The sequence below is a fragment of the Semicossyphus pulcher genome, unplaced genomic scaffold (genome assembly GCF_022749685.1).
Source record: "Semicossyphus pulcher isolate SPU_LCO1_2020_fin unplaced genomic scaffold, fSemPul1.0.p SCAF_13, whole genome shotgun sequence".
Classification (NCBI taxonomy): domain Eukaryota; kingdom Metazoa; phylum Chordata; class Actinopteri; order Labriformes; family Labridae; genus Semicossyphus; species Semicossyphus pulcher.
The window spans coordinates 20,033,837-20,105,925 of record NW_027211637.1 but is presented as its reverse complement, the minus strand read 5'-3'; the positions used below and the strand labels follow the sequence as shown (position 1 = coordinate 20,105,925).

The 72,089-nt window shown below is 41.6% G+C and overlaps 3 protein-coding genes across 3 annotated transcripts in view; 2 read left to right on the top strand and 1 right to left on the bottom strand.

The window, feature by feature from the left end:
- Positions 1-7,339, top strand: part of LOC138590202 (EMILIN-3) — a 16,345-nt gene extending 9,006 nt beyond the window's left edge. Inside the window, exons 2-6 of the mRNA XM_069660787.1 lie at positions 2,150-2,272; positions 3,207-3,529; positions 3,652-3,998; positions 4,115-4,465; positions 5,419-7,339. Of these exons, the coding sequence (XP_069516888.1) occupies positions 2,150-2,272; positions 3,207-3,529; positions 3,652-3,998; positions 4,115-4,465; positions 5,419-6,564 (2,290 nt within the window). The 3' untranslated portion in view covers positions 6,565-7,339. The remainder of the gene's footprint in view (positions 1-2,149; positions 2,273-3,206; positions 3,530-3,651; positions 3,999-4,114; positions 4,466-5,418) is intronic.
- A 5,733-nt stretch (positions 7,340-13,072) lies between these two features.
- b4galt5 (UDP-Gal:betaGlcNAc beta 1,4- galactosyltransferase, polypeptide 5) lies at positions 13,073-43,983 on the bottom strand. Its single transcript, XM_069660370.1, has 9 exons — positions 43,478-43,983; positions 22,023-22,142; positions 21,623-21,736; positions 21,079-21,206; positions 18,972-19,088; positions 18,692-18,879; positions 18,477-18,599; positions 17,921-18,022; positions 13,073-17,263 (listed from the first exon to the last, which is right to left on the bottom strand). The coding sequence occupies exons 1-9, from the start codon at positions 43,581-43,583 to the stop codon at positions 17,116-17,118; spliced, it is 1,146 nt and encodes a 381-aa protein (XP_069516471.1). The 5' UTR covers positions 43,584-43,983; the 3' UTR covers positions 13,073-17,115.
- A 1,169-nt stretch (positions 43,984-45,152) lies between these two features.
- On the top strand, positions 45,153-64,901 carry slc9a8 (solute carrier family 9 member 8). Its single transcript, XM_069659983.1, has 16 exons — positions 45,153-45,491; positions 46,451-46,632; positions 47,825-47,905; positions 48,907-48,965; positions 54,081-54,164; positions 56,278-56,379; positions 56,622-56,656; positions 58,144-58,287; positions 59,860-60,001; positions 60,097-60,202; positions 60,310-60,426; positions 60,518-60,600; positions 60,725-60,836; positions 61,117-61,337; positions 61,975-62,121; positions 63,695-64,901. The coding sequence occupies exons 1-16, from the start codon at positions 45,172-45,174 to the stop codon at positions 63,806-63,808; spliced, it is 2,049 nt and encodes a 682-aa protein (XP_069516084.1). The 5' UTR covers positions 45,153-45,171; the 3' UTR covers positions 63,809-64,901.
- The last annotated feature ends 7,188 nt before the right edge of the window (positions 64,902-72,089 follow it).

The window sequence follows — 72,089 nt, the reverse complement described above, 5'->3', positions numbered from 1 at the left end:
GCTACGGCGGAGGCCATCTACTGGACCAATTCCAAATGTTTTGTTGTTATAAGTCATTTCAACACAATTTTGTAAAAATAGGGCCCAGGTTAAAAAATACAGAACTTTTAAGTGGTAGTTTTTAACAGTCGTATGTATCACTCACTTAAAATTTTCTCCCTGGAAAATGTAAATAAAGGCAGCATGCAGTTATTCACTTCGTCTGACACCTACCCACCGCCAGCGGTTTTGGGCATTAAATATAACTATATAGAAATAATCTTGTCTCTGATGGTCTGGTTTGCTTTTGTAGGTCATATAGAGTAATCAGAATTAATTTTTAGTCTGTTTCATAACCAGGAGCATTAATCCAGTTGCTTTAGAGGACAACAGTATTGTCAGTTTACTCCACAAGTGTCTAAAACCATTCACATGTGGATGTGATCTTGTAAAGATATACTTGTGCCGTTAATACATGTAAAAAAGAAAAAAAAAGTAATTTATTTTCTTGCCAAGGGCTCTGTGTACTCTGAGAGCAGCAGATGAGAGCAGAGCGAGTGACCAGTTTTAACCCCCCCTCAGGGATCGTAAAGAAGCCTGCAGGTTCAGCCCTGCAGAAGGCAGCATCAGAGGACAGAGCAGAGAAAGAGTGAGATAGTTTGTTTGGAAATTTTATGAGTGAAGAAAACATGCCAGAAATGATCATGTAGCACGTGTTATTTTGACTTCATTTCATGTAAGCAACATCTGAAACATAAAAACACAATGTCTCCAGACAGATCTCCTTGTTTTTCTGCTTAGAAAAAAGTCTTAAATTGCCTGTCTGAGTCTTAAGTGCTTAAAAACTCCCATCATACCACATCGGTTCAGGTCACAACCACCATTTCCTCAACAGTGCCTGACCTGGCAGCAGGTTGTCAGGCTGGTATGAAAGGAGCTCTGTCATCCTGACTGCTGCCCTTTTCCTTCCACTGCTATTAACATATGTCAACACGGGCAGAGTGGTGACACACACACACACACAAACGCTGTCAATGATTTGCAGAGAGCAGCAGCAGTGCAGCGGTTTCTCACAGACCCTGACAGGCCATCCTGCCTGTTATCCCTATGAACCTGTTAACTTGGCATTCAGGCTCCGCTCGGCCCTCGCGTCTCTCCCTGCTCCTTCAGACACTTCTATTTGTCCCGAAACAGCTGCAGAGCAACGTTAAGTACCGCATGTGTTGCTAAATGCTCCCCTCTGAACGTAAGAAATGCTTCACATGTGAGCCTAAAGAGCGCAGATCATTGTTTCCTGTGTTGCACGGGGGCCGGGGGAACATTTAGCAGTTGCTCTAGCTGCACTGGCAGTGAAGTGAGAGATGGTCCAGCTCCAGCATGATGCAACAACTGCTCAAGGTAGTTATAGTGAAGTTATTATGTGTTGGATGCTGGACATCTGAGGAAGTCCAGGATTGAAAACAGTCGCAGTTATATAACCTGTTTCTCTTTGTCATAATGATTTTAATAAGTGTTAATCAACGAATGAATGTGTGATAAGTGATGTGCTTTGAGCTGGAAAGGAAACACAATATATCCAAGAAATTCCCAGGAAACATCCTCTGACATCATTCTGGCTGATGTCGGAGGAACCCATACATTTTTTGGCCAATATCTTAAAACATATATGTTTTGAATATAGCTATATATTGAGGACAGAAAGAATAATCATACAAGTAAACAATGACGCTCATATTAGAATGACAAATTTGTCAGGAGGAAATAATCACCCAGCTGGAGGTGGAGTCGCAGCAGCTCTTCAAACTGAAATATCAGGGGGAGGATTAGGTGTTGTTTTATTAGCTGTTAGCTTAAAGTCATACTATGTTATTTTTGAGAGTTACACACTCCTCCTTTTAAAATTAAAATGTTTCAATGACTGGGGATAAAACAGACCCTTCCGAGATTCAGTGCTCTCGGGGTTTTTCTGATACACTTCGAACACTAGTTTATGATGGCTAAAAGCTACATTTTAGGATTTACCGTTAGCGTCGTGACTTATTACTACAGTGGTTGCTGTTTAGCAAAAGCCATGTAGCTTTTTATGAAGTTTGCCAGGAATAGAGCTAAATAAGGGCCACTGCCATCTTTAATAAGACTGAACTGTGATGTCACTCTGCTGTCTCCACAGAAACCACTGCGCCTACGTGGTCCAGAAGAACATCACATGCACCATGCAGGACGGAGTGGCTACCTTTGTGAAGGCTGAGTACACCACCAAGTGCATCTGGGGTCAGAAGTGTCCTGTCGTTATGTAAGTTCAAAACTATTACAAAATGAAATCCATGAAGTTCCACTTTTAACAGCTCAATCTGAGTCCCGGGACGTTGGGTTATGAGCTTAAAAATATGTTATGACTAACTGCCAATCAGCAAATGCAGCATGTTAAACAATGTGGAATATATCAATGCTGCCCTCTAGTGTTCACATGAGGGGCTGTCCATATAAGGACATACAGGTCCACAGCTGCATGCACAGCTGTGTTTGTGGTCAGAGCGCTTCTACAGACAGACACCACTGGGGGAAGTGTTAAGAACATTTTTTCAAGGAACATTAGCTACCACTACTGTGAGCACAATTTTTTCTGCCCAGTAAGAATACCGAAAAGCCCCTCCTCATTTATTATCCAGGGATGCTTCTTAGTTGCACACTTACTGTTATGAAACCCCCCTAAAAATAACACATACAAAAAATGAAACAAAAAATAGCATCAGTTTTATAAATCATGACACAAATGGTACTTATCCCTAACTTTATCTACTGTGAGTATAAGATTACAGTTGCTTTCAAAAGCCTCCACAGAGGGGATATAAGGGGAGTGGATTTTCTGCTCAAAAAAATGAATGTGTGTGCGTGTCAGAGAAAGAAAGAGGAACAATGAAAGTTACAGTCACAATCGAACGGAAATTCAGCTTTAACAAGATAACACCGACTTTGGGTGCTAACCGTGCTTCAATCCTCTGCCACATCATTTACATTACATTTATCTTAATCTCCTAATCTCCCTCTAATCCATGTTTAATCCCATCAAAAACAACTTCATCCCTTTATCTCTGCTCTGCGCCTCCCATATTCCCATCCTCCACCCTGGCTCGGTGTTCCTATATTTGTAAAAACAAAAGCAGCACTTGTGATAGAACTCCTAATTCCATGTGTGACTTACTGTGTTCCTTTAATGTGTCCTCCAGGTACAGAACATTCTACAAGCCAAAGTACAAGGTTGGTTATAAGACGGTGACTGAGCTGGAGTGGAGATGCTGTCCCGGGTACTCTGGAGAAAACTGCTACGATGGACCCACGGGTCAACCTGATGTCATGGTGCCACCTTTCAAAGGTCCGGGTTTGCCACATCGCCCAGGCATGAAGGGCTTCCCCCACGGCCCCAGACCCCCTGTGGATCATAAGCCTGGAGGAGGCCAGCTGGAGCCTGGCAGACCCTTCCCTGGTGTGCCTAACCAAAGACCAATACCCACAGGACAACTGCCTGCTGGGAATGGAAAACCAAACTATGGTAAGAACAAACCAATTCATTGTAAAGCCCTGGGGGATTTGAACTAGCTCTACTACACACCACTGCCCGTAATGCTGCATCAATCCTTGTTTCTCCTTTGTGCTTGATCCTTGGAAATACAGGAAACAAATTTGGGATTTCAGGAGTGACAGGAGAACGTTTGGACCGTATGGAGGACGATATGCGTCGCCTCACCCAGGGTCTGGACACTCTAAACGGGATGGTTGCTGGACTCGAGGAACGATTGCGAACATCTCTCCGGGAAGACACCAATAAAATCCTGGTGTCCTTGATACCCAATGGTCCACGAACGCCTGACTCTACAGTGGGATTCGGGGTGATCCCAGATGGGACTCCTGATGGACTGGAAGGAGGAGAACGTTTCACTGGATTTGGAGACTTAGCAGGAAGAGTGACTGAAGTGAGGGATGAGCTGCGAGCTAAAACCCACATCTTAGAGGAGATTCAGGTTAGGGACCAATATGCTTATACAAAGATAGTGTAACGGTACCAATCAGTCAAGCCTCTGTTCTCCTTCTTTTATTAAATTCTACCCTTTTGTCCTTCTCACCTGTGTGTCCTTAGGGTATGGTGCTCGGTCACGATGGCCAGCTGAAGAGGCTGATAGACGGAGCTAGAGGAAGGCCCATCCCTGGTCCCGGCTCCACTGGCCACCTGGACGAGATCCTGGACGCCAAACTAGCTGATATTCGGGCTGAGATCCTGGATGGCTTTGAGCGCCGTTTGACCGGTCTGGAGAGCCACTGTGACTCAAAGATTGGGGAGGTGCAGAAGCAATGCCACAGGGAGCACATGGATGGCCAGGAGCAGATGCAACAGTCTTTGGATGGAAGAGAGACTGGGCTCAGGGAGGAACTGGGCTCTTTGCAGGCCCAGATCCAGGGCCTAACTCTCACTGAGAGCTGCTGTGGACAGGTATGGCACAGATGTGATTGTTATTTGATCCACATGCTATAATAACATCTAATTTGTCAAGTGAAAAGTATTTAACTAAATCTAATAATGAGGGTTTGAATGTAATGAAAACTCCTCAAGCACTGCATGGCACAACAAAAAATTTGACTGAGGGCATGAAGGATAGCTCGACATTTTAGTCAGTATGCTTATTTGCTTTCTTGCCAAAAGTTATTTGAAGATGATAAAGTACTTGCCTGTGTCTGCAAGATAAATTTAAAGGTCTAGCTTGGAGACAATAGGCTAAGCGTATCATAAAGCCTGGAAACAGGGGGAAGTAGCTAGCCTGGCTATTTCCAGGCTGGCTATTAAAGGCAATAAAAATAGCCTACTAACTTCTCTAAAGCTAATTAATCAACAAATTTTCCCTTGCTTAATCTATACAGAACAGAAGCATGAAAATTATCTTATTGTGATTTTACAACTGGTTTTGTGAGGGCAGTGACCAACTGGAGTCTTCACAAAACTGTGACGTTGCAGGCCAACAAGCAAATATTCCAGGAAGTCAATTAGCCAAGCATAGAAGTAATCCTGCTTTTACACTTTTTGTAAGGATTAAATAGATTGATATCACACGGTAATGGGTCAGCCTCAAAGGTGCTGGAAGAGGGATTTATTTACCAGCTGTAACATCCTGTTTTGAGTCCTTAAGCTAAGCTAAGCTAAGCAAAGCTAACCAGCCTCCTAGCTTTAGCTTTGTATTTTTTGCATGGAAATGAGAGCTTTGTCAATTTTGTAATCTAACTCTATACAAGAAAGCAAATAAGTGTATTTACTTTGATGTAAAAAATCTCATTGATTTAATACTGTACATTCCAGACTATGCTAGAGCAACATCTCTATATAGTAATCAAATACCACTTGACATTCTGTTGAAAAAAACAAATTAACAAATATGTTATTGATTATTGCAGGTGAACAGTCTGTCTCAGCGTGTGCTGCTGCTCGAGGAGTCTGTTAAAGGTTTGACAGAATCTCAGAGACAGCTTCAGAATGCCCTCACCGACCAGAGCATACACGTGGAGACGCTGATCGAGACTCGCCTGGTGGACATAGAGGGCCGCCTCAATGCCACAGATGGGGGAGCTGATGGAGTGCCGGGGCTCCCTGGCGGTCTGGACGGCTTTCAGACTATGCTGGAGGACAAGCTGAAGACCCTGGAGGAGCGGCTGTTCGTGGCGGTGGAGGAGCTGAGTAACGCCACAGCTCCGGCCCTCCTGGAGGGTCAGGTGGTCCCAGCGCTGGAGACAGAGATCGAGTCTGTGAGGAGGAGGGTGGAGGGAGACCTGGGTGGTATTCAGAAACAGCTCATAGATCTGGAGCTCCTATGCACCTCTTCTTGCTCACCCTCTACACCACCAGCAGGGGGTGTCAGTGTCCCTGATGATGAGGAGGATTGTGAGGGAATGGAGAAGAAGATGACTGACAGACTGGACTCCCATTCTAAACAGCTGGCTGGCCTGAACAACACTATACACAACCTGTTGTACCGTATTGCCCAGGAGGACGCAGAGGGCATCGTCCAGGGGGAGATCACCCTCCTGAAGGTCAACATCAACTCTGTGAACCGCACTCTGAAGGGTCTGAAGGACTCTATCAGCTTCATTGCAAGTGAAGTTGGCCATGCTAACTCTACCTGGGAGCAGAGGGAGCACCAGCTAGTCAACCAGGTGCAAGGAATCACCAAACTTGTGGGCCACCAAACCTCCCTCCTGGGCGCTGGCGATAGGCGGCTGGCCCAACTGAAGGGAGAGCTAGCGGCCTTGAAGAGACGGCTTTCCGGGGAGCTCCAGGGCTGCCGGAGCACAGCCATAGAAGTCCAAAGAGAGGTGAAGGACGTGGATAGCAGAGTGAGCCAGGTGGAGGGCCAGTGCAGCAGCCTGGGGGAGCTGGCGGAGCACCTAGAGAGGATCAGGGCGGAGCTTGAGACACACTCAGACTCCTACCTGGCCCAGGTGAATGGCACCCTTGCCGTCCATTCAGAACAGCTAGCCAAGCTGAAAGGGGAGGTGAAAGACTGTGCAAGCAAAGGAGCAGCCAACCAAAAAGGAGACCAGTAGCATCTAAGCTACAGATTTTTTTAATAAAGAGACTTATGAGTGCTTCTCATTAGGCTCATGTGACTTCCTCTGCTTCTCTCCTCTCTCTTTCAAATCCCATCTGCACAGATGCAAATTAACTGAACCGGTGAAAGTCGTTTCCCATAAGCTCCCTACCCCAGTGCCTCCAGATGTCCGGGGTATTTAGTTCAGTGAGGTGAGGAGAGAAAAACACAGAATACAAAGACACACCTATGGTTGTATAGCTGGGCAATATTTTCCCCTGAGATTTTATTCTGTAGGGCATTTTGTTTTTTTCCTCTGATCATGATTGTTACGTTCTGACATTTTACCCTGTTTAACTTATATGAAGTGACTGCATTGCTATGATGTTAGACTGTTTGTATTAGAGCAATGATAACAGAACAAAGTGGATGAAATGGGACTAATACGCTGCTACGGGTTTCTACTGACAAGCACACTTGACATCCCTTTGTGTGGACACTTGTCTGGTCTTTTTGAAAAAAATACTGTACGTCAACTTGGTGCTATTTACATTTTTTGTAAACTTCTGTGTTAAACATGTTTAAAAATGATATGTACTTCTGCTTTGACAGTTGTGTTTATTTCCTGATGCACTGCTCCAAGTTGAAGAGTAGTTCCCAAAGTCACCATCGGGGGACAGTGATGACACGCTACATGGAAAGGTGGATGAAGACATAAGGACACTTAAGGGTGATTTTAGCCATTTGGAAATGTAGGCCTCTTTCAAAATGCATGTGGGTGTTTTATTTTGAAAATTCCAATTCATAAATTTTAAATTTAATACAACTTTCCCTGAAAGGGGAGTTATGTATATGTGACAGCTTGCCTGTGGTGTTATCATGGGGGTTTATTATTATTGAGTAATTATTGCTATCCCACGTGCTTTGCATTTTTTTTATTAATGGACAATATTTTCTTTATTGCCTCCATTTATTGTGTGTCAACAAATACAAAGAGCTGAAAATAGTGGAAAAAAGAAAAAAGAAGAAAACAGTTTCAATAAACTCAAAAACAGAAATCGTACAAGGAAAAAAAGTAGGAGCACACTACCACTGCAACCATTTTTTATCACACTTTATTTTGATAACAGCGCTAAGGATTGTTAGATAAGGTCACAAATCTGGTTAGTAATAAGGAAACAATTTGACCCTGTTAAGACATATTATCACTAGCTCTAATGATAGATGTGATAAAGAAAACAGTGCTGTCAACGTCTCTATGTTGAGCCAAATGCCTTGCCCATTAATATCTGCCCAATCCTTTGGTAGATGGTAAATGGACTGTGATGGCAAATGTCTAAGTACCATTCTCCAATCAGGATCTATAGGCATTCATACTATGGCTATGCCTTCAGGAGCAATTTGGGGTTCAGCGTCTTGCCTAAGGACACTTTGACATGTGACTGAAGCGGTCAAGGGATCAAACCCCCAACCTTCAGATTGAGAGATGACTGACTCTACCACTGAGCCACAGCCGCCCCGAGAAATTTGGCCTTTTTTTATGTAGTTATACTTCTTTTACCAATATATCATAATTAATGACTCATCTAAACACTTTGAAAGCACTTTGTTTCCTGTTTTAGCTTTCAAAATAAAGCTTGTGATTAAATCATCTGCAGATGCACGGGGAAATTTCCTTATGAGGGAAAAGAATTTAGTCTCTTATTAAGTAGAGTATATTTTCATCTTATTAAAATCCATTGGAAAAGATGTGACAAGGAGGGTTGAATCCTTGATCTCCTCAAAATTTGTTGATCACAAAAGACAAACTGTCCCTCTGGTTTGCTCCAATAATCTTTAAACCAACCTTTTTATTATTGTCCAGGCTTTTTTTGTCCTTCACCAGCAGGCTGCATGTGGAACGAGCCAATAACTGTAAAGGTCACAGAAAAAGTTGACCAAAATAGGAAAGAATAAGAGATTGTAAAAGTTTTTGAGGAAGGCAAACTCTTTGCAGTAAGTACTTTAGAGGCAATCACTACACCTACTAAGGATCCTATATCTATGTCCATTTGAGAAGTGAGAAGGCAGTGTGTTAATCTTATAATAATAAAAGGGCTTCTCCGTCACATTTACTTCTCTTAATACCTTCTACCAAAGATTTAAGACAGAAAACAGATTTTGAATTATGACTGAGCCCCGTCAGCTTGCACTGTCTGCAGGTTTTCACAGCATATCAGCGCATAGTTTAAGACAGCAGCATCTCTCACTGATTAACTAGCTGTCAGCATGTAATGGGGACCAGAAGTGTATCATTAATATATGCTGCGCAGCATATTGGCTGCAGGAATCTGAGGTGTGACTGCACAGTGTAAGCAGTTTTGTGGGAGAAATTCATTTTTGTTAAAAAACCCTGACTTTACTAAATTGATACCTGAAGGTAACTGTGCTTATTTGATAAAACTGAACCTGGAAAAGCATGACTACAGACTGCAGCAGCTCACAAGACTGCGGTCACATGAGGCGGTCAGATGATAAGGTGAGGTCATAGGGTGAAAGTGTGGAGGATATAACAATGTTTGTGGAGTCAGAGGTTAGGCGGGACTCGATGATAATGAATGAAGCGGAGTGAAATGAGCTGTAGAAATGAGTCGACTTTGCACTAGAGAAGCGCCGTCAGCAGCTCTTCTGGACGGCATCAGCACATAGTTTTTAAACACAACATCTCTTAGTAACCAGAACAGGATGGAGCAATCACAACATAATGAAAACCATGAGGCTAGACATGAAATAAATATGCTGGAGCAGATGGAGTGGGTGGAGGTCACATGGAAATGGAGATATGTAGCCTATATGGAAATTATGAGAATAAAACAGGAGGAATACAAAAGGATGGATGTGTTAAGATATGTTTAAAACATACAATAATGAGATGGCGTCGTGTGAAAAAAAGGCTGTGACTAGGGATGCTCCATATTATCGCCGTTATCGGTATCTGCAGATAATGGCTTGAAAATGACATATCTGCATTTTTCTCTCGATATTTTCCGCTGATAAAACAACGCTTTAATTGACGATATGCTACGACATTAACTCGGCACGAGTGTGCTCGCGCACTGCCTGTGCAGTCATCAACGACATACAAAAAAGACTAAAAAGTCACAGAAACTCGAGCCAATGAATAGAAGTTTAACAACTTTAACAACTCTTAAGTAGCTAACAGTTAGCTCACATTCTCGTCATTTTACCGGACTTAACAATATCAACAGGCTGAAAATACAAAGCTAACGCTAGCCGACGCTAACAGAGTGTAACATAAACAACAGTGCAAAATTAAATTACATATTCATAGACATTGTTACATTGTTCATGTAACAAGGACATATGTTGTTGTTGTAACAAGAACATATGTTGTTGTTGCTCTCTTTGCCTGTCTCTATCCTGCATCTCCTTCTGTCCCATTTTCGGCCCATCCAGTCGAGGCAGATGGCTGTTCAACATGAGTCTGGTTCTGCTCGAGGTTTCTGCCTGTTAAAAGGAAGTTTTTCTGCCAATGTGCCGAATATTGCTAAGTGCTACTCATGGTGATTCATGTTGGGCCTCTCTTTAAATAACATAACAAAGAGTCGGTCTAGACCTGCTCTTTCTGTAAAGTGTCTCGAGATAACTCTGGTTATGATTTGGCGCTATACAAATAAAATTTGATTTGATTTGATAGACGCACACACGATAAAAATAGTCCGTCGACGATCATTGATGTCTCCGTAGTATATGCAGTAAACAAGTCCAGGCATGTCCCCCTCACTACCGTGTTTCGGGGGGGATGTTGCATTCAGGTGCGCTCAGAAACGTGAGTGATCAGACACTTGACCTTTTGTACCTTCTGTCAAGTGTAAAGAAGGGTGCAAGATGCCTGCTTTATGGCAGTTTTTGGCCACTACGATAAGAGTAGGCAAGATATCAATTCCACTACAGGGAAGACTTGATGTTCCCTGCAATTCAGTGGAAAAAAACATAAGCTTAATATATCGGTATCGAATTGGTGATCGGCAAAAAAGGTTGGAAAATATTGGAATATCAGATAAAATCCAACATCGTGCATCCCTGGCTGTGACAGTCGGTGAAGGAAGGAGGTGATGAAGAGAAACACTCTGGCTGATAGACAGGGATGTGACAAGGGCAGGGCATGCAGGATAACAAAGGTTGGACATCATGACAGAGAGCACAGCAGTGTCAAGGAGGATGAAGAGTGCCAGAATCGGAAGCAGATGTGTTTCCCCGTCCCTCTACAGCTCCATCCCATGCATCCTGACAGGAAGGCAGGCAGGAGTCACAACAGGAACTGAAGAAAACACACACACACACATGCATGCACAAGCATATACAGAAACACAAACAGCAGAAGTGTTACATTAAACCCCAGGGCCTGACAGTAGCTGGATGCTCTGCCGTCCCTTGGGAGGCAGAGACACACAAATGACTGTCCTATCTGTGACCCGCTGAAGACACAGAAGACGGGGTGGGGGGATTACGAGAGAAAATGGAAGTTAAAAAGGGAAGCAAGGTTGCTGCTGTAATGCTGTGTAATGCTCAAACCTGAGATCATGACCAATAGTTACGTAACACCAAGTGACATTACAAATTCATTTGACATCCGCACATGCAGGGGCACAGTGGCTCCTCTCTTCCTCTGCTTCTTTATTTTGCACATGCATGAGACAGCAAATACTCACACATACACTCACACGCAGCTTCCCATGAGGCACTGCTGTGCTCTATTACTCAAACATCTGATTTAAGCAGATATGAGAGCATGGGCCCTTTAATGCATGATGTCAGCACATATATCACATAGATGCTACACACAAAGCTAAAAATTCTGGAAAGCTAAAGGGCACGTCTTTCTGGTTGTGTCTCTGAGCCTGCGTGTAGAAGGACACACATAAACACGCACATCCACACACACACACACACACACGAAGGCAAAGACAGGAGCACAGAGAAGGCATGCATGAAAAGTGTGTTTGGATTCTGCACCACTGAAAGCCACAAATTTAGTTATTCAGCTATTTCCTAATGCAGATTCCAGTTTAAGACACTGTGGGGAGAGTGCATTGACACACACAGGCAGCATACAAAGGCAAAGGCGCCTCAAATGGCATCAAAGCCTTTGAGAGGCACAACACTCAAGAGGCAACGTGTGGATGAATTAATAACGGATGCGTATGTGTGCCGGCGTGTGTCGTGCACACATGCCAAGACGGCTCTTGAGATCTTAAGAGCTGCCCTCGCTCTGTGCGAGTCTGTGTGTGTCTGACAGCTAAGTGACACTAGTGTTAGCATACCAAAGCCTTGTGTTTCCCGGACTCCATTAAGATGTGGCTACTCCAGCCGGGGCTCTGTGCCGCTGCCAAGCTTCTCTCACACACTGCGAGTACTGTTACACAGCGGGACAGAAGCAGGGGCATTTTCAGAGAGGATAAATGAAGGCTTTTTTTTTTGCACATTATTCCAAAGCCATCTTTTCTATTCGGTTGAAGAAAACAGGGTGGGGTGGAAAGTGGTGCACAAATCACGGGGAATGCATTTAAATTCCAATGTAGATATCCCATCTCTGCCACTTAGCATTTCCTTTCCAGACAGCATAATTCAATTATCAGCTGTCACTTCTCTTAACTAGAGGATATGCGCAGTTAATGCGCTAAATGCCACGGGGTTGAGGCTGCTCCGATTCAATGAATCTTTAGTGACCTCTCATCAAAGCATCTCATTCCAGTCTGTTTTCCCTCTATGAGTGACAGGCTGGACAATCACAACAAGCAACATCTTTGTCTTCGGCTCTGGATGCACACACACACACACACACACACACACACACACACACACACACACACACACACACACACACACACACAAACTGTCAGCAGTGTGACAAGTGAGACTATTAAAAGAACTGTACTAAAAGTGAGGAGTGTAGGATTTTACTGTGGATCACAAGAGCCAAAAACAGAGACAAGAGTCCTCTGTTCGGGTGAGAGTGTTAAAGAGTTGACGTGATGCTGCCCATATCCTTTCTCAGTGATCATGCGGGCTACAACCAAACATAGTTAAGGATTTTTAAATTGGGGGAATCTCAAACCATGTGTCAGTAAATGGAATTAATTAGAGGATTCCTCTGCAGAACATCCTCTAGGACTTCATCAGCTCCCAGTGTTACAGGCCGTGCAGGCTACAAAAAGCGACGGCCTTGGTTTTGAATTGAAGTATAATTCCCCCCTCATGCTCAAACTGTTGCCAATTCATGCTCTGCATATTGTACGAGTAATGACGTATGAACTTAATGTCTCCTTACAGGAAGCATGCCTGTGTGCGCCTGTTTACACTCAGCTAAAGCAGTTGTAGCAAGGAGCACAACCGCATTATTATTCTGGACATCCAAAATAGAGCCGCTGTGACTGCCCAGAGAGGAAATGCTTTGGCACAGGCCCCGAACACTGAAGTTACACGCACGGCGAAAAAACCCATGCAGAGACAAGGACTTCTGTATCTTTACAAGTTTCATTTTATTGGTGTACTTTGACAATAACAATGATGGTATAAAAGAAAAATCTCCATCATACAAATTTCAATAATCAAAACATAATATGCCGATACACAAACGGATTCACATAAGGCTGACATCAAGTTTCGACAAGTGGCTTCAAATGGCTTCAATTCAAGGAGAGTTTCTCTCCTTACAATCAGAGAAGATATATTTTAAATTTAGCGATCTGTATACTTTTTATTTATTTTTTAATAGTAGTTTGCTTTCATACAAAAAAATGAATCAGTGTAGATTTTAGAGTGGATTGTGTGGCTGGTTTGGGTGCCCGTGTTCGGTTGCATTGTAAGCATATGGTGTTTTTGGCTGACGCTCGCCATCCTGCCGTGCTTCCCTCTGACCTGGGCCTTACCCCGACTATCAAAGAGACATGACAGGCAGAGGCAAGGACACTGAACTCCATCTGGAGACAGATGCCCACGTCTGCCGGAATATGTCGCTTCAATGGCTACAACATGTGAGGTACAGGGAACACCTCAGAGCCCGTGCGAGGAATTTAAAACTCATGGGTATTTTTAATCTTTGAAAAAAACCAAAAACAAAGGCTGTGCAGGGAAGCGGTGATGTAAAAACGTTGATGTCGCTGTGTTAGCTTCACTAGCACTTAAATGGCACCCGATAAAACCTCCAGCCTAATCCCTCCAAAAGCCTTGTTCTTTATGCTAGCATCTGTAGTGATTTAAGACCTTATAGAACTTCTAAAACACTACACACAACAATATTTACAATGATCATTTTCTTGATATGCACTTTTTTTCAATTTAAATATTTTTTAGCTTATAAAAAAAATAAAAACTCGAGTGAAAAAAGAAAAAAAAAAACACTGCAATAAATTAAGAAGCTTTAAGGCTGCCAGTCTTGTCAGATGCCCAAAAAAGAATGGTCCCTTCATTTAAACTGGCACAGAATGGATCAGAGGAGGTGAGAGCATGGGACGATGGAGCCTCCCGGGTGAGCAGCAGGCCTGGTCTTGTTGTTGGTCTGGATTAAGACCAGGTACAGTAAATATAACAGCAACAAGGCTGCCAGCATGCTGCCAACAACCCATTTCCTGTTTTAAACAAAGAGTGCTGACTGATTTCGCCCATCATATCCTTTTCTTTACGTGCTGGCCGACCTAGCTGCTCTTTCTACTTAGTGGAGCACAGAGCCTGAAAATGGACTCCGAGTATATCTACGTCATCCAGGGTGAAGGTCTGAATCCTCTCCTGAATTTGTCTTTTTTCCTATACGTCCATCTAGCTTTTAATTTAAAGCAATGCAATAATAAATGATAATATACAATTTCATGTATGTAAGTCCTAGAAAGGGACCTGTGAATCTTATCAGTGCTGTAAAACAAAATGAAAAACAAATAACCTCAAAAGAATGGACATGGAGGACAGTCAGACCTCTGAGAGGTTGAGCCATTTCACTCAAACACACATGGAAAAGAAAAACTTAACACGTATGCCGCTACTGTCCGTGACTTCCACTGGGCACCTCCCGTGTGCCTGTCTGGGAGGTAAACACATGCTCCTGTTTGTGACAATGAACCAAGAGAGCAAATACACAAATGAGCTTCTCCTGGCAGGATGAGAAGGCCCCAGGTTTGCCTTCCATGTAAGTAAAACAATCACTGATATGCAGGTTGGAACGACATAAAAGCGGAATGTTTTGCCTGTCGATACTAGCCTTTCAGATGTTAGCGTTGGTACCAGAGAGCACGTGGAGAGAGAGTCCCTCGAAGGGATCTCTGGAAGGTCAGCACCATTGATTAACAATTAGTATAAAAGGAGCTGCTCAGTGAAAGACAGGGACAAGTAGCATTTTCTGATTAGGCGTCTTGCTCTTCCTGTGGTCGTCACACAAAATGGCACCCTCCAACGTGTCTGTTCAGCAGATTAACACACACCAGGCGACGGGTCCTGTCCCATTTCACCTACATGAAATGGTCCAGCTCCCCGTTTACGCACGCCTGAACCCCACATAAATACACATTACTACAAATTTCAGTGCATCTAACACAGTCTGTCATATGTCACCTACTAAATCATCACATCAACCGCAAGAAAAATAAAAACGGAACAATTACAGAAAATAATCCATAAAAGATCAAATAAATAAAACGAGGTCCAGCCTCTAAACATCTTATTTCTCTGTGGGAACACGACGTTTGTCAACCACCCACGTTATCCCCCCCAAAAACACATATCTTAAGAAACACATACAAGGCGATCTGTGTGAAATGAAGTAGCTGCATGACCAGAGGACAGACAGTGAGGAGAAAGTGTCTGTAAGCTTTTCTAAAAAGGAACTACGTTTACAGTATTGGGATATTTGAGTTAAATCAACACTGTCAAAGACATAAATTAGAGACGGGACGTTTCTAGCAACTTCTGTGTTCTGTCAGAGTCTTTTAGGCTGCATGCACCAAATGAATCATCTCAGACCTAAATGACCCAAATTTGATTTACACGGGGAACTCGCTGGCTAACATGCTAACAAAGCTAATCAGTGGTTTAGCATGTGTTGCTTAAATACGCATCTTCTTCCTCCCTATCCGCGCCTACATAAAGAAGAGTCTGTTAAAAAAATAAAGGCAGCCATAGATTGGTTGTTGTAGATATACAGTTTTCCCAGCACCCACAGTGGAGTAGGGCTGGCTATTGCAAACACTAGACAATCTGAAAAATAACAAAGCAAAAGCTTCTGTAAACACCAGTGACAGTGACGGCAATCAAGTATTCTCTTCCTCTGCTTCCTCTCCCATAAAAATGAAGGTGAGTAAATATTAAGATCCAAAAATAAACCGTTTTTTCCTTCCCTGGCCTGCACTCGCACACCACACACAAAGCGAGGTCTAAAGTCAGTCTGTCACAGTTTCAGGGGTGAAAGTCTCCTGGAGGTCATCCTGAAGACCTTTGCACTGACAACAGGATACATACAGGCCATTTGCATAGCTCTCCCTCACTTATATGCACACAGACACGCACATAGGTTCCGAACAGGGTGGCATGTTTGCTTAGGCAAAGGTGTGTTGAGTGTGAAGTTTGCATACGCAGTCGCTCCGTCTCTGTAGTCCAATGAGGGTATACTAGCACCCGTGCTATTGCATCTGTAGAGTGAGGAAGTCAGGTCTAAGTTCTGCTGTCGGATATTACAGCTTATTGCTAACAGGATGAGCATTGCTCTCCAACATACAGCCACTTGCAGGCAGCCAGAACATCAAATGCAACTACGCAAACACAAACCACACAGTCTTTCAATGGTAATTTCACAGGACAAAACATAGTTGGTAAGAGATGATTAAGCTATTAATATTCTCTACATACAGTATACAGAACTCAAACTCTCACTCTTTTTTATAGCATATTCTCTTGCTCTCTTCACTTGTAGATTTGGCATACCTTCTGCAGAACCAGCTGCAAGAGTCCACTCGGGTAAAGATGCTCTGTGGTCGTGTGTGCATGCAAAATGTTTTCACAGGTTTACTGCATTTGCTAAAAAGGAGAGAAGTGCAAGAGCAAAGTAAAAATAATCAAAGCTTAGGGGAATGTGTCAGCACATGTAAGTCGAGCTAGTGTGTGTGTACGTGCATGTGCGGGTGTATCATGGCTTATTTTAATAAAACAAGCACACTAGTGTATGGGCTGCGCTAATCTTAGACTGGATAAGACAGTGAATGAATGATTGGATGGATGGATGCTGAAGGCCAAAATGGTGCAAAAGGCATGTGGAGACTGCAGACTAGATAAGCCCAGATGAGAGCAGTGATGGACTGTGGCACAAGCAAGTACAGCATTTATCCTTAATTTTTTCTTTTATGATTTATCCAACGCACTTTTTTGAGTCTCCTTTTTTTGCATACAAAGAAAAGAAACAAAGCAAAGAATCAAACCAACTAAAAAGTCCTAAGCAGTGCTGCAACTGGTGAGATATGGCTGATGTCCCAGAGGACTTTGATTCCCAGGTGTTTTGTTTTTTTGCAGTCCAGCTGTGCCTTCATCAGTAGTCAGCTACGGGTGCGAGCTTTCTGCTCAAGCTGACTGTGATGTTGGTGTAGAGAGGCCTCCTGGACACTAGGGGGGAGTAGTTTAGGTTGTTAAGACCATCCACTTTCTGTCTCTCCTTTGAGTGGCGTAGTAGACTATACCTGCAAGAATAAAACAATCAGTTAGTCAGAAGACAAAACAATAACAGTTCTATGTCTTACGGTTAATGTTCAGGTTAGACAAGTTACATGGAGTGGCACCTGAGCATTAATGAACAAAGACACAAGTAGAGGAACAGGTTTCATCATCCTAGACAGTGACACTAGAAGGAAAAGTTGGCTGACATTGAGAGTGTCGGACAGAAAGTGGCAGTTGCATATTTATTTCCCTGGACATGACTCATCGGCAGATCACTGCAGTATTGTCTGCCTGAATACACCACATTAATCAAGACAAAAACAAAAAAACGACTTTTTACATAGAATATTTATACTTTTGATCATTTTTATTTATTTCTTATTTTCTTTCTCGTATCTACTCCTTGAGTTATTAAATCAGAGAAACATTTATTCTTCAGCTGTTCACAGTAACTCACAGATGGAATGATTGGAATTCAGCCCTGAAGCATACGAGCGTGTCACATGCAAAGTCTTTAAAAGGGTTGAAATTCTCTCAAAGTCACTGCACTGGCTTTTCATGTGACTGGCTTGCACCACATGAGCCTAAGCCTCATTACAATTATCAGCCTCCATTTGTTAACCAGGGTGTGTGTGTGTGTGTGTGTGTGTGTGTGTGTGTGTGTATGCATTTACACTAACCTTCCAAGGAACTGGACCTCCCCGCGGTGGTGATGTGGAATCGACATATAGCGCCCCTGCTCTCCGTGCGGTCTACTTACTGAGTAGTTGGCGAACTGCACCCTACACAAACATTTAACACTCATTAATGTATAATGTACACACACAGGCGGAGCAAGCATTGTGATGTCGTTCATTGTTATATTTTCAAAAGAAAACATAATCAAGTCATCACTTTGATAGCCGTGTAATCATGTTTACTCTGTGCGCTGCATGATACAGACGTACAAGAGGGAAAGGTTTCGCAGTAACTGCACACAAAAGGGATCATTACATACAGAAACAAAAACACAATGTCAATCAGACAGAATTGGTACTGAGAGGCCTGAGTGTGTACAGCTGCCTGTGTTCTGTGTAGGCGGGGGGAGGGACAACAGCGCTGTGCGACAAGGGCAACCTATTACAAAAACCTGCTGTGCACAAAACAAGCCAAACCTTTCTCTTGAGCACGCCTCATGTCAACAAAGCAGACAGCCTCGTGCTGCTGTGTGTGTGTGTGTTTGTGTGTTCACCTCACCTGTTCCAGAGGTCATCGTCCTCTCCTCCCCAGCCCCAGAATGCATTAGGAAATCCATTAATCTTTTTGAACTGCTTCACCGTCAGGCCACTGACACCACCAAAGAACTCATTATATGGAAGCCTTCAGGGGGAGACAATTACACATATTAAATTCATATTAAGTAAGGATTACATTTACAGCATGATGCCCATGGAGACAGAATCAGGACTCACATGTAGGAGTACTTGTCAAGTTTGACAGCAAAGTGCCGGGGCATGTCTGTGCAGCCGTAGTAGTTTCTGTCGTTCTCCATGAGGTGGTCCACGTCGTGGAAGACCAGACAGTCCCAGTCCAGGTCCTTCATCGCCTCCTTGTAGCCCACGTTGAACAACATGGCTCTGTTAAATGGCTCCGTACCCCCCTAAGAATTAAAAGAGAGACTTTTATATCAAAACAATTCCTATTTCTGTAGGTGTTTCCACTTACACAAACTGTCAGTGAGTGTTTTCATACCTGCTCTATGACATAAAAGGCAAACTGGAGTCTCTGTTTCTGCAGCACTGGTACCAGATGTCTTAGAAGGATGGGTAAATGTTCATGTCGGTTCCTGAACGGGACTAGGATTGCCACCTAAGAGACACAAGATATGAAAGACATGCATATAAATGTAAGGGGGGACACAGAGGCACAGATGTGCAACAAATTAACCGTACTATTTGTACAAAATGCTTCTGGGAGAAGCGATCTCTCAGCAGGAAGTAAATGAAAAAGTTTGGGTGAAGACAGCACTAAAAACACTAATTAGCATAAAGATTTATGACATGTCAGGTCCTTAGAATCTCATTTCCACAATGAGACGTGGCATGCATCGATCATAGAGGCACAGAGGCTCTAATCGTCTGTGAAAGTGTTTATTTCCCCCCGTAGACTGCGGTTGCTATGACAGTCCCTGTTTTTTTAAGTTTCTTTTGAGGCTCCACAAAAAGCTAACTGTCTCAGGAAGGAAAGAAAGTGATTGACTAAGAGAGTGAGAGAGACTATCGAGGTAGATAAGAGATGATTGCTGTTAAATGAGAGAGATAGAAAGATGATTGTCAGAATATACATAGTCCCTCAGGGCATGAGTGTGAGAGACAGACAGACAGACAGACAGACAGATGGCAGGAAGGATTGCGCTGATGGCCAAAAAAAAGGAAAGTGATAAAAAGAAAGAGCACACAGTAGAAGAGGGTTGAGACTGAAACCTTTCTGCAAACCACACAGAAACTGATACTTAATGACGAATCACTTAATGAATGTGTACATTGTTTGCATCTGAATGACGGGCAGAGCCAGCGCATCATCCTGATTTGCATAGTAAGCGACAGAATAAGCAGGGAAGTGGTAGGAGCATGCATATGAGATGAGCTTGCACGGGACACGTGTTGCACATGTGGGGAACAGTATCTGCACTGTATGACTGAGAATGCTGCAAACTTCAAGTATGTGAAACTGACTCTTCACACCATTGTAACCTCTCCAGGGACACCTCAATAAAAAAATCACTCTCATCTCACTAGACTCAATGTAAAGTGCTGAGGAGACATCAGCTGTGACAGCCATGCCTGTTACAAAGAATGGCATTACTTTTTGCAAAACTCCTTCATTACCGTGTTGGAAGGAAATCTTAAATAAAATATAATAAAACATAAAACATTGGAAACAAGTTCATCTAAGCTCAGAATCACAATCAGCATTAGTGTATGTGAAGTATGCGAACACATTCAAGGAATTTAACTCAGATTTTATGTTGCACAGACATGAGATATCAGAAAATATCTCATACTATTACAGATCTAAGCATATAAATAAATATCAAAAGTATTAAAAATATATTTAAAATAAAACTGAAATCAGTAATTATATTATTTCCACTTGCCTTAGGTCTCTAAAATTGTATCCTGTCTACTTAACCAAAGTAAAAAAAAAACATATATTGGGAGGCTTTTTAGTCTACTAAATATACTAAATAATTAATAAATAAACAATATTAACAAATAATAATAATACATAATAATAAATAATACTATATTAAATCTATACAACATAATATATAATTATTAAATACATAGATAATAAGACATAATAATAAATAATAGTGTACTAAATATATACAAAATAATAAATAATTATTAAATAAATAAATAATAATAAATAATAATATAATTAATATACTATACTATACTTATTATATTAAATTTGATTTGGCATTTGTTTTTGTGGTTAAAAATGTTGCTGGTAATATAAACATTGATTTCCAAATCTAGAAAATGTATTAAAAACCTATTTTAATATAGTCTGCTTTGTTCTAGAGCCCCTATTCTCAAGCTTTATTTAGCTTATTAGTGTGTCCCTAGTCATATATCTGTAATATGTCTTATATGACTGCTATTATCTCTTTTAGTGTGCATAAACTGACTCAAATAAACTCAGTTCTGGGGTGTTGGCAATTTCTCCAATTTTCTGAAATCAGTTTCATATCAAAACCATGCAGTGTTTGTTTGTCTTCAACCCAGTCTGTTTATTTTCAACAGTGCTTTTCAGTGAACAGTCGTCTCAACAATGTCACATCCACACTTACCTTCCAGCGAGGTAAACAGTCTTTGGGCTTCCAGTAGCCTCCACGGGCCATGCTGGGCTCCCCCTCCAGCAAGTATCTCTCCACATCCTCCAAAGATACCTCGCTCATATTCACCTCCAACCTGCCCTCTGTGCGTGACACAGAGAGGGAGAGAAAGAATAGACCGATTTAGCCAGAAAAATTATGAGTAAGAGGAAGTAGTAAAAAAGATGACCAAATTTGTAATGAAGAGGTATAAGAAAGAGGAAGGAAGGGAAAGAAGAGAAATGCCTGTCTAAACTGGTAACAGTTAAGCAATCTGGGGCATACGTTGTTAAATAAAGCTGTGCTATTACAACACGTTAGCATGCCTCATCAGAACAGAAATAACACACAAGCTCTTAACCATTTAATTACTCATTATTCAAACCAATATGTAGAAACAGGCACAGTTGTTAGTCCTTAAAGGTTAACTGAGGTGACTTTGGGACATTTGTTGCCTTAAAAATATCACAGATTTACCTGCCAGGATCAGGTCAAAGATGAATTTAAACAGTGTACTCACTCATGGAGAGCATCCTCTCAGGGCAGACCTGAGAGGGGAGGTAGGTGACTTCCTCTGCGAGGTACGTGGTGGGAGGAGCATCGCTCTCGCTCACGTTGAAGTCGTACGTATAATCTGAAGCCACACACACATAAAAGTATCAGCATCACCATCAGCGGCAGCTTAATCCAGTCTTCTAATCGGCATGAGTTTAGCTTTGCGCTGCATTGTTTTGATGCCTTTAATCTTCTCACCTCTTTGCCTGTGGCCTAAGCTTGGTAATCTTTATGTGAGTCAGACTGGAACACACTGAACTACAAAAGCTCTTTTTATTTAGTTTCCTTATTTAACCCTGGCCAAAGCTGCATTCCTCTGCACGCTGTTTCTTAAAAAAAAAAACCACCTTGGTGTGTGTTTTTACCTGTGCCATTGATGCTGTAAGCCCCTCTCACCACCTGCTCCAGGACCTGAGCCCCAATGTTCTTCACGTTCTCTCTGATCTGGATCCCTCTGGCTTGGACCATGAACACATACTCATTCACTGTAGATAAAAGAGAGAAGGGGAAGAAGAAACATTAAGCCATTTAAAAACTGTGAAAGTCACAAGTGTTTCGCCCAGGGGATACATAAGAATGACCCAAAGCTGCTTAATATCTCATGATTTTGCATAAAGGCAACTACTAATCACAAAAAGGGACGCGTTTGAACTCATGACCAGCATCTTTCTCCTTTAATTCCTCCTTCCTGTTGGAACAATACATTATATACCCCCATGCTCGAGATTGCTAAACTCGGAGCACAAGCATGTTAATGCCTGCTCTAGTGTACGCACACTCTTCCACCTGATCTGGCCCAAACTGATTATCTGCCTTGGTGACTTAATGAAGGGGATTTTCCTACCACACATCAAGGAGCTTTCGTTCCATAGGAGCCAACTGTTAGAATGTTAATCCATTACGATACGGGGAGAGGAGGGAGAAAAAATTACAACTCAAACTTATTTGAGAGCCGAGACAGTGAATTTGAAACGACTGGCTGCGTGCAGTCTGTCTTTACTGTAATTCTATCATGCATGTGCAGGAGAAAACAAAAGGGCGACGGGCAGAACAAACAAAGGAAGAGAGGAAGCACTGCGTCTATTTCACAATGTGTCTGCAATAACCACAAACCCCATCATAAGAGTGCAAGATGTTGTAATCTCAAACAATGAGCCATCAAAACTGTGCTTCAAACATTCATGAACCATGACTACCACTCTAAATGCAGCTGTTTGTTCGATTTGCATGACGGCTACCATCAGGAACTTTATCAGAGAAGCTCAGCGTCGCCTGACCTAAATGATGTCACACAAGTGAGGTCAACCTGCAGAAGAGGAAGCAGTTTAGTGGAAAAAAAGAGAGGATGTGGTTCAACTGTAACTGAATTACCGTGATGCTTGCTACACCTCACACACAAATGTGCTCTTGCATGAAGATGTTTCTTCCGGAATTTGTGCAAAACTCCTTGAACAACTTCCAGGATCACTTTCTATTACTCCACTTTCTTCGTTCGGAGCAGCACGCCCGGACAGTGCTGCCAAATTGATGGATCTCTTCAGCGAATCTGAATCCGACTGTACATCAGCCGGCCGTTAATCCAATCAGCGTTTTTATCTTAAAGCAATCCCAACACGACCCACCCCCAAAGACGTGTGTCTGTGTACACGCCGGCGTGCGAGTGCGCAATACTGCTGAGCTTGAAATCCGCGGGATGCGATTTGTCATTAGTAATTGTATTACAGTTTCCATCACATTCATCTTGTTTTATACAAACTGCCTGGCTTGCAGAGACTAGTGGCTAAGCGGTAACTGAAATCAATGTTCTCATTTCACCTCTGCAACACGCAGATATTACAGTGCAGCCAAAGCAAATCTGCAAAGGATAATAATAGTAATAATGAAAAGGAAGAACACAGACGAGATCCTGTTCACTTTTGCTGTCACACACACAGAACACACACACACACACACACACGCAGAAGTGGATCAGCAAACACACACACATACGGAGTCACTGATGGCCTTCTGAGGTGCCATATGATGGAAAAATGCTAAGAGGCTTCTGGGGTGTGATCCATTCCTGCAGGCACCGACATATTTTGACACGTTGGCGTCTCTCCCTCCTGCCTGCCAAACGTATGGAGATATATTATCTATGCATGAACAAAACCAGTGTGCACATGTGCTGCACGTACAGAATATCTTCCTTGAAGCCTTTTTCAGTTTTATTTTAAAACGTCTATTGTTCCTTTAAGGGTCAGCTAACGTGTTTCAGAGAGTATGAACACTTCATGTGTACAAAGCAGCGAGCATACAGCTCCTCTCTTATCAAACGTGCACTCTAGAGAATGGAGTAATGCTTAGTGTCGAGGTATTCAAGGCTACAAACTGTGACAAATGCAATTAGACATGAGAGATGTGGCGCTACAACACAAGGCCATTAGCGCTGGACATGTAAACATGGGGATGCACGCGGATGCACGCACGCACACGCAGGTTTCTGATGTGTCACAAGCAGGGGACTTCTGATGCATACACAACTTCACGATGACCCCCACTCAATCCCACCCCCGCTGCTCCTTATCCTATCAGAAACCCCCACTGTAACCCATCAAGCATGACAGCAGACCTTGAACGACCTTGTCCTCTATAGCGCTCACAGAACACGCTGTCCGCATGCCAAGTCCAGCCCACCTCTTTCTCTCCCTCTCTCTCTCTCTTTCTCTCCGTCTCACATCCCTCCTTCCACTTATCTGTCCTTCCCTCCGTATCGTCCCTCTTCATCTCCGGGAGCCGCTGTGCCTGTGTAATGTGGTTTGTATCAGTTTCTGTCGAGTCCGTTTGTTCCTGTCGTTTAAGTAAATAATGTGAATCATGATGGGTTGCAGGCTAGCGGCCTTCCATGCAATCCCAGGCACACATCCTGCACTACATCGTAATGTAACCGTGTATTATGGGGAAAAGAGAATAAGCTGACAAACAAGGAAAAAAAGGCAACATGCACACACAACTCCCCCGCCCCCTACCCCCCATCCCACCAACATGCTTTCCCTCTGAAAGGCAATTAACTCCACATTGATAGCTCAGCAGTGGGAGGTGATTGGTCCCGTTCTGGAAGCTTCCTGATAAGAGCTGAAAGGCTGTTTTTTTTCTCTCCCAGCAGAGATGGTTTCTGCACACACACACACACACACACACACACACACACACACACACACACACATGCAGTGACACACCATACATACACTCATAGCTCTCAGCGTTTAAAGCTGTCACTCGCAGAAAGGGTCATTTTTACTGCCGCTGCGTATCAGTGACACCCACAGACCCGCACATGCATAAAAACATCCAGGAAGTAGGGCGCGGATACATCATCCCTCAGCGACTGCTGAATGTGTAATACGTCAGTGTAAAAGCTGAATTAATGGCACCATCAGTACTGTAACACTCTAAATTGGCTATACATGATTTAGCGGCCCATTCTGTTACCTTATTGGAAAGTAAACAGCCAATTAAAGCATTAGCACTAAATCCCTCACAATTAGCAGGAACAACCACTGTAATTTCACTGTATTGATCTATTGACGACGTTTAGGGCTAACATGGGATGCTGATGAAGATTATGGATTTCTGGTGGAGTTTTTAAACACACGTGTGTTCTTTTTCAACCATTATTGGACCCGAACTGAAGCGACAAGCATGTTTTTACCTCCTTTGACCCTCTGTAAGTGATGCCGAGAAGCCCTGTGGCTGTGGCGGATCAATACGTACACACACACACACACGCAGCCTTTCGGTCAATACGCAAACACACACACACACACACATGGGACAAAGGCATGCGTGCCAAACAGGAAAATAATACACCTCCTCCTACTTCATCAGTTCATATCTTGAAAACCATCAGCACAAATAAAAAACGTCTTTGTGTTTTGATTGTGCAATAAATGGCAGTAAAAGTAAATCTCTGAACATAGAGATAAGTTTGTTTTTTTACAATGTGTTTCCCGTTGGGGAAGAGAACTAATGCCAGTAAGTTTGTCAACCAGAGTCGCACAGATAACTGACCTGACATCCTGTTTGTGTGCCGCTATCAATCAGTTAAAAACACACACACACGCAAACGCACCCTGGAATTTTCCAAAACCACTGTTTTCCTCTCACCTTAGATGTTGTTAAACTAGTGACGTCAGAGATTATGTCAATAACTTTGTGAAAATGTGGACAAAAAGTACATGTCATGCTCTGTGTAAAGAACACTTTCGTTAGAAGATGTGCAAATGCGGGAACTCTAAAGCTGCACCACATGAGGAAGTCAGGCTCTGGTATTATAAATATTTGAGTTGCAGATTAGATAAAGTTATAGTTTTGGTCACATTGGTAGACACATTCTCCCTTCGTATTTTTAGGTTGACAGGAAGAGACATTAAACAAATGTATCTGTAATAGGAAAAAAAGCCCTCCGCTCTTTAAGGAGGACTTTTTCATCACAGTCACACATGTCCAGTCTCACTCTCTGTCTCTTATCTGCGTCTTTATTTATCTTTCCTTTTTCCTCTTCCTCATATCTTGCGACCTGACCTCCCCCCCCTCCGTCCAATCCTGTTGTCATGGGTAACTTCAGGTTATGCAAGCAGCCATGTGTAATGCTGTCCCGAGGGGCCATTCTGCGCACACCTCGAGAGACACATCTCTGCAGAGGAAAAAAAAGTTGCTGCATCCTTTTTGGGAAAAAAAACCATCTCAGTGATAGAGGGGGAAAATGTGGTGCAACCAGAGCGAATAGTTGTGCTATAAACTTTTCTCTGTGATGCAGGATCTTGAATGCTTGTACACTGTCACACTGGACTCACGTTGTACATGGAAGCTCTGAACAATTATTTCAATGCTAATAAGGAACCTGTCAAATTCTAGCTCATATAACACAATGGTGATTGAGCCTATTGCCCACTGATGAAAGCCTTTGCATTTGCAGTATTACAGACTGGGTGTCTGGTGCGACTTTAACGGAAAAAATCACAAGCAGCGCCCAGTTAGTGACGCGTTTCCCATCAACCAGCAGTGGTTGGTCTGCCAGAGAGGGTAGGCGGAGCTAAGCGGCTGCTATTCCGGTCTCTGCAAGTGTTGCGAGTAAACAGTAATCTACTATGGCTGAACAAACAAAGAAAGGTCGATGACTACAGATACAACTTCAAAAAGACGTGAAAATCCAAGAAAAAGAAACAAATTCGACACTCAGATGAAGGCAAACAGTCTAAAAAGGAAAGCGACCGTCAGCGAGGAAAATCAAGAGTTACAACCGGAGCAAACCGTAAAAGTCACACATGTGACACTTTCTGGATATCTGGGAAGTGTGCTCCCACAATAACAGTTTATCACCATAGGTGCCGCCAAACAGAAAGAAACTGAGATCTTCGAGATTATAACTTTAAGATTACTTTTTGGGCCTTTTTGCTTTTATTTATAGGACAGCTGAAAACAGACAGGAAACATTGGGAGAAATGAGTGGGGGGATGACATGCAGCAAAGGGTCGAGATCGAGAGTCCAGGACTGTAGCTTCTGTATATGGTGCGCCTGCTCTATGCACTAAGCTAAACCAGCGCTTCTCAATTATTTTAAATGAGGATCATATTAGCGCTTATAGCATTATTCATTTTCATTTTGATCATCTCAAAATATATCAGGGCTAATCTAAGCTAAAAAGCTAAAATTAGCATTAAAATTTTGTCCAAGATTAACATTTTTCTTATGATTTGTTACGATAAAACAACCCGATAAACTTGGCAGTGCTTTATTTGCCCTACTTTTAAGGATACAGAGCTTCACAATACATCTACCTCTACCTATTTTGCACAGTACACCTATAGCCTGCAGTTTTTACACTGTAAACAAAGTCTCTCTCTTTGATATGTGATACACTCCCATTTACTTAATGGGAGGGTCATATACAATCTATCAACTGTCTCTGTCATACAATTAAGAGTGAGCTCAGCTGAGAGGGTTGAGCATTCACACAGGAAGGAAGAAGAAGAGACGAGAAGCAAACCACAGATAGGTGACACATGTTTTTAGAGTTAGCAGCACATTAATCATGACCTAACATTTAACAAGTCAAATAAAAATGATTTTGCTCTGCGAGTCTGTTTTCTGATCGCTAACTTACAGAAACATACCAGCATGAGCTTAAGCAGCTGCAGCTGATAGCGAGGACAATAATTGTCCAGTGCTAGTTCTGGTCACATGGCACTCAGTCATAAGTGGATCATGAGGCTTCGTCCAAACCACACAGCTGCACTGCATACACACGCAGCCCCTTTAAAACCACACCCAAGCCTGTGTGTGTGAAACAATGACAGGAAAACCGCCAGGACTGCATTAACTGGAGGCCTCACCATGCGCACACACAGGCAGCCCAAAAAGCTTCCCAAGAGCTCCATTCCCTGATTGGAATGGGGGACATAAATACGAAACAGATTGGCTGGCTTGCGGACAGGAGATAGAGAAAGTAAGGGGGGGGGAAAAAGCATGAAAGACAAGATTCCCAGAGCAGATGTCTCTTTGACGGACTGAGTACTCTTCATTTACTGCAACAGAGATGACGTCAGTGCTTATCACAGTCCCTGGCATCCTGCCCACTTCCTGAGAGCATCAGAACCACTTGCACTCCCATTCCCCCATTCCCCTTTTCTACACGTCCCACTTCCTCTTGGCTGGTCAATTTCATTCATTCATTAAGTTAAAATCCATCTCCCGAATCTTGCTCTACATTGGCCTTATCCTTGCTGTCGTACCAACTGACCAGAAAGCCGATTTTCCAAAATCACCTCAGGAAAACATCTGGGAATGCTCATGACTATTTTCTTTGGTTTGTCCGTGCAGGCAGGAAAACCCTCCATGTAACGTCAGCAACGCTTTCATTTCCTGTGTCTTTCAATGACTGTGAAAGTGAGAGCACATTCCCTCAATTTCAGGAGAAAAGATTCAACAAATAATCGGGCGAACCACTCATGAGAAATTTCCGGGACTTTCCTCCTCTTCAGCGCGTGCTGTAAGCTGCTCCTCATCGCCAAGGTTTTCTGCAGCCTCCACCCTCAAAGTTGTGCACACAAACCCACAGAGACACACGCAGATAACATATTTCCATTATACTCACTGCTTTTTCACATCAACATGCAAGGGTGTGATTTTAGATACTAGAGTGATTACATAATCTCCGGTCACATTCTTCAACCCTTCCACTGTCAAAGGTTAGTATCAGCCTGCAGCAGCAGTGATGGAAGTCTGCGTGTGTGTGTGTGCCTGAAAATGCTCTCAGATAACAGTTTGGGTTCATTGTGTCACTACAAAGTGACAGCAAGCTTCCGTACTGGAGGGAAAGAAAGGGCTTCGTAAGATAAGAGAGGTTTTTCTTTTTGTACACTTTAAAAAAAATTGTTAATCTAGAGACCGCGTCCTCAAAATGCTTGAAAAGTACTATCACCAAGCCCTTACCCCCAGATGTACTGAATGGGACCAAAATAGCTTTAAAGTATGTAAATTTGACATTTTTACACAAGAACTTTCAAAAGATGTGGTTAACTAATGTGGGTACTTTCAACAAGTAAAAGTAAAACTGGGCAATGCAGCTTACTGAACGTCAGACGCGTCTGTGGTCGGAAGCTTTTGTCTGAATTACCCCAAACCACTACTCCACCTGCAGAAAGGAAACTGGCAACCTTATATGTGAACAGAGCGTACATGAGAATATTGACAAACTTTCGTTTCAACCCTCTGTTCATAGTAAAGAAAAAAAACAGGAAGCAAAGAAGGGACTTGTTCCCGGATATTGGTTGGTGTTAACAGCAGCCAATAGTCATGACTGTGAGAAAATTCAAACACAAACACAGCGATGGTCAATAATGCTCGCTTGCTCTTTGTGGTTTTGTTTGGTTTTGTTTGGTTTGGTTTTGTGTGTCATGGGGGAGGGGCATAGAGATTCTACAGAAACCTGAGTCACTGACTTTTTATAAAACATTTTCCGGGACATGACAAAGTCTAAAATCTAATTTTGAAAACCCACAGTACTTGTCAGTGCAAGCCTATTTTGATTTCACGGGAACTTTAAAGTGTAAAGAGGGAGTTGAGAAACTTCATTTAGTGCAGCTATACTGTAAAACAGAGCAGATTAACAGACAAAAAGTGAAGCATAGGAAGTGGTGTAAAAGTGGGGGAATAGTTTCAAAAATGACGCCCCCTCTTTAGGTCTGTAATACTTTAACCTTTAACTCGTAGTCACCTCTCGTAGTCATTCTTAGCTTTCAGTTTTGTGGAAAAAAAGGAAGAGAAACTGATTACACATGCTGTTTGCACACCTATTTACTGTATACAGTACTACGACTGTTGGTGTCAAACACAACCTCCTTACTGAGATTTTCTTCTGCCTGGGTTAATCAATGACACTAATCAATTGATTAACCTCCAGTTAGAGAGAAAACAGCGCTGCTATCTTAGCCGAGAAACACAGCGGTGCACCTGTGTTGAACTTTCCAGCTGATATTCCCGACAAAGGAAAGGGAGTGTAACTGATAAGACAGCTTTTAGAGATACGTGTTATTATTATGTGCAGTGTAATCGGAAAACTATACGTGTAATGGAAAATGTATGGTAGAAGATAAAAACATGTCCTAAAATAACATATCACACTCAGACAGTGCACACATGGCAGGAGGGACAGCACGGGGTCTAGATTGAGTTCAGTTTTGGTCTCGCTCTGCCCCTCCATCTGCTCCCTCGTCCCAAGTGTGTGTGCGTGTGTCTGCTCACATATGTGTGCACGTGTGACCCTCCCCTGAGTCGGTGTGTCTGCCGAGCCACTCCATGGCAGGAAAACAGAAGGACCAGACGCGGTGAAGAGAATTACATAAATGACACAGCGGTGCCAGGACCCCGTGTTTTCACTCTGCTGCGAGCAAATACTGGAAAACAGATCTGAGGGAGGGGAGGCGAGAGATGAGAGTGGGAGACTGGCAGATTGTGTGCATGTTTGTTAGTGCGAAAAAGACACGTTTTTTTTCTTAGTACTCACTTTCTTTTTATATTTTTCTCTCTTCTGCTTCTGCCTGTGTAATTTTCTGGGCGGAAAAGAGAGAATATCTGAAGGCGGAAATACTAGGGTTAGCCCTCTCAATGTCCAGTCCTTCACAGTGATGACAAATGCCAGTTTATTGTAGATCATAGCTTTTACTCTGAGGAATTGGTGCATAGATGGGAATTACAATACAATGTTGTTGTCAGGCACAGGATCTGAGGGAAGTAATGTGAGAGATGAAAGAGTGAGAAGTTGTGAGAAGATAAACTTCCTTTATTGGCCCCACCCAAACAATAGAGCTGATATTTTAACCAAAACACAGAACATCGTTTTTCATAAATCACTCAATCTGCAGCTCCACTTCCCTTTATGCTCACTTTTTTATAGCTTTTTCCAGCATATTGTTAAGCTGTCTGTCCAATCACTTTACTGTTTTTGCTCACTTTTGGCAGCAGCAGGTAGCTGTTTACTGTTAAAGGGCCAGTTTGCTGATTTTCAACCTCAGTCCTATCATGCTATTATGGAGAGCTAATACCATTATGGTAGAAAAATATGTAATTTCGCTCTTCGCCTTTGAAGGACGCTATCTGCTTCTCCGATGGGCCCTGGAAAACTACCGCCAAAATGTGTATGTAACACACGTCTGGCGGGGGCCAGGGAGCTCGCTAAACTACACTTCCTCAATCAAGACGGCCACCTCTGACGTCATGTCTCGTTCAAAATTGTCAGGTTTGAAATGTAGACCCGAATATTTTTTTAGACGATCCACTGGTATATTCTCTCGGATTCTGTCGCGCTCTGAGCCATTGCCTGCAGCGACACGGTAGTATTTCACTCAAGCGTCTCTCGCTCGGCCGTTCCTTTCAGAGGGAGGGGCGCAATGCATGCTGTTGTAGGAATGTAGAATGGGTGAAAATCTGAGCTGTTTGTACAACTTTCTCCACAGCTATGGCGCCAATTATTATTGCGTCTATCGATTACAGAGCACACCAGCTTTGACTGTGAAGTATAATCTGCAGTTGCTTGGAAGAAAGTGTGATAAATAAGACTTTAGAGAAGACTGTTGGTTAAGAGATATGACAATCTAACTTTAATGTGGATGGATTGGATCTAAATGTATCCTCAATCCATCACAGGTGAGTTTACACCTGTGCTCAAATCACTCAGGACGCATGTTAATACTAGGTGTAAACAGGGCCTAGGTTTTGGATTCAGTCTGGCCTGTTGGGTGGTTTTTCCAGTGCTTCTGTAGTAAGTGTGCTTCCATGTGCTGATAACCCCCCTCCCCTCTCTCATGCTTCTCCTCCCTGCCCACTCCTGCTTCTCCATCTTTGATTACAATTTTTATTGTGTGCGGAGAAAGGACTGAAACTGCAGGTTTCATCACCCCTTTAACTCAGCTCCTGCCAAATGCAACTACACTGCAGGTCAATAAATCAACCCAAGATTCACTCCAGTGTTGTCCCTCCATGTGTTCTCTGCATCCGTTCTCACCACAGTCTCTCTCCTGTATACGTTTATTACTGAATTAATGCACACTTTGCATGCATAATCTGGTACTAACAACTTAACCAACCTATAATGAGCATAAACTATCTCACACTAAGTCCTGTCTGAACGTCATGACTAACAGTAAGTGAGGCTGTCGTGGTGTTGATAGGCCCGGGCCTGGCATTAATAACTCATTCCTGCAGTACCCCCGCCGCTCCCTTCTGCCAGCCCATTTCCTCCTGTTTTATATCTGGCAGCTGTCCAGAACATTCTTCTGTTATTGCAGTGGGACATTGTACTTGGCGTACAGAGGACATCCACAGACAGGTACACGTAGGCACACAAACACACATGAGTATGCAATGACCCCCCCCCTAGTACTCACACACTTTCACACACACCATACCGCCTATTTTTTCCTGCTTGCTCTATTTTCCTACCCCCCCCACCCACACACACACACCACCACCACCACCTCTCCCTCCTTGCAGAAAGATGAGGTCTCTTCACAGCTGGAGGTTACTCCTGTTGACTGAACAAATGGGCCAGAGCAGGCAGCTAGTGCACCACGCTGTCACAGTAGCTACGTACAGTTGAGCAAGATGCAGAAAAAACACACATGCCCTTCCTTATGGATTTCCACATCTAATTATCAGCAAGGACGTTAATGCTTCTGTAAAACCACAGAATAACAGAAGCTGCGCTCGGCATTGTGGGTAAAGTACACACCTTAAAATCATTGCAAGACACTAGGTAATCTTACTAGTCACACCATGGCTAAATTATAATCCTGTTTTGCTTCACTTCAACAGAATTAGTCATGTGATTCATCTTGGGAGGGGAAAAGCCATAATAATAGTTAGCATGGTGTACTCATACTGCATGGAGTTAATGTCTTCATAGGAAACATTAGGAAATTGTGGACAGTTGGAAGCTGGAGTTGGTTAATATTTGATGACAGAGGCTAAATTTGTGGCTGAATGCACTAAGGGGGGAATAAACAGCTTAAAGTGGTGGTAAATTGATTAATGAGTTAGCGGGGAATGGATGGATGGATGGATGGATGGTGTATAACATTTTGTGCAGGGCTAACTCCACCTAAAGATCTTAAAAATGGTGTTGCTTTATCATCCTCTTGTTTTAGTGGCCACGCTGAAAGCTAATTAGCATTCTAATCATCCATCATTCTAGCATTCTCATTCTTTCCTCAATCATCATACACTGGATGTGAATCAGCTGGCCTCCGCTGTGCTTTGTTAATCGACTAAGCCGCCCTCCTGAGGTTTTATTAGTGGAGGTTTTTAATGAAGCTCCTACGTAGTTTATGTGCTCATTGTTTGCCTTTGCTGCCAAGGCCAACCTGAGTTGTTGATCCGGATACCTAAGAATACGGTCATATGGCAACACGCTAAGTTTTCATGTTGAATAGGTGCAAGCTCACGTTGCAGGTGTTTCACAACAGAAGCAATATAGTTTCCTGGGATTCAGGAAGCCTTCAGGCTTCATCCTGGACTTAATGGTTTCTATGTCATTTGAATTTGAATTTATTTTATTTGAATAGGGACGATGCAATTTAACATAGTTCCAGTACATAGCACGAGACTGATGTGTTGCACAGAGTTTATAGCTTTCGCTAATTTTCAACTCTTGTCCCTTGTTGGGCCTTTACATATACAATATAATACAAAGTAAAGCAGTCCGTATCATAAAAAAACAACAACAACAACAACATAGAACTACAGATTTGAAAGTACAGTTACTTTACTCTCTTTCTGTCCTGTCTTTGGATATATCTGGTAAGGGGTTCAGGGGCCAGATTGTTAATACACTTGTAAACTAATTTGAGAAAACTTAAATGCATGAAGCTCTCAAAACTTAATAGGCTGTATTTTTTTAATATGTGACAATGTTGCCACCGGATGGGTTTTTTGTCCATTACTTTCAGGGCCTGACTGTATAAAGATGACAGGTTTCTGGTTGTATTGGGTGAAGCTTGAGCCCATACTGTCATACAATATGAAAAATGAGAGAAAATCATACAATGCATGTTCATCAAATTTAAGCTGTGGATCTAATATTATTCCTAAGAACTCAAGCACCTGTAACAACACATCCACATCAGCACCACCCTTAGCGTTTGTTTTCTTGACGCAGTAAAACACAACAATGAAATATACTCCCTCACTGAAGCATGGCGAGAAACTGCATAAACATTAATTATAAAGAAAAAGCATTACAGCCTGGCTCCTGGGGTTTCCTATGACCAATTGTTCCTAGATCTGTTTGTTTTCACATTACCGGCAAACACTCTCAACTGCCAGACACCTAGAAAGGCCATTTAACCACTTCCCTGCCACTGTGTGTACACATAATTCAATTACACTGCAGCAACTGTGGTGCAGATTTTTGATATTGTCTTAGACGCTGGAAAACCATGACATTTAAGTCACTGTAGCAAGGTGATTAATTAAAGAAGGATTAGCGGGATAATCTATTATATTCCCCTTGGAAATATAATACAGGCTGGGGGCATGAAGGTGATTCACGAATCATTCCTACTTTTTAACGGTGGTTATTCATGGGGCCTATTGTTGTGCTTCCAAGACAATTATTCTGAAATCAGACTATTAAAAAAAGTGCTTCAAAGGAATACATTTCAAAGCAAGTAACTGCAGAGATGCATAATGTTTAAGGTTGGCAGTGAAAACAAAAAAAGTATACGGGCTTTCGTTAAACACGGGTTGAGTCATCACAACCTTTATCCCTACCATCAGCAGTATTCCACCCGTCATCAGCGTTGTTATCAACATTTGTGTTTGGATTTTGCCTCGCTGTCATCATCCCTGCTGTGCACCAGCTCATCACAAGTTAAAGTCTGACTGCCCTCAAACACATGACCACTGCAACCATGGTAACAGTCTCAATAACAAAGGGAGGCCCAGACCCAGGTCAACAAAGCCGGGGATTCTCCTCAGGATGATTAGGTTACATAAATGATTAGTGCTTCAACACAAGACCTTCAGTCTGCCACCAGACTGACTCACAACTCTCCATCCATCCACTGGTACACCTCCAGCCTCCCCCTCACGCCACTGCACTCTGCTCCACCATCTGTCTGTGGTCAAATATCCACCCTATAGGGGTTGGGCATGGGTCATCTTACAGACAACAGTGTAAGACATGAGACTAGCGTTACTATGCGTGTGAGAATCACCTCTGGTTACTATGTCTTCTTACAGGAAGGCCAAATGGAGTCTAATTGCAGCAACAGCATGTATAATGGAAATCAAGTTACACTGACAGAAGATGGGGTTATTAGTTCAATATATAATGAAGATTAACGAAAGAATGCAGAAAAATCTGCAGATATTCCACTTTTTACCAGTGTGATTTAACATTTATAGCAGGAAGTAAGGAAAAAATAAACACTAGAGATTGACCGATATATCCGTTGGTCGATATAATTGCCGATACAGCCCTTTCAAATATATATCGGTATTTGATTTATCATAATCTCTATTAAAAACATATAATGCAGAAAACAGTGCTTTGGGAGATTAATAAATTGTATCATCACATAATTCATCCAACAGAGTATGCACCCACTCTATAGTTTACAATAATCTCAGCACATTACAGCTAAGCAGATGGTGGTCTGCAATATAATTGCTTGGATGTTTGATGATGTTAAATACCCTTTGACAAAAATATGTCTTACAAGGAGCCTTGTGGGAACCTTTGCAAAGTCATACAGGGGGCAAAATCTACATAGAAAATTAAACATATGTAAAACTGGTATCGGTAACAGCCTCAAGTCCTATATTGGTCGAACTATAGTTAACATCAAACAAAACAATATTTCATTGCCTAATAGCATAAGAAAAGCCTTTCATTGATTCCATTTGACTAATATCAACTAAAAGGTCAATTCAATTCAAGGAGCTAGAAATATAAGCCTCTCTAGGTCATCAGTATGCTTTAGGATGAGTGGTGAAACGTCTTCGAGAACTGTAAACAAGTTCAGTTGCCTTTTGGATTAAGCTTAGAATTACCATGACCTGGATAACTGAGAACCTTCAGACACAAAAGGGGAAAACTTTGCCTGTCCATTCGTGAGAGTAACCGCATTGTTAGGGTTGAGAATAAGAGAAGTAATGTGGCTGGATTGTACCATTTTATAAATGGAGTAGAACATTTAACGGATTTAAAAAGACCATCTCTGTGGCTGACAAGTCAAACAATAACACAGGACGTAACATTGTTAACTGTGTACTGTGTCAACACCTCAATCAACCACAGTGACGTGAAGTCCTTCAGTAACTTCATGCACTTATGTAACCTTTTACAAAGCGTTGAGAATTTCTACAGAGGATTTCCTATGTTTTTAAAGGGAAAGGCCGAATCAATGAATCAATAGTATTTGTAAAAAACTAAGCTATTCAAATGACATAGAAAGCTAACTCACCAAAAGACCACGCCTATTTAGTAAAGGGAGACTCTACCTTCAGAGATCAAAGAGTTTGTTTTTGAATTACTTCAATAAGTATCTGTGAAGGTGATTGACTGTCTTACTTTAAAGTGGTACAGCAGTCGACAATGAGACTTGTGCAATGTTTGCTTATACTCAAATGTATATAAATTACATCAGCATCAATGGGTGTGAACTGACTAATCCTGTATGCCCTGTTACTGTTTAAGTTGGATTATAAACTGAATCATCTCGAAACATTTGGTTTAATTTCTTGTGTAAATCAGGTACTTACACGCCTGTCTTTCACAATCGAGAGGTAAGAATGTCTTTAGGTTTCTCTGTGTCACAATCAAAACTGTTACGTAATCCGTGTCCTTTCCAGGATGCCTGCATATTCTAGTAAAAACATATTTGGAGCGTACAGTAGATGAGTGTGTGTGAGATTGGGGATAAGGGGTAGGGTGTCACACGGTCAATGAAAGGCTCTAAGAGGATTGCTCATGCCTCTGACTGACTCACAAGGTGCAATGAACTCCAACTCTATTGATGTTTAACTAAATTCCTTTGTTAATGGAGTATTTAGAGTCACATGTCCTTGGGCCGTTCGGGTGTGTTACAGACCACCACAGCAGGCAGATTTACCCAAGTTTTAAAGCTCCATCAGAACTAACGGTTTTATAGTGTGTATGTAAATAACACGTGTTGTGTTGAGGTGTTATTCTGACCCGTCAGTGGTCAAGAGCAAGATCATTCTGACACTTTCTTTTTATAGCATTTGTAATAACATTTACTAAACGGTCCCCTTAGAAGCGTACAGATGTTCCAGACAAAGAGAGGGTCCATGGCTCGGTCCCAAACGACTGTAATGACTGTATCCATGGGGATTTGTTGTCACTCCGGTCATCATGGGAACAAGGATGGCATGTTTCTGTGTCGGTCCTGGATGGGAACAAGCCCGCAGGGAACCATAGCAACTGCAGGGAAAATGTCAAACACCGGACCTTAAGTGTTTCAAACGGAGGAATTCCAGTGATTCAACTGTTTTCTGTTTCCCCCATTTTTGATTTAGTAGGTTTCTAATAATATTACTAAACTAGTCACCTTCAAGTTTCTAAAAGCTGTAAGAACAGCACAGACTTTATGGAGAAGCTGCATAATTTATCACTGTGTAGCATGCTTGGTTATTCACAATGAAGTCTCTCGCAGGCAGCTTGGCACCGAGTTAATATTTCACCCCGGCTATCCCTAGTCCCTGGAAATTAGCCTTAAGAGGCTGGCCGGATCGAGCTAAATGGATGGATCAATTAAGCAGCGGGGAGGGAGGGTGGGGTGGGGGTAGCTTTACAGTGCGCCTTGAGAACCAGAGATGGATGGCTTTAAGAGAAACGGGGAAGCTCCAGTGCATTCAAACACAGGCATCAGCACGGAAAAAACATGACCACTAAGCATAAACTGGGCACAATAATTGTGGTAGGTAAACCTGTTGTTTCTGCAGACACAGCTACACTACAAGCAAAGTTCCTTGCAGAAAGACAGACACCAGCAAATGGATACTTGACAATTTGAGCTCTATGGTTACCACCAACAATGCTATAAATTTAAGTGCCTATAAACCTTTAAAGAAAACCAACTTCACAAGAGTTAAGGGGCGGTTAAACTACAGCTTTGGTTTAGGAGTTTAGGTGTTGCCAGTGGTGTTAAAAAAAGGGATCAAAAGTTATTCATTCATGAGATTGTGCACATTGAACTGATCCATATAGCAAGATGAGCACAAAGTATTAGTCAGGAAATAAAACTCCAAGTTCATACAGTTAATGATTAACCCTCAGGAAGTCGGCCAGGGTAACAAGTTAGCATCTTAACAATGCTGTCCTATACACAAGATAATCTCTGCTAAAAGTTGGCAACTTTCTTATACCAATCTAATGCAGCACGCCAAACAGTCCCAAGATAATCCTTGAGATCAAGTGCCAGTTTTTACCCAAATTAGGATTCAAATGTTGCTGGGGAAAGGCAGCCACTCGTTGTTACGCTGTAAAGTTGGCTTTGTAGGAAGTGGCTGCACAAACAAATTGACATTCGAGTGGATGACAATCCTATGCAATATGCGTACACTCACACACAGCTTGGTGGATGTGTACAGAGGGAAATCTGTAGAGAGACAGGGCAGTGAGGGGGGGGAAAGCACAGGGCCATTATGACTGGGCATAAGCACAAATAAAAGTATTCTGTTAATAAATTATGTAATACTATGCATTGAAAACTTGTACTGAAGAGCACAGCTTTACAGGGTAACTCGTGACTTGATAGTATGATTCAGCCCGTGATAGTGAGGCAGATTCTGCAATCTGAGCTGCAACTGGAAAGTCAACTGCAAAAAACCACAATGTCTGTGTTACTGAGAAAAAATGCTCAAATACCAGAAGAAACTTAACATATAAAAGTTGCATACTGCATTATAAATATATAGACAGCTGCCATGAACAAGTGTACCAAAATATACAATGAGACACAAACAGCACCATGAACACACATGACATTTAAATGTCAGCGAGCCATAAACTTTCAAAAGGCTGAACTGCCGGAAAGCAGAACGAGTTCAAAGTTAAAATGTTTTTGCAAAGGAAGGATAAACCTCAGCCTAGTTACCTCTGGAGTTGCAATAGTCTAACCTCTAATTTATGACACGTGACTTTATTATTTTCAAGCTTTTGCAAAGCACATTTCATAGCCATAGACGAGACAGTAAAGTGTCAAAAGCTGAGGTTCACATGGGTTTCTTGGTTAGGTTGCTAAAACTCTTCGTACCTTCTATTTTACCGACCAAGCCACGCTAACATGAGCACGCATATTCTCCAAAGCCGTGCAGCAGTGAGAGTGTTTATTGTCAGGTTTTCACGGTGTGATACATGCTGATGAAGCATACCAACCTGAGGTCGTGACACCTGCGAAGCTACAATTATTTTCTGGCTGTTAGGGCAGGAGGAGGCTTCAGAGGTGTGCACTTACTGGCAGTCTGCACCCTCACATATGTTCTTAGGAAAGGTTAACCAGTAGATGAGTCACTTATCGGTGTCAATAAACTGAAGAGGAGCTATAAAGGTGAGGGTGCTTGAAAGCAGTTTGTCTTATCACTTAACACACAAAAACAAATCTACATTGCTGTTTGCAGAAGTTTGGTTGTGTCGAGTCAAGGTTGCAACTCCTTACCTCACCTATGGGTTGTTTTGATAAATATGTGAGATGCACTAAAGCTGCTATAAAACCCTGGTGGAGTTCTACATTCCTGGTGTACTATGTCTATGCATTGCTTCACACGGTGAGGCAACCTGAAAGACACTGTCAAGATTCGGTACTGGCTGTCAGCAGGCCCCACCTACATATAAATCTGCTGCACACTAAGCTACAGTGCATATATACAGACAGATAAACACAAGCCTTACACACACAGCCACTCAAATGGGAAGATGAGCCTGGCCTCCAAAGGCGAAGGGAAGCACCTGTCTTCTCTGCTCTCCCCGGATGTGGAGGTGTGTCTGTGCGTGTGCATCTGCGTTCAAACCTATAAATAGAGCCTGTGTCTTCCCTAGTGCTCGCTCCAGTGGGATCTTCTCATGTTTTAATTAAATAAACTGCTGCAATCAGGCCCAGCTGTGCCCTGCATTCCCGGCCTGCGTCAGGCAACAGCCATGCTCGGGGGCAACATAGATGCTGGGGTGTCAGGGCATATGAGTACATGAAGATGTAGAGAAACGGAGGGAAAGACAGAAGCAGACAGAGAGGGAGAGAAATGGACTAAGCCGTGAAATTGGGGCATTCTGCACCGAGGCCACCTGGGTATCATAGGAAGCCCTGCTCAGGTGTGCTGGATGGGTTCCCCGATGTGCAAACCAGCAGAAGGAAAGAAGCTCAGCTCATCTCTTTCATCCTTCCCCCTGCTCCTCCCCCTCTTGCCCTTTTCCATCTCGCTGATAGTTCATTTTAATCTGAATTATTCTGCTAACTCTTTGCTAGGTCCCTCCTATATGATCCCTCTGAGCAAATCTGTTCACTTTCCAAGTGTGGCTGCCATCATACAATGATAGATGACACACATTTGGGGCCAGAGCTCCCTATTTGATTACATGTGCTGTATAGTCCAACGCCATAGGTGAGCCCAGTGGGAGGATTACGTTGTCAACTTAATAAAGTCACACTGTATGCTGAAAGAGAGAAAGCTAATGATTCAAACACTTTGTTACTGTGATAGTTTCAGGAGACTGTAAGAAAAGGAAATGATGTGAAGAATTCACTGGAATACTGCAGCCCATTCTGACAGCTACCTCTCTTTCACCTGCTCTTAAAGGGGCAGGGCACATTTTCAGACGTACATTACGGTAGTTAAACTACTGGAGGTAATATTGATGTATAAACATTAGCTCATGCTGCAACCTTGTGGAAGATGTCCCAGTGAGGCTGCAGGTTGTGAATTGAACAGTAACAGTACCTCGCACAATAATCAATACTTTGAAACATCCACAATATCAAACAGCACCTTGTATGTCTGAAACTTTATTTATCTCCCAAAATTAAGCTGCATAATGGAACACTTATAGGTCTAGGATACTGACAGGTCTGACAGGAAATTCTAACCTAATGATGAACATAGTTTTGTCAGACAAGGATCAATCAAATGCTAATGCTGTTTGTGGTTTGATTTGGTTAACTGCCCACATTTGCCACGGTATATCTCTAATGAGGTCTCCTAAGCTGCTGCGCTCTGATGCATCTCCAACCACAGGATGTAAAAAAAACCCCCAAAAAACGCAGCTAATACCAATGCATCAATGACTCAGTAATTCAATAATGCAACATTATTAATAAAAAATTGTACTATTCCATTTAAGCACCATCCTCAAATCCCAACCTGATTTTCTTTCCACTACAAGGCATCCCGAGTGTAAAAGGCTAAACTGCAGCTTTTAGTAGCAGCAGCAGAAGCAGCCTGGCTCCTGGTCAGATCTATAATTAATGGACTGGTGCTGCTGGTCCTTGTTCTGTTGCTCAACTAACCCCCTGTAAAACCACGTGGCCATTACAGCCCTACAAGAGTCAACAACCAGGAGGATGGATATGGCCGAGCGCTGCTCGTAGTGGGTTACCAGGCAGACGCCATCAATACTCGAGCTGGTAAAATAGTGACCAAGTGAATGACGGATTATTTTTATCCCGGCTGTGCAACGATTTATACGTTTATTTGTTTCCCATTTAGAGGAATCATTGCTCTCCGTTACTGGGACTTACACAGGCTATTTCTGTCAGTAATGTGTCCTCCATATGAGAATTGATTTAATTATTGATTAACTTGTCCACTGCAGGTAAAAAGCGTGAATGGATCAATACCCATTTTGATGAGTAAGAAGGACCTGCTCGGTGTCTGATGTTTTAAAAAGGCTATGCAAGTATGACATAAACACTATTTCACCATTACAACATGGAAGGCAATCATTTTTAGTCGTGAAAGGCCTTTACTACTGTTTGTAAGTGTGACGCAAGTTTGAATGTTTTTGACCGCTTCCTGTAAACTACAACGCTGGTCTATCATTGTGTCTGGGCTCGCGTAGATGATTCACATCTCTTGGTGTAGACTGTTTTAATTGGAGCAAGATCAAGGAAGCCAAACATTGCCAAGGATGCCTTGTCAGCGAGCACAACAGGATATCCAATCAACAGTGGCTTAAGCTATAACCAGGAAAAACATCCAACTGCACCATGTGTTGCCTTAACTATTTCCTTCAGAACGTTCCTCTTCCGTTGCCCATATAGATGAACGGTTTTCTTGCTGGTCATTTGCACATTCATCAGTTAACTTTAGTCCTATCAGTGGAGAGTTATTACACATCTGGTTCAAGGACACAAGTCAGGTGAAAGTCCTAATTTTACAATTACGCTGCATGATAAGCTCTGCCCGATTAGCTCTAATAAAGTTACTGATGTTTGGACATCACATGGCTGATATGACTAAATTAGCAGCCATGATTGGCCCCTACGTATCTTTGCTGATAGGACAAGTGGATCATGGCTTAAGCTAGAGGGCCTCTAAGACAGGACGGGTGAGTCCAAAGACACCCAAGAAGACAGAGGTGACACCCGAGTCCACTCACATATTCCGTGAGAGAGACAAAGAGTGACAGAAAAGAAAAGGGAGGGGAGGATGGGACTTATTAATTAATTAATGATAGTAAGGATGCAGGACATGGGATATTACACAACTGCATGTGACTTAAAGGCAGCTAGTGATGTTAGGGATGATCCGTTTGCCAGTTATCTGTATAAGTTCACTTAACATTAATAATTAGGCCTATGATCCCATGACTCTTCACATGACCCTTTGCCCCGCCAAAATAATAAAATCCAGACGGGGTGAGAATTATGAAATAGCCTGCACATGGGCCAACTTAGATGGAAAAAAATAAATAAATAAAGGCCATATTTGGCCTGTGGAACCAGTTGTTACTATAGTAATCATAGCTGTTAGGCCTACCTACATCAGCATGATTACAGTGGCCATGATGCTCATCAGTAGCACTATTATTATCATGGCCAGGTACATGGATATTATAGGATTTAGCTCCAGCACCCAGCCGTGTCTCATCATCGATTGGGAGATATCAAGGCTCACAGAGGCGCATGGCCCCTTCCCTTACACTCCCAATGGCAAGCCGAGCTGTCACACATGACCTAACAGCCCATGATACAAACAACCACACTCCATCATAACGTCTGAGTAGGCTATTTAAAATAACATCATCGGTGTAATTTGACTTACCGATTCCGGGGGCGGAGTAGATGAAGTACAATGCGGAGGTGGACAATGAAAAAAGGAATAAAAGCCCAAGGAATGACCTTCTCCGGAACCGCAAATGTGTCGGCATTATACAGGCAGCAAAAGCACACACAGGCACGTTTTGCGTATCGACAACGGCGATAGAGCAGTTCCGATGTGTCCAGATGCCAGAGCCAGTGGTCCACGGACAGACTGGGTTAAATGAGCCGAGTAGGGTGGCCGGTCTGCGGCAGCGGTGAGGAAGCAGAGGCGACAAGGAAGTCTATTTCCGCGGCAGGTCTATCACGGGAGGGGACCTCCAGTATTCAATCAAGTCATTCAAATCCCATTCCTGAGAGGATGGTTTCGGTTGAGGTGGAGAGTGAGTCCGATGTCGAAACGGCTGACGATGATAGCGCAGTTTTCACCCGGCCTGCTATTTTCAGTGAGAGACCATCATTTGGCTCACACACTACGTCGCTGATGGTGTTTGGCCGCTCCTGCGCTTTGCCTGCCTGCCTGCCTACAAGCCCTATGAATGGGGCAGCCCCTACGCAAAATGAGCAATACCTAAAGTGGGCGTTAACAACCCAACAAACGAAAGTACGTGCTCACAGAATGTTCAACAACGTAACCTGGCGACCAAGAAATTCATTACCACTTTGATAACCGTTGCAACGTCGTCAGAGCGTTTTGGTAGCCTATATGAAATCATAAGCTACATATAGCATAACAGGATTCACATTACATACGGTATCTTTTATCACGACTGAAAGCAACGATTTAACTATTGCCAGCTCACTTATCTCCAGTTTTAGGCTGAAACCGAATTAAAAAAAGTCTGTTTCGTTTAAAATCTCAATTCAGTAGAGCCCTACGGCTTCAATAACCTATTTTGCCTAGGTCTTGTGTGTGTGTGTGTGTGTGTGTGTGGGTGGGTGGGTGGGTGGTGGGAGGGTGTTTCTGGTAAGCTCAATTGTGAAAGCGTCAAATTTTGGCCACCCCTCTTACAGTAGGCTAGAGAACTCAACTGCAGCCTTTTTAATTAGCATACAGATTTATAAGATTTTTTGGCAGGCCGATCTATAACATAATATTTAGGTGATTTATATCAATGTGATATGAAAAAGAAAAAAAGTATAGAAAAGTAAAGGCAGAATACAGGTTCTAAACAATGTAATCTAGTCACCAAGTATTTGCTTTTGGGAAGGATCTTGCAGTAGGCCTATAGGCCTAATGCATGACTAACAATTTAAATATAAATATTTTATAATTGTTTCTTTTATTTAATTTCAAACCTTTTTTCTAATAATCTCAATTTGCATTCATCTATTATGACTTAGCTCATGGTTCACAGGTGTATCTGGTGTCTTCTGCATCTGCAGGTAATTTGCAGCAGGTGCAAAACTATACTAGCCTATCCATGAAACATCGGGCGGACAGCTGACGCTACACAACAATGGCTCATGGGAAACTGAGTACACAAGAATTACTGGTGACCACTGATACTTTATTAACATAATTTAAATATGAATATTTTCTGTGACAAAATTAAATATATGTATTTTTCTCTGGCAATAATTGCATCAAACTGTTCGTTTGTTCATGGTATTATGTTCTGTCATCCATGCAACGTAAAGACTACAATTCCCTTCAACGCCTGTACCAGGAAGTGGAGTCGTGATGTCAACAGATACATGGAGCTGTCGACATGGAACTTCCAGTCATATTCATCACAAAACGCTGTTTTAGCCCTTAAATTCACCGGTTTGAGAATGAGAGGCGTCAGCCACAAAATTGTGTTGCTATCCTTATTGCTGTTATTCGTGAATCCGTGCGTGCCGCAGCGAGGTAAGAGGGAAGACTCCTTGGACCTGCGTGAGAGAGATGGCGACGATGGAGGGGTTGTGAACCACAAGGATAACACTTTAGTTAAAAAACAGCAAACGTCAGTAAAACATGATAATGAAGATGGACTCGCTTCACATGAGCCACAGAAGGATGGACAGCTTGTCAGGTTGTTGCCTACAAATGTTGAATTCCGTCTCTCTTTGCAGTAACGTATCCCAATGTTGCTAACTAGCTAACAATAGCATCGTACGTAATGCAATTTAACAGGTTTACAATGTGACGTTTTTGCCTTCTGGCTAGCATGTTGTCAAGATTAACTGCTTAATAACACCTGACAATTATTGTAGTGCAGTCATTTTCAATACACTAAATTTAGGGGGGGGCAGGAAACCCTTTTTGTGTAAGGATTTAACAAGTAGCCAAATTTAGGAGATACATTTCTGAATTCTTATTAATGTTAATACCTTTGTTGTAACATGTTTAGTAGTGTTAGCCGAGCAGCATTAACTCACCCAATAAACAACAATAGAAATAGTGTAGTTAAATTGTACAAAGTTACGCATATATGGTTGTTATTAAGTTACAGTGTAGGGGACCATTTTGAATTGACATCGTTAAAACAACTTATTTTAATTTCAAAGTCCCTTCTTTGGGGTTCATTAAGCTTAGTCAGATGTAATAACATGTATTATAAACGTAAGGCCCAATTCAGGTAACACCCAAAAGTAAGTGGTTTACTCATATTTCTGAGTCAAAACCACTATGACTATAGAATCTCTACAAGGAATGTTCTGTCACTGTACTTAAAAGAAAGTGGACACACAAGAAAACATAAATATGTAACAATTGCGTACTTACAAATCGGGAACATTTTTTTAAATACTGAAATACCAATTGCATCCTAGTATTAATATAATGTTTAGAAAAGGTGAAAAATGAAGGGATTCAGTTTCCATGTTCTCTCTTCTCTCCAATTATTAGACAGATTTATCAACAGAAATGTATAAAGAAATAAGATTTCAATGTTATGTTGAATCCAGATCCACATCTATCTATCTTTCTGATTCGTTTGTAGGTTTTTTGTTTCACACTAAATTGCCTTTTCTCTTGACTGCCTCCCTGCAGCAAGTCCAATGACACTGATAACTTCAACAACGAGACCCTCCATTCTACAAAGCTTGCTGCCAAGCCGATAACTCCGGCACCCCCAACCGTCAAGCCTATACTGCCTGTGCAGACGGGCGTCAAAGCCCAAGAAGAAGAGCAGTCCAGTGGGTTGACCATATTCTTTAGCCTACTGGTTATTGGTGAGTAGTCACTCTTTGATGCTGAATTGCAGAATATCTGTCTGACTCAGTCTTTTGCTGCCAGCATAAACTACTCACGCACATTGTTTTCCAAGAAACAACAGTCTAAGGGAGTCTAAGGTCCCTCTGAGCACACAGGATAAGAAACAAGAAGGACATACCACAATGTGGGAAGTGGATATGGGAAAGGATGTGGTTTCTTCTCTAGAAAAATGCTTATTACTCACTTTGGGTCACTCTGTGTTAAATCACATGCTTACCAATGTAAGGGTTTAGACCAAGGAAATGGCATAAATCATGCATAAAGTTGACAATTAAGCTAATTCACTTTGTAGACACAGAAAAATCTATTTTGTCTTGAACCAAATAATTTAACAGATTAAAAATGTGATGTGTTGCAAGAAGTAAAACACGCAGGGTCATACCATCTCATCTGTTGTTTGACTAAGACAGGATATGTCAATAAATGTAACACCTTAGAGTACAATTTAAAGCATCCATTAGTCCTAAATTGCACTTCGTGGAGACAATATTAACATCATGGACCATTTCCCTCCAGCTTTAATTAAGCCTGAGTTTAATCTCCCTTATGAGAGAACAGTCCAGCTTTGATAAACTCTGCTACCATATGCTGTGTCTTCTGTTTGTCTCGTTTGCTGCACTGCAGTTTTTACTGTATGTATAAATTGCTGTTTACTTTACTTCATTGAGGCCTTGGGGTTTCTCATCATAATTAGCTAATGTGCATACTCACTGGTTCATTGACATACATGGTGAATGCCCTATGGTACTGTAACAATCTAATTTTATGTTCTAATTGGGAGCAATTATCCTTTATTGTACAGTCTCAACTATAATTTTAAATGTCAAGCAACTGCTTTGTAGCCATATTTATGTCAAGCTAGTGTAATTGAATTCATTTGCATAACATGTTTTTTTTTATTAAGACCAAACGATGGGAATTGAGGTAGCTGTTTAGACTGTCAAAGAGAGGATTAGATTATATTGTTTGCCCTTTCCGGTCCTCACTGTAGGTTATGTGGAGGAAAGCAGCCAAAGAGAAGATGTTAACACTTTATGATGGGGGTGGGGGGTTATTTTGGGGCTGATCTGAGTTGGTGTGACATGATGGTCGGGACATGGATGGATTTGCCCTGAATATTCATTCACTGATCTTTGCTCTCCACCCCAGGTATCTGCATCATATTGGTGCACCTGCTTATCAAGTTCAAGCTACATTTTCTTCCAGAGAGTGTGGCTGTCGTGTCCCTCGGTGAGTACTTCTTACGTAACGTGTTGCTCTGCACAGGCTGGGTTTAGGAAAGTACTGGTACAATGTTTCTATATTTAAAACCTCTCTAGGAAGATCTTTTCTTTTTTTAGAGCACGTATAAATAATGGATTTGATGCCTGTTCTTTGGATTTCTAACTTTTTATCCGACCTGTCTTCCTTGTGTTTAACACATTGTGTTTCATAGTAAATTTCAAACATTGTTGCCTGTTTGTGTGCGTCCACCGGGGAATTAAGCAAAAGATTTCTTCTTTTGAGAGATTCAGATTTGCCTCTTGTTTGAGGTCTCTTTGGGTTTATTGTACTTCCCCTCTGCCTTCTATTGTCTCCCTTTTTTGAATGTTTGTGCAGTTACCCTCACTGAAACCTCAGTGACACATACCTATCCTGACCCTGAAAGCCTTTTCCTCTTACATGATTCGCATGTTTCAAGTGAGACGGCGCTCACCTCAGCATTGTCTGGAGCTGGGGACTCTGCTGAGGAGAGATAACACTCTGGTTACAAATCAGGAAGGACTGCTTTTCCTTCCTCATCACTTCCTCTGTCTCCCAACAACCCTTTTTGTGTCTTCCTCTGCACTATCCCTTTCCATCTGCCCGTATATCTGGGTCTTACACAATGCTTTGATGCGTGTACTTAATTTATTTTCACGTCTTATCTCTCTCTTTCTCTGCCCTTTACAAGTCTTTGTGTTTTCCTCGCCCTTTTAATTAATGTTCTGCTGGGCTATGTAACTAGAGAGCTGAGGGCCCAAGGGGACTTTCTCAAAGACAAAACTAAGACAATAGCCCTGGTACGCTCTTCATATCTAATTTATCCCTGGTGGACATTAGCCAGGCTTCCATTTGTTTTTATGACTAAAATAGCACTTTGCCTCCGGTTTGCACTCTGTCTGTATTCTGCTTGTATTGAAATTTTACACAGGAAGTAGTAAAATATTTAAACAGTGGTATTGTTTTTCCTGTCTCCTCGCTCTTTCCAGGGATTCTAATGGGAGGCTTCATTAAGATCATCGAGTTCCAGGAACTGGCCAACTGGAAGGTATTGTTTCACTTCTTGTTCACACCCTGCTCCCGCAACCTTGTGTTCAGACTGTGCTGGCCGCAATTCTTGCTCACAATGTGCACGCAATTCACACACAGACACAGATGTTTTTTGTGTGTACATGTTGCAGCTCTTTCCCTCTAACCCCTTGAATTTATAAGACGATGTTGCTTCGATGTTTAAACAAAGCTACACCCACTGCATTCTTGATATTTTTTCAGAAGGCAGGCTTATTGAAAACATAATGCGCCAAGCTTAGAGTACATAACCACCTTCCTAGTTCTTGTATGATGCAATTTATCCATCAGCAAATTCTCTAGGAATCCCCCCACCCACCCTAACCCAACAAACATCTGTCGACCCTGTGGTGTACTTTCTCATCTCTCCTTCCATTCCTGCCTTTTGCTCATTCATTTCCTGGCCACTGTTTTTGTCACAAATCTAATCTCTCTTATCTCCGCTCTGTTACCTACCCATGGTGACACACACCATTCTTTCCCTGTTATCTGGTCCCTCTCTGTCCCTATACGAGCCCTCCTTCTTTCTCCTGGTTCTCAAAGCCTTTAATTAACATTCCTTGTTTTCTGCCAGTGAGCGAGAGAACCAGTGAACAAGAGCGGCTGAGAGCGAGAGAGATGCAGAATGAGGGGGCAGGGAGGAAAAGAGGACAGGTTGTGTCAATGTTTCTTGCACACTGGGGCCCATTGTTTTGTGGCCCGGGGGCCCCAGGGTGTTGCTGAGTCATCTGCACTAGTAACCAGAGCCCTCGGAGCCCCAATCCCCCCTTTACCCCTGTCCTGTGAATCTCTGGATGGCTATCTTTGTTTTTGTGTTTTGCTTTTGGCTAGCAGACCAGCTCACCTGCCCATATATAGTAGGCACTGGCTTCATGACCTATTATCACTTTACAGCTTGAGTAGAGTGTAATATAGTTCCACTGCGGCAGCTTCTTTGCAGCAGCATGGAGGTTGTGTTTATCGTCCATTGTAACATCAAAAGACCCAGGTCCATGAAGCAAATCCATGACGTCTGACCTGTTTGTTTTTGATAGAGCTCCTATGAACAGGCACGCCACATGTAACATGTTCAGTGAGTAACCCAGCCAGAGTCATTCTGTCGGCATCCCTTTTTTAAGTTGAACTCTTTGGAAATAGTGCAAACAGTTAGTGGTTTTCCATAGAAGTGTTTTCTTCTCTTTTTTTCAAACTGTAGCTCATTCTGCAGGTTTAAACTGGTTGCCTCACACTTGTACCTACCTTAATGGATCCAACGAGCATGTATCTAAAGCTGGGCCTTTTGGCTATAATAGCCAACCTCAAGAAAAAACCCACAATCCTCAGAGAGGGTACAAAACCCCCCTCAGGCAGCAGCCTCCTGTCATCACTGGCTTTGCCCTCGCCTTTACCAGCAATCTACTTTCTTTGCTTTTCGCTACCAACCCATCTCTCTCCACTCCCCTACGCTCCAGCATATGAAGATGAGCTTTTCCCTTGTGCGCTCTTTGGTACTGTTCACTGCTTCCCCTTCTCTCATCTGCCCATCTCTCCCCTGTGCTCTGACACAGATTGCTGGTAAGAAGTAACACGCTAGCAGCAACTCGTCTCTCAGGCACAGCACAGAGAGAGATACATAGGTGAATGTATTTGCATCTCCAGTGCACTCCAGGTGATAACTTAGTTTTCTCTCTGCTTTTCGTGTGCTTGTATCTGAGCTCATAATTTCCCCTCAGTGGCTGTAGTTGTGTGTTTTAAGCCCCAAAGGGCAGCACATACTTTTAATAGATCTCTCCAACGCCGAGCAGAGAGAGAGCGACACGGGGAGAGCAGTTTTAATTGTGGTTTGAGGGGCCTTTTTTTCCCACGTGGTGATGTCACCATGTGTCAAAGCCAAGCCTCCAGGGAGCCTGTACTGTGAACGAAGGTCCCTCCATCGTTCCTGCTCATATTTTATCTGTTATATCTCCACCCTCTTTTAACTGTGCTCCCTTCATCTTTGGCATTCATCTTTTCTCATTTACTTCAAGCTCTGTGTCAACACTTCCCCAGAGTGTGCCCGTCATGGGCTCCCTGGTTTTATCAATTGCATCATCCAACGCCTTACAACATGTTTTTCTCTGCTGTCTGTCAATATCAGTGTATCAGGAAATCTCATTACCCTTTCCCTGGAGACCTTGTTTCTCGTGTTTTCAGGGCATTTAGGGCATTATGACCTTAACTTAAATCAATTAGTCATTCAACAGTAATTGAATTACCAACAAGTTTGTTTAGTGATTAATCATTTGAGTCATTTAGCGTGCAAAAAATGCCAAACATTTTGCTGCATGTCTTTGCTTTATGTCATTGTTATTTGAATGCCTTTTAGGCTTTGAACTGTTTGCCCGTCACTAAAAAACACTTTTAACTTTCCTTGCATTTTATACACTAAATCATGAAATAATTATTTGAAGAAATTAAGTGACATGTTATATGATATTGCAAACCTTAATTGCAGCCCTTACTAGTTCAGTGTTCAGATTTCCCGGCTTCCTTGAATGCATCATGATCGATCCAACCTCCGTTCAACAATCGAACATTTGAAAAGTAGTCTTCTTGTCCTCTTGAGGACAGACCTGACAAAGCTTTATTTTTACTTTTTACTAATCTGCATCGTGATCCATTAATTAAAGTAAATCACAAAAAAAAAAAAACGGTTTCTTTTCCTGTAAACTATACAGCATGCGGTAAAGGAAGTTGCTAACCGCTGGCTACACGCCCGGCATGTTCACCGTTGTCCCCAGAGGCTATATCGTCAGACTATAGCCGATAGGATCAAAGATTGGTTTCATAATAACAATTTTCATCTAAAAACTTGCATTTTAAACTCATATGTACATGAAACCTGGTGTACTTGTCATAAAGTTCAGTGTTATACACGCATGAATATAGAGGTAACAGGAACATATGCATTATGCACAAATACATCTGCATGTGCACACACTGTATATGAATACATGCATAATCATACATCCATTGTACATGAAGATGCACCATTACAAATACATAAAATCAGCGTCTTGACATCTGCTTGTTTAAATCTGTGTAGAAAGGTGTATGCAAAGTCAGCGTGCGTGTGTTCACTCCAGTAGGCATTCTTATATGTGGCAGTGAAACGTGTGCAGACATGAATATATGCGGAAGAACAGCTGTAGATGTCAGACTGTAGTGCATTCACAGCATACCCTCCTCTGCCTCAGGTGTTAATATTCATTCCTGACCTTTCACCTGCAAGGAAGAGCAGAGTTCTGTTGAGATAAATGTCAAGGAAAGAGTGGAAACCTGGAAGCATTCCTTGTTGGCCTACTTTTCCTGAAATTTGAATGCATGATAAGACAAAGTGAGCATGAGCAAAGCCTTTCACTACATCATACCTGTATAGGCTATTTTCTAAGCCTGACCCACTTTTAAGCGCTTGTATCCAGAATGGTGTATGGCTGGTGTTGACAAATTTATCACAAGAGCCACAGATATCAACTTGACAGCCGCTGTACAGTTGTAATTAAACGATGTGCTACAGTATTGTCTTACCTCATTTGCCGATGACCTCATGCCTCTTTGCATCTCACTCCTAAATGACCGTTGAGATAGGAGTAATGGATTATACATTGAGATTTAACGTAAGCTTTATATTCATGTTTGTATTACACTGAATTTTGTGACTCGTACGGTCATTTTGGATTAATTGCTTTAAAAGAATAGTGCTGCTAATATGTCAAAAATCACTCTGTAAGTTCACCAGTCACACAGCATATTCAAATGTTGGCAGTTGTCTGTGTTAAATATAGCAACTCTTATCTCTGTAGTTTTCCATGAAAATAACACACCCAAAGGAGGAAGGAACTGACTTCATGTCCATCTGCTTGTAGGGTTGTTGCGGTTGAGTCAGACTCTACCAGCTGTCATAACTGGTCTCCACAGTACAATGAGATAGATTGTTGGCTTGATGGAGTAAATATAGGCCTGCCCTCTTTTATCTTTCTAACTGCAGCGTCAACCACGGCCAAGAAATAGCTCTCACCTATGAAAGTGCACTAATCTTTTGTATTGGCTTCTATATTACACACATATATTGTGCACAGAACACACAAGTGCACAAGCTTATACAAGAGCACATGGTGCATCATGCACAGACACATTGGCAGCCAGAGCGTAATGCACGGGCACATGATGCCTACGCCTGATCTGGGAGGCTGGCCCATTTAGCCGGGAAGCAACAATGATTTCATTATATCGCTGAAATAATCAGGGAGCTCAGGTCACTGGGATACTGTGTGTGTGTGTGTGTGTGTGTGTGTGTGTGTGCGTGTGCGTGCGTGTGCGGGTGCGTGCGCGTGATTGAGAGACTCAGAGATAAAAAAAAATCAAGGTATTCACGTGTCCCTTTTCCAGTATGTGTGAAAGAAAGAGCTTGTCAGGAGTGGTGAGCAGGAATTGGCTGGCAGGCAGGCATTTCCCCTGATGAGCACCTGATATGTGTTTGTGTGTTTGTGTGTGTGTGTGTTTGGTATCCTGAAGTCAACATCCAAATTAGTTTTGTCAGAGGAATGCTTGTTACTAACGGCTCAGACATGGCCCTACGTTGTCACCCTTTTACCTCCTCCATGACTAAGTATTCAATCAGCTGATTTTCACTGAACTGACTGTCGGAGGAATAGCAGAAAAGTTTAGTTGAGGATTTTATAATAGCCACGAGCACATGTTTTAGTCAGTGACACATCACATCACACGTTCATGAATCAGACTGCAGTAGGGTTTTGGTTTATATTAAAGACCATTCAAGGCTCATTCAGGATGATAAAACATGACAGATTATGTATCGACACAGAAATAAGTAATGTGTTTTATTCATTATGTTGCTGCGCTTTGTAATGCATTTAATCTGAAAGGTTTCCTGGATGCTTACTCTACTCCCAGCTTCCTGTTATACTTGGCCTTTTCCTTCCCTGCTATAATTTATCACTATAAGCTACTGTGCAACTCCAAGCCAAGATTACATTCACTTGTCTGTTACCTGACCACCACTCCTTTTTTCCCCCTGTGTAATTATTAAACTAATATCTCTCTCTTTATCTTAAAGGAGGAGGAAATGTTCCGACCCAACATGTTCTTCCTTTTGCTTCTGCCGCCCATCATCTTTGAATCTGGATACTCTTTACATAAGGTACGGTATAATGTGGGCATAAGGCTGAAGAAATAAGCCCCAATACAATGTGATGTACTCTGGTGGACAGTAACTAGGGATGGGCATTTGAAGGCATATCAATATTTGAAATATTCTATTTAAATAAAAATCTGATATCCAGGTTAACCTCACAACAAAATAAATAAATAAAAATAAAGTGTTTATCACCCAACGCTGTCTGTGTCTGCTGTTTAAAGGGCACATTAGTAAGATTGGCGTACAGCGGCGAGTTCACAACGTGCGAGTCTCTGTTTGTTACTCACACAGGGACGCACTGTAGCGCTCTTCCTCATAAGGAAGCATCAGTGTATTTGCTGACACAGTGAAATGAAGTTGTCTATGGGAGGAGACGAGGGAAACAAAAGCTCGGCGTCTCTCAATCACGATACTGCTTTCAGTTTGGTGCCGATCTGGTGACGCCAGAAGCCTCCACACACGCCTGCTTCACCTCGGGGAGACTCCTGCTCGAGCCCCGCGCGGGCCAAAAACAGCCGAGACACCAAGCTCTCCATCATGCGCGTTTATTCTGACGTGCGCTCTCTCTCTAATACAAGCAGAAACCGACACACACACACTGACAATAGTGCCCACAGATACGAATACACGGTCCAGTGTCCCGACGGTGCGTATGGAAGTTTAAATAGTTAATTAGTTACGCTGCTGTGCCAGGCATGTTTTTTCTTTATTTCTACTTTTTACATGTTTTAAGTGACATTGGTATACACGTTTAATGAACAATATGTGAATGATTTAGCTAATTATAATAATATTTAATGAACTTCGGGCAAAAAAAAAAAATCCATATGGTACATGGATTGTCGAATATCGACGTCATTTAGAATATTCGAATATCGGTGCCCATCCCTAACAGTAACAAAGTAAACTAACTTGAGTACTGTACTTAAGTACATTTTTTGAGTATCTGTACTTTACTTATCTATTTTTTTGGAGGGAAACTTCTTACTTTTACTCCACTACATTTGAAAGTTAAATATCGTACTTTTGACTCCACTATATTTCTATCAATGTTCTCGCTACTTTTGCTCTGAAGTCAGCCAATGAATTTTCTTTTCTTTTCTCAAATCCGAAAGACAATCAACTGTGTTCGTGTAGTTCTGCGTGTGGTTTGTCTACGTGGTTTTGCCTTACCTGTACCTCACGCGTCTCCATGGTTGAACATAGAGCAAACGCAGAGCAAACGTCCTTCAGATCAGGCAGTTCATTTAGTGCTGGTAATGGCTACGGCTGACATTTTTCCTGGTCAGCATGTATTTAAGGTTGTTCTTATTATTATTCCAATTATTTCGGTGCTGAAAATCTGGAAAATGTAAATACAGCGTTTTAAGATGTTTTTAAAAAGCAGTTTGAATACTGAAATATTTTTAAAAGCAAGTACTTGCGTAATAGTTTGACTGAGCAGCTTTCACTTGTATTGGAGTTATATTTGACCAAGAGTATCTGTACTTTGACTCAAGTAATAAAGTTATGTACTTTGACCGACACTGGATGTACTTAGAATGAACAAAGCAAACCTACATTAGCACTTGCACAAGCTTAACATATATAGCCACAATTCAAGCCCACAAAAGAGACAAAAAATATGATGTTGTAACTTTTTACTTCTTTTTTTCTACTTAAAAATGCACCGCAATGAAATTCACTCTGAGTAAATACAGAATACGACCGGAGACCGGAGCAACCTCTTAAGTTTGCTGATGCCTCAGGCCGACATGAGCGCATAAAGCATCAGCAGCACTGCACTCTGTCAGCTATATTATTGCTTTATTGTTTCATTCCAGTTGCGACATTTATAAGCACTATTGTTTTATATTTGCTCAACTCAGCTCAGAATAAATTGGCGAATAAAAAACGTTGGCTCATTACAAGTTATTATGTATTTTAAATAATCTTAATGGCCTTCTGTTTCTTCTGATATGCTGTTCGTGTACATTCTGCTCCACTCCTCACAAGGAAACTGACATTTTCTCACTACTTTTACCCTCTCTGCTTTTACTTTCCATATGTATGCTGGCTTCAAATGTCATGCCGCTTAACCCATGAATACTTACGCTGTGTGTCCATGTATGTACAGGGAAACTTCTTCCAGAACATCGGCTCCATTACTCTCTTTGCTGTCATCGGCACAGCTATCTCGGCCTTCATCGTCGGAGGAGGGATCTATTTCCTTGGGCAGGTGAGGATTGTTGTATTATCTGTCAACAAATTTTTGTATTGCTTGGTCAGTTTAGAAAAACAGTGTGAACCTAATGAAATGTTTACATTTAGTGCATTTCCTGGAACAGCTTGCATTATAATACGGAGAACACTTGTTTAGGTGCAAACAGCTATTTTTATCTCTTGTTCGGAATCTTTCCTTGTTTACACTTTTAACAATGAGTGTGTCTGTTTCCGGGTATCTTTTGGGTTTTTTCTCAGGCTGATGTGATCTATAAGATGTCCATGACTGATAGGTAAGTATTTATTCCGCTCTAACTTTTAGTATGATTGTTTTAGCACCTGACGTTATGTCCCATGCCTGTATCTGAGTATCAGGGGATTTCTTAAAACCTCAACCAACTTCTGTGTCGTCAGACTTTACCACCCCCAAAAACACCACTCTACGCACAAAATGACTTAAAGGAAATTGGATGTAGGTATTTAATAGTAGCATCACCCACTGACACTGTTAGTCTACCTTAAAGTTTAAATGGTTTAACTATAAGTAAGCCGGGGACAGGGCGTTAATCCAGCTGTCAGAGGCGGCTGACAGATGAGCAGAGTGCGTCTCCACACCCCTGTGTCTTCTTTAGAGAAGCTTCAGGTTGTTATTGTGCACAAGTCTCCTTATTGACACACAGACTGTGTTTACATGCTCATTAGTTTCCAGGTTTTGAGCTTTATGCTGACTTTGATCATACTGAGGATATAATGTTTAGATGGTTACTTGTATCTCTGTGTACATGATCTCTGTAGAAAACAGTTCTGTGTGCACACTATGTTCTAAAGGTGTTTACATGACCTGGTTTCCATCGGAGTATTCGAGGTAGCATATCCAAGTGTCTCAAACGCAGGATCAGGGTTATTCATATCCCTTAAAACAGGATATGATGTTTGCATGTGCAACACAATTCCAGGATACTTGAAAAACCACCATCAGAACCAGGAAACTAGTGCGCATGTAAACACACTCAGCCAGCATGAGTGTGTGCGTGTGCTCAAGCACACATTTTTCCTTTTTCTTTTTTTTCCTTCAGCAAAAAGGAAATATTTTCAGTCCCGTGTGTGATTGTGTTTTTGTTAGCTGGATTCCCAGAAGCTGGAAAACATTGTAATGAAATTCAGTGGTAATCAAAGCATGAGTCAAGAAAGAGTTCAATAGAATTTTGGAGGGAAAATCCCAAGACGTTGTTTTTTTGTGTTTTCTTTTTCCAACACTTACTGTCTCTTTCCATCCATTTCTGCCCACATTTATTTACATGCTTGCAGATACAGTTACAGGACACAAACATATGTTATGTATTAAAGAATAAAAATGGCCTTATATGGACATCTAAACTGAAATACTACATCTTAAATTGAAGATCATCAAAGGGAAATATATTTTGTTATCATGGGAAACTGCTGTCCAAGAATTCTTTCCCAAACTGTTGTAGGTTAGGCCTATTTGACTGCAAGTCACATTCAAATGACTCACACAAACTTGTACAAATAGAAATACATAATAGCAGTTCAGAGGATTGTGTCGCATTAGTAAAATGCATGTGCTTTCCTGTTCTTGAAGCACTTCTTCTCTGCCTCCCTCTTACCGTCTCTTAAATTACATGTTTTTGGTGGTTTATTATTGTTTCCCACATTTGTTTGTTACATAATCCCTTTTAAGTATGTTTATGCCTGTAAAAGTATCTCACCATTACTGTGTAACTGTTATCCTCTTCTCATTCTCACTCCCTCGCTGTAGCTTTGCCTTCGGCTCGCTGATCTCAGCTGTGGACCCCGTAGCTACCATCGCCATCTTTAACGCCCTTAACGTGGACCCGGTCCTAAACATGTTGGTGTTTGGTGAGAGCATCCTGAACGACGCCGTCTCCATTGTCCTAACAAAGTAAGAGTCTCAAGGGAACACACATTGGCACGATTAAGTATGCAGATGTTATGAAAGACAGTACCACAACTGTCAAAATGTTGCACATGAAGAAACATTGTCTCATCGTCAAAGTTGCATGCACACTCTGACTGTAATGTCCCTATTAAGATGTAATTTAGTGGAACAAGGGCACCAAAACACTTATTATAGTATACAGTGCAGTTACATAACCATAGTATTTACAGTTCTGTACCTAAATACATCCCTACACATTCTCTAAGAATAACTTGCCAAAAATTCTTAAATCACTTCTTGAATCATTATCACCTGCTGCTGGATGTAACAAACTCAAGCCCCACTTCCTGTGACAGGAAGCCAGAAGAACAAAAGTGACCTATTTTGTGGCTTTAGACGTGCACACACACAGAAGTCAAGGATGATGGAAACAATTTTTTACAATCTGATAAATGTGTTATTTATAGTCTTAGGCAGTTAAAATGTCGATCTGATGAATGTGATAGCATCCATGACCTTCCCAGACGAGCATTGTTGATGAAATGTTTTCGCTCTAACTTTGTCAAACCACAAACCCTAATTTCTCATAATGAGCACAAAAAGTTGCATCCTATTTCAGTCACACATCCCGCTGCAGACATGAAAGAGGGTCTCTTTAGAGCATCAGTCTCTCTGGATTGTTTATAAAAACTGCGCTATGTGAACTGACTGGTGGCCAGCACAGCGACAAAATCTTGACAGACAAGTTAGACAGAAACAGGCAGTTGGCAGGATCTGCTTGTTTGTACGCTCTGCTGTCATCCTATCTGCTGTGTCTGTGCTCACTTTATTCCTGCCTTATCTCTCCTACTCACGACCAGCTAAATGTGCAAAGTGATCTCAAGTGTCTGCATGGCCCCGAAGAGTAAATGAGCGCATGAATAATAGATAGGCTGAACAGCCCTGGCAGTTTGCTTGTTGTTCGCACCTCACAGACCGGCTTTCTTAGAAAGCTACATTACAGAGCGGCCTGGTGGTTTTTAACAGCCAGGCTGCAAATGCCTTTGCTTTGTTAATAAGTTTCAGGATTTTAATTGTAGGAGACAATCGATTTTTGGTCTCTGCTGCAAAAATAAATAAGATATCAGAAATGCAGCTTTTTAAAAATACAAACATGATGATAAATCCTTTTTAACCTACAGGGTCAAAGTCCAAAAATGCTTTATTTTTTAAGAAACAGTTCCTTATCATAATTTTGGTTCTACATTTGTTTAAAAGTCACTCCACTCTTTAAAGTCTAAGAAAGCTTAGATTGACTTTCAAAAAAATATATTATAATTCATAATTATGAGTCTATGGCAGAATGTCACATTAACTTCCTTTTACTTCATATTCCATTTAATTCAGTGGGGTGATACAATACAGCCAACCACTGTTTAGCAAACAGGATCTTGATGGCAGGATTACAAACATTGCACACACACATTTATCCACACATGCGCACACGCTCATACTTCTGCAGGATTCAGGTGGAGTGTTTCTGCCCTCTAGGGTCAGAAAGAAGTATTACAGTAAATTTTTCCTTTTGTCTTTCAGCACAGCGGAGGGGTTCTTCTCCCGCTCTGACAACTCCGTGGTAACAGGCTGGGAGACTTTCTTGCAAGCGTTGGGATACTTCCTTAAAATGTTTTTCGGCTCTGCTGCCCTGGGTACCCTCACCGGACTCATCTCAGCTCTTGTATCCTGACTCATTATGTGTGTGTGTGTGTGAGAGAAATTTAAACTTGTGTGTCTGTTTTCATCTTTTTTAAAATTCCCTAACTCGCTGATTAGTTTCTGAAACACTTTGATCTGAGGAAGACTCCTTCTCTGGAGTTTGGTATGATGATCATCTTTGCGTACCTTCCCTACGGCCTGGCAGAAGGCATCAAACTGTCTGGTAAGTGTGCCGATGCACAGGCACACACTCATGCATAGATGCCAGATCAGTTTATGTTTTACTTTCTGGGGATTTTTTCTGAAGCCATGCTCTGTTTCCACCTGCAGGAATAATGTCCATCCTGTTTGCGGGAATTGTGATGTCACACTACACGCATCACAATTTGTCTCCTGTCACTCAGATCCTTATGCAGCAAACTCTGCGCACAGTGGCCTTCATGTGTGGTCAGTAAATTCCTTAATTCTCCTCTCGTTCTAGCTTCCGGTCCATTTTCTAACAAGTTCTTAAAGGTATTGTTTTAATTGTTCTACACAGAGACGTGCGTGTTTGCCTTCCTTGGTCTCTCCATCTTCAGCTTCCCTCACAACTTTGAAATATCCTTCGTCATCTGGTGCATTGTAAGTATTTATACCGGTAATTACAAACAGTACGATATAGACCTGCTCTAAATCTACAATTTTGAGCTATACAAATACAAATTCATTGATTGATTGAGTTTGACAGCAGTTGTTCTCTCCATAGGTGCTGGTTCTTCTCGGCCGAGCCATAAACATCTTCCCTCTGTCGTTCCTGCTGAACTTTTTCAGAGACCACAAGATCACACCCAAAATGATGTTCATCATGTGGTTTAGTGGTGAGATGATACAAAGAACCTTTTCACTAATATGGTCGTTCAAGAAAAGCAGGCCGTTGCCCTAAAATAGGTTGTAAGTCTCAGGGAGCAGATGAAAAAGCACCATCTAGAGTGGAAACAAACAAAAATCAAATGACAGACAGGCCTTATTTGCAGCCTTAAGTGCATATAAAAAGTATTTACAATGTGTTTAAACATCAAGGATACTCATCATTTACAAGTGCATGCTCTCTTATCCATCTGACGCTCCCCTTCATTCATCTTTCTTTCTGTCTGCTAGGTTTACGAGGTGCTATCCCATACGCGTTGAGCCTTCATCTTGGCCTGGAGCCCATCGAGAAGCGGCAGCTCATCGGCACCACCACCATCATCATTGTCCTCTTCACCATCCTCCTCCTCGGGGGCGGGACCATGCCGCTCATTCGCCTCATGGACATCGAGGAAAGCCAGTCGCGGCGAAAGAGCAAGAAAGACATCAATCTCAGCAAGACGGAGAAAATGGTAATGTTTGAAGCACGTAGAATTCACTTCAATCTGAACACTAAAAGTTTCTCGCTGCACTGATACTTGCTGTGCCGTCCTCTCATCTGCCGTCAGAGTCTCCGCTGTTCCCCTCAGAGGGAAAAATCAAAGGGTTGATTGTGGCGTGTGTGAAGGACACTGAATCAGTGGGGAGCGAACCCCTCTCATTGCACAGACTCAGACTAGAAACAGCAGACAAGCAAAAAGAAACCCAGACAGCAGAATACAGGCTGTAGTGTTTAATATTTCATCGAGTCTGTCGGCTAAAGTACATCCTACCAGAGAGGTCACTATGTGGCTGTGTGTTTGCTTGACTTGTGTGTACAGTATTTACATGTTTGATGTCTTTCAAAGCTTGGCATTACACCCCAGAGTACCAGCAACTACATCTATCAGCCCTCATGCCCTCTTTGATGTAATCCCCTCTCTTTGCTCCCTCTGCTCTCTCTCCCTCATCTCCGGTCCTTTCTGTGAGTGATCTCGACTCCACCACTCTCACCTAACCGTCCTCTCCTCCATCTCTACTATCTTTACTTCATTTGTTGGCCCTTCTCCTTTCATTCGTGCAATTTATCTAACTCCCCCTCTCTCTCTCTCGTCTGATTTTTCTCCCCAGGGCAACACCATTGAGTCTGAGCACCTATCGGAACTGACAGAGGAGGAGTACGAGGCTCACATCTACCAGAGACAAGATCTGAAGGGCTTTATGTGGCTCGATGCTAAATACCTTAACCCCTTTTTCACTCGCAGGCTCACCCAGGAGGTAAGAGAGAGAGAGAGAGCGAGTGAGAGAGAAAAACTGCAGGCTCACAATCCTTAAATGCATTTCATTGTTTTCAAGTCTGACTCGTTTGCTCTCAGGCCTCGTGTTTGATGTTCAATAAACAGAAGTGCTTTACAAAGCAACAACCACTCAGTAAATAACAATTTGACAAAGCTTGCAGTTGAACACGGACACTTTTAAAAACTAATCCTGTTCTTCAGCACAGACAGATATGAGTTAGCTGGGGCGCTACAGTTAGTCCCTGCTGATCGGCTGTAGTGTAACACAGGTGATTTGCATCTGCAGTTTAAAGTAATAATCTTTTCTTTTTCATTTAAAGCTCCTGTGAGGAGTTTTTCGCTGGTTATGAAACAGGCTGAAATGAAGTCTGATTACTCTATGTGACCTACAAAAGCAAATCAGACCATCAGCAACAAGATTGATTATGACTATATAGTTATTTGTAATGGACAAAATCAGCAAAGAGATAAGAGGTACAGCTTTGTCCACAGGGGGCGCCGAAATCAACACAAACCGAAAGTTCCTTACAGGAGCTTTAAATAAATGTCTGTTAACTACTACTATCTATCGTCGAATGAGATAACACAATGGTGATTGAGCCTATGGCCCACTGATGAAAGCCTTTGCATTTGCAGTATATAGTATTATTACGGACTGGGTGTCTGGTGCGACTTTAGCAGAAAAAATCACAAGCAGCGCCCAGTTAGTGACGTGTTTTCCATCACCCAGCAGTGGTTGGTCTGCCAGAGAGGGTAGATGGAGCTAAGCAGCTGCTTTTCCGGTCTCTGCAAGTGTTGCGAGTAAACAGTAATCTACTATTGCTGAATAAACAAAGAAAAGATCGATGACTACAGATACAACTTAAAAAAAAAAGTGAAAATCCAAAGAAAAAGAAACAAATTGGACGCTCAGATGAAGGCAAACAGTCTGAAAAGGAAAGCGACGGTCAGTGAGGAAAATCAAGAGTTACAACTGGAGCCAACCGTGGACGTCACACATGCAACACTGTCTTGATATCTCGAAAGTGTGCTCCCGCAATTACCGTTTATCTCTATAGAGAACGAAACTGAGATCTTCGAGATTACCACTTTAAGTACATAACACATTCACTTCCCTGTAGTTTCTCATTATGCAAATTTAGCAGATATCTTTGGCCATCTCTGATCATTTCCAATCGCTGCTTTCAAAGTGTCACCTGTGAAATGGTGGTTGTTGAAACCCCGCTGGACATACTGTATAATGCCTTTTTAAATCACTTTCCAGTGTAGTGCCTTTGTTATATGATTAATAGTGATGTCTGCCTGAATCGTTGGTGCACAAGGCCTATGCTGCATGTAATTTGGCAAGAAGAGAAGTTTCAAACACTGTAGAGAAAATGTAAGAATCTGAACCTCTCGCAGTGTAAACAAAAACAGCATGGAGCTTTAACAAATTGGATTTGCTTCAGTGCTTCTGTGTCAATTTTTCTCGGCCTGTTCATGTGAATATTTCTGTAAATTCATTTATTCTTGCGTGTGTTCCGATGTACTGATCTGTATCGTGTCTCTTACAGGACCTGTTACACGGCCGCATCCAGATGAAGACCCTGACCAACAAGTGGTACGAGGAAGTTCGCCAGGGCCCCTCGGGCTCTGAGGATGACGATGATGAAGCAGAAATCCTGTGAACTGAACAAACACTCAGTTTAAATGAGGAAAAAAATGAATGGACATTTTGCATTTTGGGAAGAGGGGTTTGTAGGGTTTGTGTGAAGAGGCGCACTCCTGTCAGTCTGTTTGTTCACCTGCCTACACCTCAGAGTCTCAGTCTGCACACCATGTACCCTGAAATGTGTCGAATCACAGTTAAGTTGCGGGACTCATCGCTGGATGAAGAAAAAATAATCTGTGAAAATGATGTTCTTCATGTGAATGCCATATTTTTACTTCCTAGGTTTTTCTTTTCTAAAGGTTTCGGGGAAGAGAGAAAGGGAACATTTCCATGTAAAGCAATACTAAAGCACCTTTTCACCTTTTCTCTTCCCTTTTGTATCGGCCATTTCTATGTAGCACCGGCTTCTTTAAGGTCCACTGAAAGTTTTTATGCGTGTCGGGGGAATGGTGTGATATAATGTCGCTACAGGCTACATTTTTAAAGTGGAATCTTTAATAAGTCACAGGTGGAGGCTTTAAGTAGCTCTCCATGAAAGTAGATTTAATTCCCTCTGGGTCTCTCTCCACATTCGTATGCATTAATGATTCTGAGTTAACATTTATTCATACTATGTAATGGAAATAAAACACCACAGGTGATCCATGAGCTAACTCTGCACCCTCCAGCAGCCCGAGAGATAAACGCAGCAGAGAGTTAAAACTAGTGAAATGTGTTGGGTAAAACTAATAGAACATTAAACATGTGGCCTAAAGGAGAATAATTATGCAGCAGATAATTGGAAATTGCTTTCATTTCTTAGTTCGGTTCCGGTGAGGATTCCCTCAAAGACCTTTTCTATGTTTACTTTCCCTGACGCGGGTCTTGCCACTACATTGTGTTTAAGCAGAACTTGAAGTGTTGATTTTGTGTCTCACTGTGGATTTCTAATGAAGATAAGCACCAATGAATGTGAGGGGAACTGGGAATAATGTCTCATGAATGTTTATGTCTTTTATAATTTATTTCTCAGATGTTTATGTGCTGTTTGTGGGATAAAGGATTTGATACTAGCTCTATGAGCACTGCAGAATTAAGGATATCTATAATAAAAATATTTACATCCTAAACATTGTATTGAAATCTTCTTTTGAAAGTTTGCCAATTCCCATCCTTTAAAAAATTACAAATATTTATCCTACTTTTTCTGATATCTGTGAAGGGAACCAGTGATGTATAATTCTCATCTGTGTCCTGCTGTCTGTGAAATGCAGTTTCAACATAAAAGGACTTTTTAGAGAACTTGGGCTGAACTTCAATCCAATGGATGAAACTTAATTAGAAGAGTACAGAAATCCTGCATAATAAATAGGAACAGAATCAGATAAAAACGTATAACTCGTCATATATGTTCTTATATAAGCTCTTTGAATTAGTGCATTCCAAAGTCTGTCAAAGTTGGAGGACATTGCTCTGCTAAGCACTAAAGTTAGGAGGCTCTATGACTGAATGTGTTACGTTACGTACGTCTCCCGATCCCATTCTTGTGAGCCCAACATCTCTGGGAATATCTTCAAAATTTTGCACAAACGTCCACTTTGACTCAAGGATGGACTAATAAGAATTTGGTGGTCAAAGTTCAAGGTCACTGTGACCTTTAAAAAACATTTGCATGCAATAATTAGCACACAGTCTCACACTTATAGGTTGAAATTATGAAATGATGACAATTTTAACCCAGAAGGTCAAAGGTCAACTTCACTGTGAGGTCATAATATCCTGAAGATTTTGTTTACCTGGACTTAAGACTGAAGCGGTATGATTTGGGTGGTCAAAGGTCAAGGTCACTGTGACCTCTCAAAAAAATATCTTAGCCATGACTTAAGAGATCATAAGCTGATGATGACACAATTTCAATCAAATGTCTAAATTGAAATTATGAAATTATGACGTTTTTAAACTGAGAGGCCAAAGGTCAACTTCATTGTGGCGTCATATAATTTTGTTTGGCCATTGTTTCTTCCCAATTCTTGGAAACACAATATCTTAGAACCCCTGGAGCAAACATTTTCAGATTTGCACAAATGTTAACTTGGACTCAAGGCCGAACCGATAACATTTTGGTGGTCAAGGATTCAAGGTCGTCACATTCTCTTGAAAGGGACATCTTGGCAATGCTTGAAGGAAATTTTACTACATCCGTTGCGTGATTTTTTTTCCTTTATCGATCCCATAAAAATGAGACAGTGTCCCTTGAGTACCTTTTTTAATTTGCTGTTGCAATAAGAGTTTTTTTTGACAATGACGTCCTCTGCAGCAAAGCGGACGGAGAGCGAAATGTTCATTGGTGTTATGTCCCTTCTAAATGTTTGTGTTGCAACCTATCTTGATGCCACTCTTTTGTCTTTAGGGTGATGTACTCTTACCTAATTATTTTCAATATATCCCCAAACAGGCCATGATTACACTGTTATTCCAGTAAAAACTCTGGATGTAACCTGAAACTTGATTGGTCGGTGGAGTCACACTGCTTGGCACAGTATTTCTAGGTTTTCAGTGAACTAGTAAAATTTCTTAGCACACAGCTTATGGAATTAAACAGGAAAAAAAGGAAAAAGCAAAGTCTCAGGTACATAAAGAAAAACTTTAACAACTATATTCAAACCAAACAAGTAATTTATCTCAAATGTAAAACCGTAACTCGAATGACTTCAGAGGATATTTAAAACAACGCTTGTATATTTCAATATGAGTCACAGCCATAATGTCATTATAGCACAGGAATTCCCTCTTCTCGTTCCATAAGCTGCACGTGCTAATGAACCCACAGATTGCACAGTGTGGTATTATTATCTGTTCGGGTAAAACAGGAAGCCAGAGCAGTCCTCGGAGTAATAAGGATCCATGAAAAGGTTAATGTGTCCTCATGCTGGGGACAATATCCTGTAACGTACAGGCAGAGCTCACGTGTCCAGCACTGAGGACCACCAGCCTGACGCCCCCTTCAAACGCCCCCGTGGGATCTCATTAGGCATATTGATGAGGAGGCGACGTTCAACTGGAGGAAGAAATCATATCAGTGTCAGGTCTGTGGTCTTATTAATACAGGCAGTAGCTCCACACTGTTCCTCTGTGAGGAGACTATGCATGCATCATTTTGGAGGACATCAAGACATAATTATGCTTTGTTTCATTAACGCTAAGCAGTAATAGGAGAAAGTGTCATTTTGCCAAAACTAATCAGCTCACACTAAAACATTTATATTTTTAGATGTTTTATATCATGATAAAATACACATAATGTGCTGTTTTCTTGCTGCATAAAGAGACTAGACCTTTGGTTATTTTTCTTTTTTTGTAAAGTACTCAATGTGTAATTTGTGCATTTATTAATTTAATTAGATTATATTTTAGGTTGTCTTTTTAGTAGTTTTGTAATAGGAATGTACAACCAGTAGGGGGGGTCTCAATCCACGGCATTGCTTCATAAATATTTTATAATCCCACATAACAATGAAAAGTGCAGCGCTGCATTTTTCACTTTCAGTTATCAAACTATACGCAACACAACCTTCACTGTACATTCTGTGTAGATTAAATAAAATATAATACAATTATTAATTTAAAAAAGAAAATATATACATATATATTGTGCACATATACAGTATATTTATATGTACAAAATGCAAACAAAAAGTCACTGTTTAAGTCTCTTTTAGGTTTAAATTACAATAAACATGTTAAAAAATATATGCCTTATTGTACTTTGTGGTACTTTTTTCATGCTCCATCAAACAATATACAAGCAGCTCATCCATTTTTTGAATCAAAGACAGCACTTATAGGTTGAATATTGACAAACATTTCTGTATAAATTATTTCTAAAGTATGGAAGCCCTGAGTGGACGTGCATCCATACATTTTATTAGCTCCATTTCCAGGTGATAACTAGTAATTGCCGTTCATCTTCTTGAGATCTCGGCTTATTTTTCTCATTATCTCGAGATAACACCACTGCAACATCAGGTGATCATAACTCTCATCCCCACAGTTGCAAAAGCACAGCTTGTCCTGCATGTCCTGGTCTGTAAAATAACAGTGACCAGACTGTTGCTTTCTTTTCTAGATGGCCAGAAAAATGTCCTGTTATACCGAGAAAACCAGCTTTGCTATCTCGATATAATGAGTTGAATTAATCGATTACAATGGGAAAACCAGCTTAAACAAGAAAAATAAGTTGCGATCTCGGGAAACAACTTAAATTAACCAATTACCACGAGAAATCCAGCTTTCTTATCTTGAGATAATGAGATAAATAAGTCGAGAAAACAACCGGCATTTGTTCGTCCTCACGGGAAACTAACATCTATAGATGCATGTCCTCTTAGGGATTCCGTAGTAAGCTCTCTAAGTGTCCTCAGTCTGCCGGTTTTTCCCTATAATGTTTAAAGTATGTTCATTCATATAATCATTTCGCAATGGCAGATTATACCCGGGTCCCCCCTGGATATCCCTTATTTCTCTGTTTAAACAAAGACTCACCAGCTCCAAGAGCCCTCAGTGGTATAGATATATTATCATGTTTTCCACATACAAGCCGCTCCTGAATTTCTTCCTGCCCCCAGAACCGAAACTATGATTTATCCGCTATATTCTTCATGAATTCGATGAAATATGAAGACACGCACGGTGAGTGAATCCAGCCACGTGCCTGACACATAGCAAGTGGAAACATGTCGTCTGAGTAAATGAGAAAATGTAATTACCATCCTGGTTTGCTGAGGTGATGAATTAATATCTCACACTGGCAAGCTGACATATTCTGATTATGTTCACATATTGTATATGCATGCAAACATGCGTGTGAGATGGAATTCATGGTTAACATCCGGCCTGCGGACGACAGCGGGGGATTTCACTGATTAACATACATTGAATCAGAGATAAGTAGCTCCCCTGTGAAATCAGACGCTATTGATCAGTTCAAACCAACCCCTGCAGACTCTTTGCTCTCTATTATTCCCCTATCTTTGTCTCTTAAGGTGACAATTCCTTTGCTTTCATTTGTTGTCCTAAGAATTAACATGAAGACTTGCTGGTCTGTATGCTAAGATGAGTTATCAGGGTAGTTTTGTGTTTACCCTACAGACAAGACCGAGGAATCAATCTTCTCATCTCAAGAATCCGGTCAGGATATTTCCTTAAATGTCGAACCATTGAGTTTATCACAAGGCAGAGATGAACATCCGTGCAGCTAGTATAAATGTATATCTGATCTCATGTCCACACACTGATGCAGTCAGTAATATATATCTAGCAGGCGGCGGAGTCTGAGGATGTGAAAGACTTGACTTCTTCTGAGTTCAGTCCAATGAGTTGCCATGGGAACTCATACGTTTTTTTGAGTGGGATACCGTCGACAGCTGCTTGCTCTAAAGACACTGGGGGGTTTCAGGACAGTGACTTATTTTATAGGGAGTCGTTTAAAGCTTTTTGCACGGTTGTAATCTGAAGCTGTCTGAACTATGTGGGAAGTTTGTGGCAGTGTTGGCCGCTCAGTCTAATAAAATAGTTTACCTACTGTCCTTTTTGTTACAGTTGATTTTATAGCTAGCCTATAAAGGCTCCTACTACTGAGATTTTATGAAAATCCCCAAATGTTCCTGGTATTTTGTCGGAGATACTTGGTCCAACGCAAACAAAAATGCACTGTGACTAAAGTCTGTTTAAACCCACAGAGCATCGCTGCAAATTCTAGTGCGGATCAAGTGGCAACCTCAGGGGCGGAAAAACTAAGCCATACCACAAATGGCAGTTCTTTGAGTGGCCACTTGAGGCTGCCTTTAAGCGTGAGTCCGTCTCTATTAAGCCCTATTCGAAATACCCAACTGTGCATAAAAATCTAAAATTTGTTCAGTTTAAAAAAACAGTTTTGGTCCTCATATCTATTTTTTCACAACAACTCTAGGGGGTGAATCTTTATATAGCTAACCTGTTAAAGTTATATAAAGGCTTTAAATTATATATTATTAAGGTGCTGTCACTTTGATTGACAGGTGAATGCCGCTACATGTCTGCTCGGTCTCAGCTCAGGTAACAGTCAATGAACCTCTCTGCTGTGTTGTATCCAAATATGGTCACTTTTGGCGCCTAAACAAACACCATGGGGTTGGCCAAAAGGCCCCATGAAACGCTGGCCATGAAAGAGAATGCAGGCACATGAGGCTTTTACTTTTCAGACCCGGAGGCTTCATCCACTTCCTTTCACTGCTCAAGAAATTTTACAGTAAAACCTCATGGACTCTAAAATATCATCTAAGGCTTTCAAAAAGCTTTAGAGAAACAACATATTGCACAAAGCACGTCTTTGTCCTCACCACTGAGTTACAGTAAATCGATCTGTCCGACTATTTCCGCTTCACTGTTCTCAGCGAACAAGGTTTTTCCTTTCACTGTTGAAAAGACAGCACCAGTGAGCAGAAAACGTCAAAATAGTAGGACACTATTTGTGTATTTGTCTTTCCAGGAATTTAGTCTTACAAGTACCCAGCGTGTAATCACAGTTATAAAGCCTGAGTGCTGGCTGCAGAGGAGTGCTGTGTGGATGTCCTGAGAGGATCTGCAGGGGGGCTGGCTGCACAGCCGGGGAGCAGTGATGACCAAAGCACGGAAAGCAGAACCCCTGTGCTGCTGGATTGGCTGGTGAATTTAGGAGATTTAGAGTGAGAGATTTGGATTTAATCACAGACACAGCTTTACAGTAGTCTAAGGGTACAGATTTAAGAGCACCTAAGGGTCCGTCTTAAATACACATACTTTAGAAAACATTAAGTGCAAGGTTGACACTTTATCCACGTTTACTTCTAAGGGATTTTTGATGGTCCTCTCTTTTTTTCTTTTTTCTTCTTTTTAAAAAAAATTATTTTGGACTGTGTTAATGCATATGGCATGGCAAATGGCAATGGAAGTATTTTTTTGCTAATTTTAAAATTGAAAAAAAAACATTTTTGGTGAGCCTATATTATAATGTGTCCATCAAGTAGTACCTTAGAGGTCCTTTCGGACCAAAATGTCCCCATTGAAACCCATTAAAACACCATTTTATTTTGATCCCACAGCCATTAGAACATAAAAATATGTGATCCACTGTGTTAGTATGTCATTTTGGAGCATTCCCCTCAAAATTGTAATTTTTTTGGTTTTCCACCAGATTGAGCCACTTTACCATGTATTGCCTATAGGACAAATGACTGCTATTTTCCTGGGTTTTTTTCCTGTTGTATTATGTTGCACTGTAAGCCAATAAAAAACATGAATACAACAAAAATGGTGTGGGTGTGTTGCTATGGATGTCACAGGGTGGTGTGTATATGTATATAGAGAAATTAGTGATGCATTTTTATTTTTTGTGCAGTGTAAGATTATTAAAATGAAATCACACTCAAAGGGCAAAAATGGCCCTTTGAAATCCATATAAACATCTTTTTTTTTTTATCCCACTGCCATTAGAACATAAAATGATGCAATCCACTGTCTTAGGACTTCATTTTGAAGCAATCCCTTCAGAATTGTAATTTTTTTTGTTTCCACCAAATGGTGCCACTTTACCACATATAGCCTATAGGGACAAATACATGCAATTTCATGGTTGGCTCCAAGGGCCCGGCTGCTGTATTTTGGAGAACTGCAGGCCAATGGATGAAATATGCTATTTAAATCGTGTTTTTCTGTTCATATGGATGTAAGAGTGTGTGTGTGTGTGTGTGTGTGTGTGTGTGTGTGTGTGAGTGAGACTAGTTGTTCTAATGGCTTTTGTTTTTCATTGGCTTTGTTTCATGTGTCCTTCAAGTACAGAGATTAAACATGAATATTTGGTGGTTATGATCAGGACTGATGTTGGTTAAAAAAATTAACTGGAAGATCATTTTAATATATAATATTTTTATGGCAGTTTGTTTGAAGGTTTTTTTTTTAAATCTTACACTGCACAAAAACTAATAATGCATCAAAATCAATTTTGTTGCTAATCATTGACATATCCCAGACTGTGATAATCCCCCAAAAAAATCTCGCATTTAGTATATGGAAAATAATTAATTATTTGTGTTTTTGTCATTTAAAAAAAATGTGTTTTTGTGTAAGCAATTTAAAGGGTTAAAATTCTGAAAACGAATGAATATTTGGTAGTTATGATCAGGACAGATGTTGGTTAAAATAATTAACTCAGTTAAAGTGGAAAACAATAATATATAATATGTTTATGAGAGTTTATTACACGCGGACATTTTGGTCCTCTAAGGACTCCTAAGTTAATGTTG

Bases quoted from the DNA above. Each gene is read 5' to 3' on its own strand.
- b4galt5 (XM_069660370.1), bottom strand. From the start codon at position 43,583: ATGCCGACACATTTGCGGTTCCGGAGAAGGTCATTCCTTGGGCTTTTA. The intron at 22,143-43,477 runs GTAAGTCAAATT...TTTTATCTACAG, and splicing joins CTACTCCGCCCCCGGAATCG to TGAATGAGTATGTGTTCATG. The intron at 21,207-21,622 runs GTGAGTACACTG...TGTCACGCACAG, and splicing joins TGAGAGGATGCTCTCCATGA to AGGGCAGGTTGGAGGTGAAT.
- slc9a8 (XM_069659983.1), top strand. From the start codon at position 45,172: ATGGAGCTGTCGACATGGAACTTCCAGTCATATTCATCACAAAACGCT. The intron at 56,380-56,621 runs GTGAGGATTGTT...GTTTTTTCTCAG, and splicing joins GGATCTATTTCCTTGGGCAG to GCTGATGTGATCTATAAGAT. The intron at 61,338-61,974 runs GTAATGTTTGAA...TTTTCTCCCCAG, and splicing joins TCAGCAAGACGGAGAAAATG to GGCAACACCATTGAGTCTGA.